This window comes from Pinus tabuliformis, chromosome 8 (genome assembly GCF_031772625.1).
Source record: "Pinus tabuliformis cultivar Carrire ecotype Pingquan chromosome 8, CPIR1, whole genome shotgun sequence".
NCBI lineage: Eukaryota > Viridiplantae > Streptophyta > Pinopsida > Pinales > Pinaceae > Pinus > Pinus tabuliformis.
In genome coordinates, this window is record NC_142294.1 from 1,856,176,090 (window position 1) to 1,856,248,178 (window position 72,089).

The 72,089-nt window shown below is 37.2% G+C and overlaps 1 protein-coding gene, 2 non-coding genes and 1 pseudogene across 3 annotated transcripts; 2 read left to right on the forward strand and 2 right to left on the reverse strand.

Annotated features, from left to right (window-relative positions):
* The first annotated feature begins 4,044 nt into the window (after window positions 1-4,044).
* LOC149243702 (secreted RxLR effector protein 78-like) lies at window positions 4,045-4,506 on the forward strand. The gene has a single exon (XM_089371282.1). The coding sequence runs from the start codon at window positions 4,045-4,047 to the stop codon at window positions 4,504-4,506; it is 462 nt and encodes a 153-aa protein (XP_089227408.1).
* Window positions 4,507-5,090: 584 nt separating this feature from the next.
* Window positions 5,091-27,139, forward strand: LOC149243703 (uncharacterized; annotated as a pseudogene).
* TRNAP-AGG (transfer RNA proline (anticodon AGG)) lies at window positions 22,960-23,031 on the reverse strand. Its single transcript has one exon. It is a non-coding gene; the product is annotated as a tRNA-Pro (tRNA).
* Window positions 27,140-54,340: 27,201 nt separating the features above from the next.
* TRNAV-UAC (transfer RNA valine (anticodon UAC)) lies at window positions 54,341-54,414 on the reverse strand. The gene has a single exon. It is a non-coding gene; the product is annotated as a tRNA-Val (tRNA).
* Between the last annotated feature and the right edge of the window lie 17,675 nt (window positions 54,415-72,089).

A 72,089-nucleotide genomic window follows, 5' to 3' on the forward strand; every position in this document is an offset into this window, starting at 1 on the left:
GGAGATGCAACTTATGTCACATTTCTTTCAAAAGCACATATTACCGTGTGAAAGCCCATTTGTTGGCTTTGCTAGGTTGTGGAATTGGAGCTTGTAAAGTTGTTCCTTTACAAAAGAGGAAAGAAATGGAAAAGGAGTCCACTATTGGTATGGAAAATGTGGCTGCAAAATCAAGAAAAACCAAGAATGAAGACCCCCTTCCATTTCTTAGGAAAGGAACCAAATTTCCATTTGAGAGTTCTATTAGGGGATAAGCAGCAAAAAGAAGAGCAATTACACTTGGTCCAATGGACAATATTTTTCAAAAAGAGAAACGGGAAGAGCTTGATCTCACCATTGCCTTCTTTTTCTATCAAAACTTCATATAATTTAATGTTGCACGCTACCTCTATTTATTGAGATGTGTCAAGCTCTAACTCACGGGTGTCCATCATGGTATGTGCCTCCTGGTTCAGAGAAGCTTAGAACCACATTGTTGATGAAGGCAAAAAAAGAGGTGCAAAAAATGCTTGAGCCTATTGTAGCATCATGGCCAACATCTTTGGTTAGCATTGTTTTTGATGGATGGACAGATCTAGCACGACACCCAATCATCAACTTCATGGTGTCTTCCTTGAATGGTCCAGTTTTCTTGAAAGCAGTGGATACACTTAGAGAATACAAGGGTGCACAATTTATTGGTGAGTTATTTATTAAAGTTATTGAAGATGTAGGTGTTGATTCTTGTGTGCAAATCACTACAGATAATGCACCTGTTTGCAAGGCTGCTGGCATGATTGTGGAAGCTAAATATCCACAAGTGTTTTGGACACCTTGCATTGTCCATTCATTGAACTTAGCGCTGAAATCCATTGCTTCTAATGTGCTTTGGATTGGTAACATTATTTAGGATGCACGACATATCCGTAACTTTGTGCAAAAGATCACTATGAGCAATAAAAACTAAGGAAAAAGGCAGACGCGCGTGCTCCTCTGCTGCGATTAGGTCAAATATTGTTGCGTGCTGTGCCGCCGCCGCCATGGGTGCTCCAGGGGGCGGAGAGTCCTCTCCCCCCCCCTCCAAACTCATCCGCAAACGCATTTCGGAACCTTCTGTCTCAGAAAGGGAAAAAACGACCATCTCCTGAAGTTCCGACGTTCATCAAAAAACTCGAAGAAATACCAGAGATTGCTCTGCCTGAAGAACAGCCGATCAAAATAGCTCTTGCCTTGGCTGACAGAGGTTTGGTCGGGCAATTTATGGGTCGATGGCCATCAACAAAATCGACAGATGAATGGGTCCAACGAAATTGGAGGCCTTTGTTGACGAACAACGTGATCTGTTATGCTGTCGGTAGAGGATTCTTCATTTTCGAATTCACTACCAAGGAAGACCGTGACCTGGTGTTCAGAAATGGTCCGTATTTCATGGGAAATCAAGGCCTTTTCCTGAACAAATGGACCCCTGACTTCGACCCTTCAGTCGATGTTCCAAAGGAGGTTCCTGTTTGGGTCCGGCTCCCCAACCTGCCGATCCACTGCTGGAGTTACCAATCCCTACAAAAGATTGGAAACGGGCTGGGTCGATTCATTGACAAAGCTGACAACAGGGGCCAATACACCTGCGCAAGAATCTGCGTGGAAGTTGACTTGGAAGCTGGTCTGTCGGAAGCCGTTAAACTTACAGTTGGAGATTGGCATCACTACCAGAAACTGGACTATGAGCAACTGCCCTTTAAGTGTAGAATCTGTCACAAGCATGGTCACTTCCAACGAAACTGTCCTAAAGCCCCATCAAGGGACAAGGTGGAAGAAGAAGGATGAGAAGAGATAAAAAAAGGCAAGGTAGTCTCAAAGCCTGCTGTTCAGACAAAATCTGGAACAATGGGGAAACCCCAGCCCATTTCTCAGACCAAACCAATCACAAAAGAAGGCCCCCCCTCAGTTGAAAAGGTGAATGTAACAGAGAGTCACGAAGAAACTGAAGACCAATCGAATAAGCTGAAAGAAACCGAAGAAAATTCAACTGATCCTCTAGCTGCTGCTGATCAAAGGGGAACCGAAGGTACTGAGGAGCATATCAGTCTAGCCTCTGACTCGGGCGAAGAGTCAGAAGAGAGAGACACCGAATCAGATGGCTCGCAAATCACTCCTATCAAGTCGGCTAGGGGTCGGAAATCCAAGAAGAAACAGAGAGAGGAGAAAACTTATCTGGACGTCCTACAAGGCTCCTAGAAAACTCTCAAAGGAATGATGAACACCAGATCCGGGTGCAAGCAGAGTAGAGCTCCAAAAGGAGCCACCACCTCCCAAATCAGTAAATAATGAAGTACGTCTCCTGGAACTGCAGAGGGTTAGGCAGCAAACTGAAAGAAGAAGCCCTGAAAGACATTGTTAGGATCCATTCGCCTGAAATCCTCCTCATCCAGGAGACAAAGATGGAGGATAATCCGCTCCTCCAAACTAGTAAGACATTCTGGCGTAAAGGTCCCAGAAGAGCTATCAGTGCTAGGGGCGCCTCTGGCGGGCTTGCCTCCTTCTGGGACAGCTCCAAATATGAATTGATTCAAGAAGAAAACTGCTCTCATTGGATTTTCATCCAGCTCCTTCACAAAGACTCTGGTCAACAAGTAAGTATGTTCAATATTTATGCTCCGGTCCTTCCAACGGAGAAAAAACTTTGCTGGAACTCGATTCAGTCCTTTCTTTTATTGCACAACCTAGAAAATATCATTATTGCAGGTGATCTGAATGTCACTCTAGCCATTGATGAGAAAAAGGGGATTCCCCAGTAAGGGATCCAGCTAGAGAATGGGTGGAAGACATAATGCTAGACTGGGATCTTGAGGATATCAAGCCCTCTGCAGGGAAATATACCTGGACTAACAAAAGATTAGGGCCTAACCACATAACTGCTCCCCTGGACAGATTCCTTGTCCAATCCTCTTTCCTTACATGTGGTCTAACAACCTCTTCTAAAATCCTTCCAAACTGCACTTCTGATCATAAACCTATTAGCCTCAAGCTCTCCCTTGATGGAAATCTTGGTCCAATACCCTTTAGATTCAGTCCTATGTGGATTCAGCAAGATGGTTTCCATGAAGTGGTTTCTGAAGCTTGGAATCGGTAGATCTTGGGATCCCCATTCTATGTATGGGAAGAAAAATTGAGGGGCCTTAAAAGAAGACTCAAGGAGTGGGCTAAAACTCTGAAAACACCCACTACCAAGAGAAAAGAATCCTTAGAAAACCTTGCTGCCCATCAATCTGCAATGGAGAATTCTGTTGTTTCTCAAAGTCTGCTTCAAAGAGAAGTTGAGTTGCAAAAAACTCTCCATAGAGCCAGCAGGGATGAAGAGGAGTATTGGAGACAAAAATCTAGAAACTTATGGTTACAGGCCGGCAACAAGAATACCAGTTTTTTCCATAAGCAAGCCGAAGCTCGCAAACAATTCAAATCTATTTCAGAAATTCAGTCCCATGATGTCGTGGTCAAAGATTCTGAAGGCATCAAAAGAGCTGCTTTCACCTTCTTCGAAGAGCTTTATACGGCTCCTGATAATCCTCCTTTAGACTCCCAAGCCTACCCCTTCGATCTAATCCCTCACTGTGTTCACGATTCTGTTAATTCTATGCTTACCGCTTCGATCAGCATGGATGGGCTCAAGAAGGCTTTGGACTGCATGGAGCCGGATAAAGCTCCTGGGCCTGATGGGTTCAATGCCAAATTTTTTCAGACTTTCTGGCCTATAATTAATAAAGATCTTTTGAGAATGGTCAGGAAGTCGCAACCATGTTCCAAGATTGGAGGTAGCACCAACTCGGCCTTCCTGGCCTTGATTCCGAAAGAAAAAGGAGCTTCTGATTTGGTAGATTTCAGCCCATTTCTCTGTGTAACACAAGTTATAAGCTGATCACCAAAACAATTGTCAATCGTCTCAAAAATGTTTTGCCGGACATCATTCCGGAAAATCAAGGAGGTTTCATCAAAGGAAGAAAGATTCTGGACAATATTGTGCTGGTGCAAGAAGCAGTTCATTCAAGTTGCCAACGAAAAGAGAAAGGAATGGTGATAAAGCTCGATCTGGCAAATGCCTTTGACAGGGTGAAACATGATTTCCTCTATGCTGTTATGAAGAAACTGGGCTTCTCTATAACCTTCATTAATTGGGTGAAAGCCTGCATTGCCTCCCCTTGGATTGCGCCGCTGGTTAATGGTCGATCAACAAAGTTCTTCAATGCCTCAAGGGGCTTAAGACAAGGTTGCCCGCTGTCCCCGCTCCTCTACACTATTCAAGCCTTTGTGCTCAGCTTCCAACTTGACTGCTGTCAACAAATCCAATCTCTGCCAAGACTCAGAATGGTTCCCAATGTTAAAGACATTAACCATGCCCAATTCGCCGATGATACTCTGTTGCTTGGAGGAGCAAGCATAAATTCTGCAAGAACCTTTAAGAAGGAGTTGGACATCTACAAGGAGGTCTCGGGCAGCAAGATAAACTATCTAAAAAGCACTATCTACTGCTAGAACTGCTCGGTCAAGGAACTGGCTGATATTGCCAGGCTCCTAGAGATGAAAGGAATTCAGACCTGGGAGTTTTTTAAATATTTGGGGATTCCAATCTTCAAATCCACTCCTAAAGTTGCCCACTGGATGCCTCTGCTTGACAAACTAAAACTTAGAATTCAAGCTTGGGGAGCCACTTGGCTGAACAATGTTGGAAAGGTTATCCTGATGAAATCTGTTCTCATAAGTATGCCTCTTTATCGACATTCCATTTTGCTTGCTCCCAAAACCTTCCTCAGTAAATTGGACAGTCTACTGAGAAGATTCCTCTAGGAAGGGGGAAAAACAATGAAAAAAGACTTCATTTAGTTAAATGGGACACTATTAAAAAGCCAATTCTGGAAGGAGGTCTTCAATTAAGAGATCTGGGTGCCCAGAATCTCTCCCTGGGCTCCAAAATTCTATGGAGTATTGTTGCTGGAAAGGCTAGCTGGAGTAAGAAAGTATTGTGGAAGAAATACTTCAATGGACAGCGGCTGAGGTGTTTGGACCAGCCCCCAAAAACCATTAAAGGCTCTCCGATTTTCAAACTCTGTCTTTCTGCTATGGAGCATTTCAGTCACAATCTTTACTGGATACCAGGTAATGGGAAAAAAATCAGAATTTGGGATGATCCAATCCTTGGTGAACAGCCACTGAACCATGTTGAAGGTCTGACAAACATTAAAAACTGGCTACAGTCCAACAATCTGAATACCCTGTGGGACATCTCAACTTGGACGGATGATACTGGAAGACGATGGGCTAGTTGGAATCTGGGAGAGATTCCCCAAAGGCTGCAGGTTGAAGCTTCGCTACTGTTAGATAAGCTCCAAGGAAAATCTCCAATCAAAGCAACAACCAAGGACAAAAGAGGGTGGGGCTCCCTCTCTGGCAATTTCACAGTCTCTGAAGGTTACAAAAGTATGACAGCGATTCCTAATGTTCCCCCTGACCCTACTCAATGGAGATTTATTTGGGCCTTCCCTTCGCTTCCCAAAATTGACTTCTTCTGCTGGACGTTAGCTCATAACAGCATTCTCACTAGAGATAACCTGAGAAAACGTGGAATGGAAGGACCTTCCAGATGTCCTCTGTGTGTGTCAGAGGAAGAGTCCGCTAACCATCTGTTATTGCTTTGCCCTTTTGCCCGTGATGTCTGGAGGGGGGTCCTGAGGTCAGGGGCTGACAAAGTTGAGATTCCTGGTAATATTCCTAACCTGCTTCACAACTGGGCCACATTATCTCCGTTCGACCTCTCTAAAAAATGCCTCCTCAAGACAGCCTGGATGTGGATCCCTAAATTCACCTGCTGGAAGCTGTGGTTGGAGAGGAACAATAGGCTTTTCAGGGATGAAAAATGTACTCTTGGCAAAATTATCACTAAAATCCAAGCTTTATTGGGAGAGACTCTGGATACCAAACCTGCAATAAGGAATGAAGCAGCTTTGGACAGCGAGGAGGAGCTATGGCTCAAAGATCTGGTTCCAAATTATGTTTTCAAGCCCTTGTCCCCTGCAATTCCCCAAGCGAATTGGGAAATCCGCCTGGAAGAACAGATGTTTATCAAATGGCGTTCTGCTTTGGAGGAACACTGCCTCTTCTTCGACGGGGCCTCTAAAGGCAACCCCGGAGCTGCGGATGGAGGTGGGGTTCTTCTAAATCCAGATGGATCTACTGAGTTTTAGTATCAATGGGGGTTGGGCATCGAATCTAATAACAGAGCTGAGGCTCTGGCTCTATGGCAAGGGCTTAATCTGGCCATCAAAAGGAACTTTCTATCTCTGTCAGCCTTTGGAGACTCCAGGCTGATCATCCAAGCGCTGAACCTCAACTCAAACTCCTCACAGATCCACTTAGCTTCCATTTTCAAGAAAATCAGGCTTACTCTGGTCCAGTTCCAGAAAATATCCTTTTTCCATATTTTGAGACACCTGAACGATCAAGTTGACCTTGAAGCCAATTTGGGCTCTAACCTTAGCAAAAGATCCCTGTTAGTCAATTCTGATGAGACTAGCTGCATCATTCCTTAATCCCCTTTTGGTCGACCTGCTCTCAAATTTGCTTTCAAAATCCAGACCTGTTCCTCCTCATGCAGTCAATGATCCCGGTCTCTATATGGTCAATAAGCCAACATCTATCTCGATAAGGGAAGTCCGATTCTCAGATAATTTAAATGGCTGAAGCAAATGAAATTGACGGTGATCATGTTACAGATCACTCAGATTCCCAAAGACTGCCTCTCTGCACAGAACAAGAAGATGAATGCACTATTTTTCAGAACAGCCTGTTGGTTTTCATGCTCCTGAAAGCGTTCTGTCCGCCGCTGCTCTGCTTACTGCTCGGAAGTTAATGCGCCGATTATAGATCTTAAAAGCAAGGGTTCCAATCTCTGAGGATTCTTTGTAATGCGCATCCTCCTCATGAAATTTTGTATGATTCTACTTCGTTCCTTTTCTTTCAATTTCGATGTGTTGAGTCTAGGCCTGGGAAGCTGAAGGACCTGTCCAGCCTCTCTATTGATGGAAGGAGGATCTGTGAAAGCTTTAGGCGGACTCTGGTTAAATGGAGGTTCGCCACTATAACATGCCAGAGCAAGGAAGACGCAAAGGTTAAGCACTGTGTATTTCAACTTTGATTTCAGACAGTACGAGGCTCGATTTCCTCTGTAAGTGTTTCAAAGAGCGAGATCCTCTACTGTGCAACAGGAAATTCAATCTCAGACTTTGTTGTAATGCTTCAGCCCGCGGCAGCTGGTTTGCCGCTCTTTAATACCATTAACCGTTATAGTCTAAAAAAAAACTTTGTGCAAAATCATACAAATTCCCTCACTATCTACAAGGAGTACACCAATCTATCATTAAGATTGCTGATACACGGTTTGCCTCTTCATTCATGATGTTGAAGAGGTTGAGGGAGGCCAAGACCGCTCTTGGGTCCATGGTTATTTATGAGTTTTGGTGTTTTTGGAGAAAGACGGATCAAGTAGCCTCTAAAAGAGTGAAGGACACAGTGCTAGATGATGCTTGGTGGGAGAGGGTAGATCTAATTATTCAAATCATGGACCCTATCATTTCTTTGCTTCGATTTGTAAATACAGGCAAACCCATCCTAGGAGAGGTTTATGAGGGATGGGATTCCATGATTGAGTCTGTGAGGAGCATTATTCTACAAAGTGAGTGCCCCGAGTATGAGACATCACTAGAGGCCTTCTGTGGTACTATACAGGATATTCTTCTCAGCAGATGGGATAAGAATTGTACACACCTTTACATTGTTTGGATCACTCATTGAACCCAAAATACTACAACCATGAGTGGCTGAATGGTGGACCTTCCTGTAGATTCCCTCCTCACATGGATGGTGAAATCTCACAGGGGAGGAAAGATGCATTAAGGCGGGTTTTTCAGGATAGAGCATTGCTTGATGAGGTGGAGGATGCCTTTGCATAGTTTTCCACTGGCACTGGTCGATTTTCAGGATATGATGTGATTAGAGACAGGAGGGTTAAGAAGCCCTATTCTTGGTGGGAAAATCATGGGGCAGCAAGCCCTCCTCTTCAGTAGTTATCCATGAGGCTCCTCTCTTAGGTGACTTCATCCTCTTGTTGCGAGAGGAATTGGAGCACATATGGGAATTTGTATAGTGCGAAGAAGAGCAGGCTTGTGTAGTCCAGGCCAGAGACAATGGTGTATGTGCACACCAACCTTCGTCTTATTTACAGGCAGAGGGAAGAGTGGTTGAGGGGAAAACCAAAGATGTGGGATGTCTTTCCTGATGATATGGGTCTGGACAACAATGTTGAGTTGGCATTGGCCAACATGGATCTCAATGATCTAGTGCTAGAGCTTGTTAGATTTGATGATGGTGATATTTTAGAGGGGTCATCCTCCACACCAGTAGATGCAAAGGCAACTATGGATACAAGGGAGGAGTAGGATACAGAGGAGAGCAATGGTGACCATGATGATGACATTGATGTTGATTCTGATGATGACTCTGAGGATTGATGACTCATTAGTCATGGGCTACCTATTGCCTTGAGGCTTGTATACCTGTAGTTGTTTTATATTTTCTATTTCTATTTGCGATTGGCATTGCACCAGCACTACCTATGTAACACATTTTTATTTGATGACTTAATGAGAAAACTACAGCTATCAGTGTCTTTATCTTACTATGTTGTAGTTGTAAGTTGTCTTTCATTTATGAATCATGATTTATGTGACTAGTACCACTGACATGTATTTGAATTTTGTATGTACTATGCATGCTATAGATGAAGATCTATGTTTGAAATCAATGAATTAGTATCATTAATTAGAATTTGTGTAAGAAATATCTAATTTTTAATATATATATATATATATATATATATATATATATATATATATATATATATATATATAGATAACGAATCCTATGTGCCCTGTTCTGGGGGGTCAACGTGCCCGAATTCGACACTCGAATCCCCATATCCTACGAATCCCGAATCCCCGTGTTAGGTGACTTAGATTACAAGATATGGTCAGATTCATTTCTTCTTTCTCTAGGGTTAGTTCCTGGTGTATATCTTCTTCTTTTGATGTTTCTTGTTCCTTTTCTTCCTCCTCTTCACAATCTATGTAAAATAATTTCTTCTCAACACACTTAAGACCTTTAGTGTATTTTCTATCACAACTGTAGCAAAACCCTTTTGCTCTTTTTTCTTCCAATTGTTGTGGTGTCAACCTTGTAGGTTGTGTAAGGCTAGGGGCAACAACACTTCCATCTTTATAGTTGTGAGTGGTAGGCTTCCTTGTTGCCATAATTTTTCTTTCCATTTTTCTTGCCAACCTGAATGCCTATTCCAATGAATAAGGTTCCCAAAGGTGAACCTCATGTTGGATGCTATCTTTTAAAGTCCCTATTAACACATCAATCTTATGCTCCTCTGGAATATCTTTTACCCTTATATTCAATTTTTGGAAGTCCTCAATGTGCCCCATCATTGAACCCTTTTGTTTGAGATTTATCAATTGGCTAAAAAAAGTGTTGCCTTTTGTATCCTCATAATGTGTTATCATTTATTTCATAAAAATTTCCCAAGTTACAATTTGTTTATGAGATCAAAGCCATCAATACCATACAAACTAATTTGGTTCCAAATATAAAGTTGCAATGCGTACCTTTTGTGTGTTCTGCATATTATGGAGATTGAAATATTACTCCATCTGTAGTATCCATGTTACGGGATCCTTGCCATCAAACTTCCTTATATCGATCTTTGGAACATGGTGGGTCTTCAATCCACCGTTAGAGTCTATGAAATCGCGATTAAAATTTGTTTTGTTCTCCTCATGAGTTTCCTTTACTACCGTTTCGCAATTAGTAAGCATTTCTTGTAGCAAATTTGTCAAATATGTCTTCAAATCTTCCATGTTGCCTTTAAGTCTTTCTTTAAACCATCCATCTTAGCTTCCACGTCTTTCTTTAAACCATCCATCTTAGCTTCCACGCCTTTCTTTAAACTATCCATCTTAGCTTCCGTTACTTTTTGTGAGAGTGAATTTTGTTGCACTTGGTCTCATAATTTTGATATATCATGTTGCATTTCTTCCTCTTCTTCATGAGTCATGCTAGAGATTTCAGGTTTCTTACTAGGTGTTTCCATTTTCTTTCTTCGAGGCATTAATTAATGATAATAATGCTTCACTATGCCCTTTGAATTCCTTCAAACTAATTTTTCAAACCAAACTTATGCAAAATTTTAAAAAAACTACACACCTTTTTTCACTTTGTAGGAGCTCGATATTGAATATGTTGTATCTTTGTAATTTTGGATCTCCAAGGTTTGAAATTTCGTTCTGCAGTAGCCCTTGGAGTCCGCTTTTCAACCTCGCAAGTCTGATCGAGATTGGTTTCTCCAAGAAAGAGTTATGTCAAATCTCCCACGATGACCTGATTATAGACTGGTTCAGTAGAGAGAACTTGTATGAAGTGCCACGTGTCATTGTTTCAATCTTAGGACTCGAAACTGATACACAGAAAACTATAGGTCATCCTCTTTCTGTAACTATTTATGAAATTCCAGTCTGATGCTGAGAGAGAAAGTTATGATGATTTTCCCCAGGTCACTTGTTTAAGATATAATTTGGGAGCCTGTAAAAACCTTAACTTCCTTGGATCTTATCTCCAAAAAATAGCGAGAAAATATCTGAAATTCAGACCCGAGATTCAGTGAGATTTCGGCTCAAATGGGCTTTAATTGTTGCTTCTGAAACGTCATATAAAAAAGTTATAGCCAAAATGCCACGATGACCTGTTTGGAGTAGCAAAACCCTAGAATCCAAAGCTCTGATACCAAATGTTATGTAACCAGCTCACAAAATAGAAGAAAAGATATATCAACAACTTCAAAATCAGCCTCTTCGAGGGTGAAACCTCTTTTAAATTACACAAATGAATAATTCATAGAAGATACATATGAAAAAATCTCCTTTATATATATAAGAGTCTAAGGGGTCACAATATAATCAAAATCGACATAACAATAATAATATAAGGGCACAACAATCACAATAGGGGGCTTCTATGGGGCACAATAATAACAATATGGGGACAGTAGGGGCACAAAAATAACAATAAGGGATATAATGACAATAGTAATGGGGGAATCACTAGTATTATAGGGACTTAACAGTGACCAATCTGTAGCAAAATATCCATTTAACTTTTTAGAGCGACCAGGACTTAAAAGTAAACCATAAGAATCAAGTATATCAACAATTATAATGTTAATGATTTGATGAAATCTGGGATGGGTTGCTATTCTAATAAGGATAAATTTTAATTCCCCTAGTACTTTCACTTTTATTCTGTGAAAGTTGAACTATTTGAGTGGTTGAATCTTGAGGTCAAGCATTAATTTTAAGACAAGCAAAAAATGGCATAATATTTCAAGATGCTCTTGACTCAACCAAGCAAATGTGCATATTTCTATTGAAGATTTCAAAAGTAAGCAGAAAGTGAGGAGTGTGTGAATTTAATTTTTCACCCATCAAGATAACATTAGCTTGTTTACTTTTATGAAAAGATGAAGGTTGAAGAGCCTTTCCCTTATTGTTATTTGTAACAACCATAAATTGTAAAGATGATTTTTTCAGTAACATTTAAAGCTTTTAACAAATTATTCTTTTGTTGTTTCAATTCACTTAATTAAAAAAGTGATATACTGGCTCTAGTTTTCTTCATATCTTCTACTACATCATATTCAAGTTGATCAGAAATAAACAACTCTTTACGAATTGACCTGTCTTGAGAAGAATTTTTCTTTGGAGAATGAGTAGGAGGAAGAGTTGGATTTGTAGTAGCAGTAGGTGAGCTTTGCTTCTAGTTTGGATTTTCAAAAATTCTTCCTCATCCTCATTTATACGATCTTCAACATCCCAGGTAACATTAGCATATGAAGTTTGTGAATCTTTGTCTTCTTCAATAAGTTCTTCTTCTTTTGTTTTCTTTTTTAAAATTTGTTGTTGAAATTTGGACCACTTGAAGGGGCTTGGGGATTTCTTTTAAAAAATGGCCTAAAATTTCTTTTAGAGCAAGATTATTCTCTCACTTGCTTCTTCAAGTCAACCATTTCATTGGCGAGTCTTTTGATGATCTTATTTAAACATTCCATGTCGAATGCATCTTTATCCTTCTTTACTTCTTTGAAGGTAATTTTCTTGTTGGGTGGGGTTAGTTTCTTTTCTTCCAAAATAGCCTTGTTAGCAATACTTAGCATTTCTTTTTCCACACTTAAAGTTTACCACATTGAATTTGCTAAAGTAACTTTGAATGCACGTTTTACAAAAATATTAATAGGTGTAGGAAGAAAAGAAGTATAAAACTCGAATCGAACATCACTTGTGGGTTTAAATGCATCAATAATTTTATTAAGAACTTTTAGAAACCTTTGACTTTTTCTTTAGAACTCATTTTAAATCTGGAGAGGTCCATTAACAAAGTTGTTGGCAAATTATCATCTACAAACTTCTTAATAAACATCTCTTCAAAAGCATTCCAATCTTGGATAATGTTAGCTGGTAAGGAAAAATTATGCAAACAACATCTTCATGTTCAACATTCCCTAGGTTAATAACTAACATGAATTTTTTAATATGATCATTTAGAGATTCTTTACTTTTAGGATAAAACTTTGGCAAAAATATCTTAGGGTGTAAATTAGGTGAGTATTGTTGGTCATCTAGGATGTTAACTACTCCTATAGTTTTCCTTGGTCTCAAGGCCATAGTAGAACTGGTAACTGTAACAATTAATGAAGAAGGGACTACTACAGGCTGATTAGGTGGAGTACTCGAAGATTGAGGAGGTTGAGAAACTTGTACTTATTTTTCTAGGCTAGGCTCCTTTGGTTTAGGGGGGTTTGATGTCTTTGGGTCTCATAACTCTTATGTTTAGGAATAATGGGATGCTCAACTGGATGTTGATCAAATTTCTTACTTTGAGCTCTAATTAAAAATCTTGAATGTTGTAATTCAACTGTAGAATCTACTTGTTCAAAAGAAACATACCTTGAAGGTAGTTGTTGTAAAGGGAGACGATATAAAATTTCTTTCTAAGTAATTCTATGAAGGATTGATGTATTCTTTGGCCAGAAAATGTAGAAGGATCTTGCGAAACTTGAGAAATATACACTTCTTGATGAACCAATTGATAAAAAATTTCAGAACATTGGGCAATAGGGGATTCTAGAGATTCTATATCAGAGATTTGTGGAATTATGGGTGTGTCAAGGTTTGGAGGTGTCTGTGATCTTCGGGGAGGACTTGATTTTCCATGAAGGCTTATATTCCATCTGGCATCAATTGGCCCTCCTTGTAGCACCAAAAATGTTGTTGCTTGTAAATGACCAAGCCAATATTTTGGAAATCACATGGTTAAGGTCCCAATCCGACCCTTCTTGGTTTGGGATGGTGATTCTGACTAGACTGTGGACCCAATTTCTACCTAAAGACTTTGTTCCAATAATTGGAGACTTCCTAAAATAATGTTCTAATGAGTGAGGCTCTAAGGGAGATCATGAAGGAATTACCATAAGCTAAGGACTAAAATTATATCTATCTGATATTTAAAAGTAACTAAACTATTATCGCCATACTATATTATAACCTAGGATTATATTATTGTCATGCATGAATGTAGAAAGATTAGCAAGAGGTTTGAGCGTTAGATCTTTATACTAGTGGCACAAACAAACTCTACTGCAAATGAACTTAAATTCAATTAAATAGTTAGTTGAATTAAATGCATACAATATTCATACACATATCCTTTACTTAATTGTTTCAATAATTCAATGAAACAACTAGTTAATAGTAACTAATCAATTTTCTCATAAAATATTAATAAAATCAAACAAATTAATATTTCAATATTTCTTAAAATTGACAAAAAAAACTACAACAATAATACCATATTCATTTGATACACAACAAATTGGAAATCCGAAGTGGTTTAGAATTTGTGTTCCTCCAAAATAAACCTTACAATAGTGCAAATAGATTATTTCTTCAAAAAATCAGAACCCTTCACAACGTTTGAGACTTGCTTAAAATAAGCCTCTTGGTCTCAAGAATTCGTTTTGATATGTTATAACATAAAATAAAATAAATGATAACCTCCCCACCTAGGTTCCATTCACCGGACATGATGATTAATATGTTGAAAAAATCTTGAAAAACATATTCTATGTACGACTATGCCGGGGCTTTTCAGTACTGAAATGAAAAAAAAAAAAAGAGAGAGAGAAAAGAAAAAAAGAAAAGAAAAGGAAAGTAAATGATAATTTGTTGTGATGTGAGGCCGGGTTGATGCCCAACGCAAAAACTCTAGATGAAATAAATGCTAAAAGGAGATCGAGGTGAGGACCCAGGGATGGGAGGACAATATTGTCGTTTGTTAACCGGAAAAATTTCTGGAGTTGACAGACAAGTATGTGGTCTCAACTATGCGGCCCCAACTACTTTTGCAATGTTAGCTGGATGGGCTCGAACAAGGGCCCATGGATGAGATCACAATATTACCGTCAGCTGACGAGAGATTCACTACAGTTGATAGATGGTACCTGGTCAATCTCCTTTCAACGTTTGTTTTGTCTAAAGTTGTTGCATTGTGCATCTACCCTCCTTCACATCACAACAACATATCTTGTACATTTTTATTTTTTATTTTTTATTATAACAATCATAACAAAGTCTTGAGACCGAGAGGTCTATTGAAGGAAGTATCACACATTGTGCAAGGGGTTCTAATTTTGTGAAGAAATAAACTATTTGCACTATTGTAAGGTTTATGTTGAAGTAATACAATTTCTGAACCACTTCAGGGTTACCATTTGTTGTGTATCAATGAATATGGTACTAGCATTGTAATTTCATTTGTCATTTTTAAGTGACATTGAGATAATACTTGATTTTATCGATATTTTGTGTGTAAATTGATTAGTTGTTGTTAACTAGTTATTTCATCAAATTATATAAATGATTAAGTAAAGGATACATGTATGAATGTTGTGTATGCATTTAATTCAACTAACTATTTAATTGAATTTAAGTTCATTTGTGCCACTAATATAAAGGTCTAACTCTTAGACTTCTTGCTAATCTTTCTACATTCATGCATGGCAATAATATAATATTAGAATATAATATACTATAACGATAATAGTTTAGTCACATTTACTTTCAAATATATAGAATTTTGGTCTTTAGATTATAGCAATTCTTTCATGATCTCCCTTAGAGTCTCACTCATCAGAACATTCTTTTAGGAAGTCTTCAGTTATTGGAGAAAAGTCTCTAGGTGGCAACCAATAGATAAGGATTTAATTGAGACCTTGACTAGGTGATTTCCCAAATGTTGGCTTGATCATTTCCAAGCATCAACATAACCGTACAAATTTATAATCGTTCTAATACTTTTACCAAAGTAACATAACAAATTATAACTATCTATTGTGAATCACTAACAATAACATTACAACAATTACAATGTTATTATAGCTTCTATAGATTTTGACATTTTCAAACCCCATTTTGAAATTGCTTTAACATCTTTCATATCATAAGGCTTTCACTAAGTTTGATTGTTGGTATGGGAAAACCAACATGAAACTCACCCATTTGTAGTGTGACATATCGTTCCTTTTACTTGTTCACCTTAGTGCAAATAATTTTAAGGCAACTTGAAAGTAAGATTTTGAACTTCAAAAAAAAAAACAAATTTAACTTGAATACCATTTTTTAAACGCAGGAGTAGTCTAACCTAATGAAATAGTAGTCTTTTTCACTGGAATCCAACAATACAATTTCGAGCAATATTGTGATTATTTGTTGTTTAAAATATATTTTTGAATGCATAACTAAATCCATCCCCCTAAAAAACCCATGGGACACTCAAATTCTATATATTAAACAACTTAAATTTGAAATTTAAAAAATATCTATTAGATTTTGCTTAACATTAACCAAAATAGATTCTCTAAAAAGTCCATTATAAATTAAACTACGCCTATTTAAAAAAAAAAATGATTCTTTATAAATTTATGAACTTTTAAAAAAGCAAATAAATGAAGAGTGATTCTTAATAAATTTATGAAAAATATAAATAAAAGATATTTCTAATAATAAATATTTTAGATATTATCTTTTAATGACTTTAGTTTATCTTTTTTCACATACTTAAATATAAGTTTAATAAATAAACAATAAGAAAACTAGATTTATTAAATTAATATTTACAATTAAAAAATAATATATATATATATATATATTAAAAACAAACAATATAATGAAATAATTAATCATAATTTTATTTCATAAAATTCAAATAAAAAATTTATAATAATAATTAATAAATTTTATTTAAAAAAATTAAAAATAACTATAAATTCATACATATTTAAAAGTTAAAAATATTATTAATAAAATTTAATAGAAAGGAATTTTCATCACCACCCGATACTTAATTTTCAATTTCCAGTGCTTTCAAAAAGAACATTAAAGGTACTCTTTAGTCTACGGAAGAGACGTTAATAAAATATCTATGGGTTAATAAAATATTATCGTGTTGAGAGGTGTTTTTTATTATATTATGGAAGAAATGTTATAATATTTTGTTTTATTAAATATTTTGACCTATTAAATTACAAAAAAAATAGAAAAAATAATAATTAAAATTATTAATAAAACATTCTGAGAGGGTCAAATAAAATAATGTGTGCCATAATGTAATGTAAATATTTGGACTATGTTAAAATGTGTTTTTTTGCCTTAAAAGTCATGGAAATTCTGACTATATTTTGAGAAATTATGGCATGTATTTTTGTAAATCCAAGTTATAGTTGTTAAACTTCAAAATTTTAGGTGCTTCAAACATAATCTATTTCCACCATCAAAAACATGATTCAAACACCAACGCCTCTACAAGATTTTTTGAAATTTTTTTGCAAATTTTTCTCTGTAAATGACTCCAAATAAAATAATAATAAAAATAAAAATCACCTATGGTATTGAGCCATAGTATTTATAGCTTGAATTCATTTTGAAATATGATAAATTGAAATTCATGTTATTATATATACATTTGTTTTTATATATTTTACTTATACTAAAGTTTTAAATATTAAGATTTATTATCGCAATTATATTAGTGTGAGCTTCACTAATTAGAACTATTTTATTTTTATAAACCGGCGTAAACTTCGGATTTATCAAGTGTCGAGAGGGATCAGATTTCTTGAGGTGCAAAGCATAGATCCATCTAAACTCCAGATCTATCAAGCGAGAGGGAGAGGGATCAAATTTCTTGAGGTGCAAATCATAGATCCATCTAAACTCCGGATCTATCAAGCAAGAGGGATCAAATCTCTGGAGGTGCAAACATCTTTTTTGAGTGCAAAAATGAAAAAAAAAAATTGCACCTAAAAAAATTGATCCCTCTTCGTACTTGATAAATCTAAAATATTAATAAATTTACATTAATAATAAAAGTTCTTCCATAATTCTACATTAAAAAAATAAATAAAAACAAACTATATAATAAGATTATATAAACAAAAAATTTAAATCAAAATTGTGCAACAAACATTTAGGAAAAGTATATATTATTATTTAAGAAAAGTATACATTTTTATTTCACACAAGTTATTGATAAACATTTTATTTTACAACATTTTAATATTTTTTTAGAAAATAAATAAATAAATATATATATATATATATATTAGAAAATAAATAAATATATATATATATAATTAATTTTTTTATAAATTCATGAATATTTAAAGTTAGAAAACATCCTTCATAAAATGAGATTTAGTATTAAAACATTCTCTTTCAATGTTTTTCAATTTTTATTATTATTTAAAGAAGCCGAACCAAGATTATATATATATATATATAATTAATGAAATTATTTATTGAAATTTAAAATTTGAATCAAAATTATATAGATATAAGAATTGTAATTTTGTTTTGAAATTTTCACTTACAAGATGTGTATTTAAATAAAAATCTTATTTTATAGTTTAATTTAAAAAAAGTTAAGATCTTGATTGATGTGTAAGCTCAATCCTATGGGTACGTTCAAACCCATCATCTAAACCCTTGTGCCACCCTCCACATGCACGAAGCTTTGGGGAAGTGGTAGTGCGCATGCGAGGGTTTAATTCCGACTCGAAAGGTGGTAGAGACATTAATAAGGTGTTGAAGGTTAGTTTAACCTCTGTCAAGTTTAGTACATTGGTTTGCGTGCTCCGTTCATTGTGGATCTGATCCGGACTACTCATCGTCCTGGGGAAGGCATTGGATTAGTCTCCTCTTGTTCAAGGTTTATGTCCTGGGTATGTCTCCAATCCTACTTCCATTAACCCTGCATCTATGGATCACTCTGTTTGCAAGTCACTGAGGTGAATGGAAATGTGTTAGTCGAGTGAGTATGGAACAGAACGGGATTTCTCCCGAATGTGGCATGGTTGGGTTAGTTCTATGTGTAGATTCTCTAGTCTACTGTGTCCCTATGTTAATGGTTTATGGAATTTGGCTATCGCGCATGGGTTTGTACAGGGTCTCGCTCAGGGTTTCGCTGCACTCTCTGTCTCTGACGTTCTGGAGTTTTTCTTGAAATGAGTATAGGTGGACTCAACCCTGAACATTTAAGGTTTTGGTCTATGGACAACTTTGTTTGTAATTACAGGCCCAACCTTAGTGGGCACAGTGTCATGGTCTGGTCAGAATTGTGTGAAGTGTCTTGTGTCAATTGTGTTCTTGTGTTAATGGTCTATGGAATTTGGTTACGACGCATGGTTTTGCGTGGGATTTGGCCTATGCGAAGCTCAAGGTTTTGTTGCTCTCCTTATCTTCGACACACATGTTTCTTGTTTGAACTGAATATAAGTGGGCTTGACCTGGATCCTTCTTGGTTTTGGCCAGTTAACAATTCCATTTATAATTATAGGCTCCGCCCTTGCAGGCATAGTTGGAGCAATGGATGGCTTGGTACTTTAATTCTATGTTGGTTGCTTGTCGACAACAAACTCTTGATTTGGATCCTAATTTTCTCGATCTCTTATGCTTCGCAGGTGTCAAGCCCTGGAGCGACCCTCAACAGTGTCTTGCCTCCGAGTCTAGACTCTATTCAACAGTGTCTTGCCTCCGAGTCTTGACTCTATTCGGGTCGGCTTCTAGACATACAGGTCATCAATTATCTGACTTGCGGGTTCAACAAAATGGCTCGTGCCACCTCTAGTAAAGGAAGGAATGGTCAAGGAACTTGAGGCCGCAGGAAACAGAGGAAAGCGTCCCCTTCTCAAGCTAGTCAACCCAGCTCATCAAGGGGATGGTACATGGGAATAAATAGACATCTAGGATTATTAATCAAGCAATCCAGGCTTACCATTTGGGTAATTCGACTCCGGTTAGACAACTCATTGCAGAATGGGAAGAGGAGATTACACAGAAAGAGTAAAGTCTGGAAATTGATTTGGACAAGTGGCAAACAATGGTTCTTGATCCCGGATATACTCGTGGAAGATCCACCCAATACAAGCAAACGGTCCACTTACACTAGAAAGCTCTGTAGCAGTTCCCAACAAGTATGCATATGTCATCCCATGGGCACCCAAATTATAACAAGGAGTTTCAGAAGATCCACTTTCAATTGCAATAACAAAATGGTCGCCTCAACTGCATCGAGCAACACACCCCATGTATCCCTCACACTTTGAAAGTCCACCTACACTGGATGATAAAGACCCTTCTAGCGAAAGCTTTATAGTAGTTCCCGACAAGTATGCATATGCCATCCCATGGGCACCCAAATTATAACAAGGAGATTCAGAAGATCCAATTTCAATTGCAATAGCAAAATGGTCGCCTTAGCCGCATCGCGCAAAACACCCCATGTATCCCTCACACTGTGAAGGACCCACCCCATGTATCCCCATGTATCCCTCACACTGTGAAGGACCCACCCCATGTATCCCTTACACTGTGAAAGACCCTACACCTGTTGATTCAAGAGAGGATGAATAGAGTGACAATGCATCCGTAATTGTAGTTTTTGTATGCAAAGGTTTAAAACTTTTAGGAATGTTGTCAGTTATATTTATAATTATTTAGATAACAGAAAGAACAAACACACTTAAACATGTTTAGCTATCTGGATAATAGAAAGAACAAACAAACTTAAGCATATTTAGCGTGACTACCCAGACTCATTTTTTCTCATTTTAACACTCAAATTTTTTTTGGATGGGAAGAAAGTTAAGATCATGTTATCGATCTTCTTTCACACAAGCAGGGCTTTCTATATTGCTTCTCAATATAGTAAAATTATAGGTCAAAATTTATTTAAAATTCTATTCAAAATTTCAGAAAAATCTTTTAAGAAGGTACAGATCTTGTTTCATACAAACCAGGCTTCTGCAGATATGTGTTTCACACTTATGCTCTCCTTTGAAAGAGAACTCTGAAAAAATGGGAAAAAAAAAAAAAAAGCAAAACCGTTATTTCATATATCAATTCAAAGAACAAAAACACTTTCAAGGGACTTGCAGATCTTTTTCACACAAACCAGGTTTTTTCACAAACCAGGTTTCTCTAAAGAACTTGAATAACTGAAACAAGGGTGCATTCCGAGAAATTGAATAACTGAAACCCAGCTTCTCTAAAGAAAAACGGAAACAAAGGGACATTCCGAGTCTTCCGAGAAATTGAATTACAGAAACAAAAGGGCACTGTGTGAATTGAAACTTGAGACCTCTCGTTCCCCACAACGAGAATGAAGCGGGGCTCCTTATCCGCCCAGCAAGAATGAAGAAATTGAATAACTAAAACAGAGGGTCATTCGAGAAATTGAATCGCTGAAACGAGGCTTCTGTAAGAAATTGCATAACTGAAAGAAAGGGGCAGTCCGAGAAATTGCATAACTGAAACAAAAGGACATTCAATGAATTGAACTCGGGACCTCTTGCCTGCTAAACGAGAACAAAGCAATTGAAGAACTGAAACAAAGGGGCATTCCGGGAAATTGAATAACTGAAACCAAAGGATATTCCGACACATTGAATAACTGAAACCAACGGATATTCCGACACATTGAATAACTGAAACAAAAGGCCATTCGGAGAATTGAGCTCGAGACCTGTCTCTCGGCGAGAATGAATCCAGGCTTCTATTTAAATTTTTGTTTTTGAATAACTGAAACAGGGGCATTCCAAGAAATTGAATAACTGAAACGAGGCTTCTCTAAAGAAAATGGATAACTGAAACAAAGAAGAAGTCCGAGAAATTGGATAACTGAAACAAAAGGGCATTCCGTGAATTGAACTCGGGAGCTCTCGTCCCTCTAAACGAGAATTAAGCGGGACCTCTAATTCTACATGCAAGAATGAAGAAATTGAATAACTGAAACAGAGGGGCATTCGAGAAATTGAAGAACTGAAACCAGGCTTCTGGAAAGAAACTGAATAATTGAAACAAAGGGGAAGTCCGAGAAATTGGATAACTGAAACCAGGCCTCTGTAAAGAAATTGAATAACTCAAACAAAAAGTAGTCAGAGAAACTGGATAAGTGAAACAAAAGGGCATTCCGTGAATTGAACTCGGGACCTCTAGCCCCTAAACGAGAACGAAGCAAATGTGTAAAACGCGCTCAAGAAAGCGGCGTGGCGTTCTCCTGGTCACTTGAGACACGGTCCACCCGGAGTAATAACTGGGCAACCCTTTTAAATCACTCTGCCACATTAAGAAAAACACAATATTTCCTTCACAGAATGTTGGTGCAGACCATTTGAGTATCAACCACCTCCCCGCAGGGAGATTTCTTATCAACACGAAATCATACTCACAAGTTAGCTCAATTCAATCAACAGGCAGAGCGGATAAACAAGAAATCATATTCACCAGTTAGCTCAATTCAATTAAAAGGCAGAGCGGAGGAACGAGTGTATTAACAACTCGCTCTGATACTATTGTAAAATATATAAAATTGGAAGCTAAATCAAATGTATATTAATCAAATTTTCTTATTAAGATTGAAAGCTATAGTGATCATGCAGTAGATTTATATCTATATTTTCCTTAAAATTAAAAATTAAATCAAATGTATATTAATCAATCTTAAAAAAATTAAAAATTAATTTAAAAAATTATACATGATGTATATATTAAATAATGTTAATTAATTTTAAACAATAACATATGATGTATATATAAATATATATCCGAAACAGTTGAATTAATTTCTAAGATTTTTTGAACTTCAATAATTACCAAAATTAATTTTATCATTAAATTTAAACTAACTTTATCATTAAATTTAAACTAACTTTATCATTAAACCCTGACGATTAGTTATCCAACAAATTGAATAACTAAAACAAATTTAATTAAACCCCGAAAATTAGTTCTCCAACAAATTGAATAACTGAAACAAATTAAATTAATTTCCAAATCTTATCAACTAACCAAACTAACTTTATCATTAAACCCTGACGATTAGTTATCCAACAAATTGAATAACTAAAACAAATTTAATTAAACCCCGAAAATTAGTTCTCCAACAAATTGAATAACTGAAACAAATTAAATTAATTTCCAAATCTTATCGACTAACCAAACTAAAAGGGGCATTCCGGGCTAACGAAGCAGAAGGAACATTCCAGGAAATTGAATAACTGAAAGAATAGGGCATTCCGAGAAATTGAATAACTGAAACAAAGAGCATTCGGTGAATTGAACTCCAGGCCTCGTCGCTCTTTCGGCGACAAGGAACCAGCTTTCTCTAAAGAAGATTTCAAAAAACTGAATAAAGAACATCCCAAAAAAATTGAATAACGGAAAGAAATGGCATTCATGAATAACTAAAACAGCTAAGGACTAAAGCAAAGGGGCATTCCGAGAATTGAACTCGGGACCTCTCGCACCCTAAGCGAGAATCATACCACTAGACCAAATGCCCTTGGATACACTGTAGCTTTCAGTATGCCCTCCTATGTAACTTTCTACAGATATCCAAGATGTCTGACCATAAAACAGTCCAAGCACGCTGACCAACCATAACACATTGCAAGCACACCAAGGTTTTAAATGTAGAATCCTTGAGCTGTATTTTACAGGAGAGCTTTCAGAAGAAAACTAAGTACAGGAGTGATTTTTCGCTTGTCCAAAGAAGGAATTTCTCCTTTGTAGATTTGTCCAGATTAGAGAAAGCACTGTTAGTTAATGAGCAGTATCTTGTTCCTGATATTGGAACAGAGGGTGCCTTAGTGAGTTGGCATGTGGCTGTCTCCTAGAGATGCAATGCACTTAGTCTATGACAAGTAGAACGAATCACGATGCTGTTTTCTGGGAAGTTGATTGTGCCATTTAACAGGGGGAGGCACACTGAGGGGTTACATGTGGTTGTTTTCACATGTTAAATGTTGCATTTTAACAGGAGTGTCCAAAAGCCACAAAAATTGGAGTTGGGGTGCTGCTATGATCTGATTTTAACATAAGTTCAACACAACTGTAACAGCCAGGATGAGAGTGCTCCATCTGGGATTATATTTAGCATCCTCTGTCAATTATTCTTGGCAGATTAGGGTGCCTTTCTGATGCTTGCACGTGTGCTATTTTCAACCCCATTTTAGTCTCCTTTAAGCAACATGCAGATTAATAAGAGGGCACACTCCCTATTTGCTATCTTTGGACAAAAGAAAAGGTTGTACTTGGTGATTCATTCTCTAACTTCATTTCCTTCATTCAACTTTCGCTTACAGTATTATGTGCCATTTTTAGTAACTTTTATTCTGCAATTGCCTTGATGAAAGTTGCCATTATCCAGTTTAACACTACTGTTTTCATTGTTGACTCCATTTGCCCAATCCTTAGGCATCAATCTTGCTTGATCTGGCCACCTTCCTTCTATCAACTTTGTTATTCCTTCATGAGATTTATTGAATATACATAGTACGCAAGCATCGTGATAAATCTGAATTGCAAATGGGGACTCCCCTTTGCTTTTATTTATTTAAAAAAAAAACATAAAGTGAGAGGTGACAGGGAACGCTGCCTTTGTGTATCCTCAAGTCCTCAAGTTGACATCTTGATGAGGTGGATTTGAAGTCATTGATCCCTACCTGACATTAATTCTCACAAGGTTCAGACTATGTGAAGAATGGAGAGAAGTCCAAAGATGGCCGTGAGGCTGAAAGGATGGTTGTTGAACACTGGTTGGATGATGGGCTGGGGCACTATTCATAGCAAATGGATGATGCATTATAATGGAGGGGTGTGGATTCTCTTTGTTTTAGCCTAGTTAACCCAATGCAGTCTAGCTCCCCAGGTCGTAGAGCCATAGAGGACAATGTGTTTGATGATTTTTCCAAGAGGTGTATCTCAAACAAGATATCTCTAGGAAGTGGAGTTGAAATCACTCTCTTGAACCATATGTCTTGTAAAGACTAGGCTAGAAAGCATGCCTCAAAGTGAATCAAGGCCCCAATTACTGACCCCCATGTATTTGTAGGTCTTGATAATCACAATCTCATCCCCTTGGAAGTAGAAGTGGTAGTTGGTGAGAGCTTGTTGAGACACATTGAAGATTATAAACTTTGTTATAAGAAGGTTAATTATGAACTGTCAAAGGTGTAGAACTAAGATTAATTGTGAATTATCAAAAGTTCTAGATGTTGGATATGGCATCAATATGTCTTTGTAGCTCCTCGGTGAGTAGGCCAAGAGGATTATATTGTGGACAAATAAAAACAAAGACATCAAGACTTGGTATAGAAGATAACTATCATCAATATGCATCATAGATCCATGTTAACCCCAGATCTGATAAGAACCGACTCCTGAGAGGTTCACATCTGGAATTTTTTATTCCCCCAAAATCTCGGTCAAGATGCATCTATGGTAGCTTACAGATTGTATAGTGAATTTTTAGATATTTTCTTGTTGCACACTCTGTTATAATATGAATCATGCTATTGAGGATGGCTAATTTTTGTTCTGAATATGTATTATGAAATTTGAATGTGATATATGTTCTCAATTTTAGAAATTAAAATTGTTTACGACAATGTTTATGTATGATGAATGTTGATAATTAAAACTTTCAGTTATTCTTGTGATGTTTTGAAAATAACTGTGCAAAGTTTCTCATCGTGAAACCTCAAAATCTCATTTCCCATGCTGAATCCATTTCACATTTCATTTTTTGTTTCTCATTTCTGGTAACATATTTTCAGATTTCTCATGGTTTTTTGTTTTCCTACTTGTTTTATATTGTTGATCTCTGAGCTCTTTGAAGTTACTTAATTGTTGGCTTAGAAACATGTGATAGAACAAGGCCTTCAGATACTGGACATTTTTTTAAATTGTTGATATGACTCCAGCTCACTGAAGAACAATAGGTATATCTTTAAACATATTTTTTGGATGAAGCATCAAGGGGAGAACATGTTCACATTTTGATTATTTCGTTTTTTTTCTTACTAAACTAAAGCAACCAGAAACAATTATCTGCTTGTTTTTATTGAACAAAGATTATCGTTTTTGTGAATGATACTTATTTTATATATCTTCCTCTAGCCAAAGTTAAAATGTAGTAATGGGAGTAGTACTTGTATGAGTTTGACACTTGGCTTAGGCAGAAAGTAACTTTGTGAACATCTTATGCTTGGTGCCTAGTCGACATTATTTTCTAGAGTTTTTAATTAATGCAGTTTGGGCAGTCTGGTTCTTGTAGGATTGCATATTATTCATTTATTTACTCAAAACTTGTCTTTGATTATAGGGCCTAAGAAAAGTAAGAATTCTCTCAAAAGAGGAGCTCCTAGAAATGAGTCTGATTTTCACAGCACTATAATTATTGGAGAACCACATGTTGATGTTGCTTCGAATGGTGCTACAAGTTCCATTGTTATTAGAGAAGAGACTCTTAACCAAAAGGATAAAAAATCAGAAGGAAACTAGATTTATAGAATGAGAACTAGTCAGAAGTGATGAAATTGAGATCTTCCCTGAAGACACAAGGAGTAAAACAATTAAATCGAAGTGTTACATGGACCAATGAAAAGAAATTGGATGAAACTGACCATAGAGAAGATCCCGAGAAGAGGAATTTGGATAATGCAAACAAGTCATCAATTGTTGCCTTCCCTTTCGTGGAGAGCATGAGCCAGAGTGAAACATTTGGTAATGATGCTAAGAGTTTGGAATCTTTTAGAGTAGAATTCAATGAGGAAAATGTTAAGGCTTCTTGGCTTGAAGCAGCAAAGGCTTTTGCAAAGGCGCTAACAGAAGCAAAAAATGTAGTTGCTTTAGGAAAGGTTGATGCCAATGAAGTACAACGAGATTTTCTTTTAACTATAATGATGTGGTAATTATTTTTTAGTCTAATAGGGTAAACAAATGGTCAACTTACAATGAGATTGTCTTAGCAGCTTTCAAGGTAGAAATTTACACCCAGGCCTAGTTGATATTAACTAACGTGATTGCATCACCTAATAAAAACTTTCAGGGGTGTATTTCCTGGTATAGGTGATCAAGATCCCCAAAAGACCCAAAATGATGTAGAAAGATTAGGTTCAACACAACCTATATGGACAAGTTTTACCTTCTATTGCAAATGAAGAAGCTTATGATGCGCATGAGTGTTGGTATGATGATCCCCTTGATGGCTTCAGCTTGGAGGTGAGTGCTAGATTGTACCAGCTAACAAGCAATATTATGATGGGGTGTTGAATGTGTATTAATTTGTGATGTTGATTATCTGCAGCTTTCTCAATTTGTGATGTTGATATCTGCAACTTTCTCCATTTGCAACTACATGGATGGTTTTAGACCCATGGATTACACGTTCATTGGTGGCTCACCTCTATGGTAGAGATGATAGTGATGTTGATGATTTTTCAACCGTCAATGAAAGAGGGTATCCTCACAAGATTGTTTCTGGAGGTGACTTCTCAACTGAGATTGAAAGGACTGTAGCAAGTTGCATTTCACATGCCTTTCCAGGAGTGGTTCAGTGTCTAAGGTTACCAAGTCCAATTTCTTCTTTGGAGCAAGCTTTGGTATGACTGTGATTTGTGATCAACCTCAAATGATTATTAGATAAAATGAATCCTTATTCACAAGATTTCCTTGTTAATGGCCTGTTATGAATGTGAAGCTAATCCAATATTGATTGATATTTAATCAAAAAATGAGCAAGGAGATTGTCCAAAAAGGGAAATTGGCCAAATTATGTGCTCATTGCTCATATTTGGGTTGAAGGCTGATACAATGATGCATAAATTCATATTAATATTTTCTCTAAAGCCATCCAAAATCACCGGTGCCTCACTAGGTTTAGTTGCATCATCATCATCATTATCACTATCTTATAATACAATGTCATGTTAGCATGCCAATTAAGCCAATTTTTTAATCTGAATTACCCTCATCAATCTGTGAAGCATCGTTGAAGTGTACATCCCGTGGAGTCTTCTGCTTATGAAGGCAGAAACTTCCATGCATAAAAAGAAGTTTTCTTGCTCTCTTAAAGCCAAAGGTAAGTTTCTTTTCTTTTAATGGACTGGATAATTGTGTGTGAACATGTTCCGTTCAGTAGTTACAAAAATGCCAACCTAAAATTAGAAATGCACAACAAGCTTTCAAATTTTTGGAGCTCTGTTCTCTTCCATTCTCCACCATCCAATGGGATTTACCTGCACCATATTGTTATCCTCCCTTGCAGTAGCTGTGTAAGTTGGGTATTGCTATGCGAAATCAGGAAAAAGTTGCTAAATTATTCTTGCTTGTCCAAATTCTACACATTTTTGATTGAGCCAAGAGGCTCATTCTACAACCCAGTGTGATGTGTAACGTTGTCTGTTGGTCATCAAAGTTGAAAAAAATAAAATAAAATAACTATACAAAACATTTAAATATTTTAGGCTCATAAAAAAATTTGCATGTAAAAAAATTGGATCCCTCTCGGCTCATGTTAAATCCCTATTTAAAATGGATCATGTTGATATATCATCAATTAACTCTTGTTTCACCTCATAATAATCTAGTGGTGCATTTTGCCCGGTCTCTCTCCATATCACTTGGGATAAAGTAACTACAAATCCATCCAGTTCAATTCATTCTCTACAAATGTTGCATGGCTGACTTTCCATGATCCACTTTGAGGAAGGATCAAGATCCTCTAAGATTATTTGAGTCAGGTGTGGTGTCCAACTACATGTTGCACCTCAATCAAGGGTTATATTGCGCCTCAATTGTTGTTTTTCCAACTGGCTTTTCTTTTTCATTTGTAAGTTCTTAAGCATTGTAAGTGTGCTTGCAACTAAAAGAACTCACAAATACTTAATGAAAAGAGTGTGAAGAATGTAGTGGAATAGGGGTGAGGTGGGGATCTATAATTAGAGCTATGTTATTGTTGAAAAGGAGTCTAGATCCTTCATTTGTGGTGTTATTTTAGGGTCGTGGACATGCATGGTTGGGGTCGTACAATGGATTGGCTTGTAATTGAATTTGTCCAAAACTAATTTGGAGGGCTGGTCTTGACGCAAAATTGTTTTAATCTGGTTCAAACTGGATCATTTTGAGATGGATCGGCTTCCGATAACTATGATTATATTGGAAAACAATTAACAATTATTATTTGAAGGAGAGTTTGGAACATCTTAACAAGTTTTAGAGAGATGGAATATGGGTAAGATGAAGACATCCTTTTTACTATCTTTGAGCTTTTTTTACTATTCCTCACAATCCCCGACAATGCTTGTCATGGAGTTCAAGTTAAATCTGATTCAACCAATAAAATGGGTTAATTTAATTTGGATTAAGTGAATTAGCTTAAGTGAAGACCTCATGTAGCCAGTCATATTCATATAAGTAACCTTGCAGTTCATGAAGTGATCCAAAATGGATTCAGTTTTGCCTCCAGATCAAAAGTCGTCAAATGCAGGTGAAAGTGGGCTCACGTTGAAGTTCTCGATAATACGAATCCAACGGTGCAAACAACGTGTAAATCCGAGTCCAGATGAAGAAATTAGGGCCAATTAAAGATTTAGGCCAAAAGTCAATGCCTACGTTAGCAGGACATGTGGCAACCCGGGAATGAGTCATAGGTTATGGATGATGTCAGCAGAGAAGGAATGGCGTATGTGTGATTGGTTCACACCACAGTCGTTGGATCGTCCGATCAAAGGAGATCGACACATATCGCGTCGAAACATGAAAGCAGGTTATCCTTGAAAACGAACGCGATGAGGTTATTCAAAAGAAGTTAAACTTCTTTGAGTTCTGGCAGGAAAGCGGTAAATGGTTTCTTGCGCGCCTCAAAGGCTGGAAATGGTTTTTCATAAATCTACGTGATCCCACTCAATGATTGACATGTAGCACACCAAAAAAACTTTTCTCATGTGCTTTCGGAGAATTAACGGACATGCTAGTTGGAGCGCGAGATTGCACGACAGTTGTCAGATCAAGCAGGACAAATCTACGGTGTAGAACGTCTGGCTTAGTTGACAAGTGGGATGTGATAATCGTTGGATTGCTTGGTATCGAGATTTGCACTCGGAAAAGGCCGAACAGTCGGGGTCAACTCCACGCCTGCCGATCCTTTGGTTTATCCTCTATTTTTAATGTAATCGTATTATTCCGCGTTTATTGCAATTTGTAACTAAACATGGTATATTAATACCATATCACCAAAAAAGTTGACAGAGTGTGGTTTTGAACCGTTCTAGGGGGTCTGGAGGTCATAGTGGCCAAGTACGATCAAGTATATACTTGTTTTGACTTGAAAACTCGAGTTGAACACAGTGGTGAGATCCATTTTCGTGTTCGAGACTCTGTTTCTGAGCTCACACCTTGATCCAGGTGGATATTGGTGGCCACCTGCCAAGTCCACCTGGACCCCCACCATTGTTTCTCTCAGCATTTTCAGTTTCCTTAATTGTAGCACAACTTACTATTTTTAGCAGTTTTTTCGGGTCCTGAACTTCTGGAGCCGTTTTGAGGCCCTAAACGACGTTTTTTGTGAAATCTGGGGCAACATCGGTCCATGGACCGATGTTGCCTCCTAAGTGGTATTGCTCGGATAAATCTTTATAACGCGCTATTGTACGCGTCAAACGAAGATCGTATGCCAAAGTTACGACCCCGGGAAGTTGGTGTACCAATTTACCCAAACGGGGCCCACAATTTGGCGTTTCATCTTCTAAGGTTAGGTTTTGGAATGTTAAGGGTTTTCCATTGTTTCTCAACAATAAATAGGCCTTCGAGCCTCATTGTAACACAGTTCCGAGGCATGTAGCCACCACATCTCTTCTCAGAGATAAGCTACCATTGCCCTAGCTAGTTTATTTCCATTACTGTTTGTAAGCATGTTTCAGTATTTTACATTAATGAAATGAAGTATTATTTCTGCCGCATATCTGTGTTTATGGTTATCTCTGTAATTTGTTGCGTTCCTGTTTAAGTCTGGATCAGTGGTATCAGAGCGGTCTACTTTTTCTCTGTTTTTCTTTGCATGTCCCCAACAAGGTCGGGATATAAGGAGTTAGGGCTTGAACTGGTCGAACCTTTGCAAGACCAGCCTCGCAAATCCCGACGGCCTCCCATGGCGGATGAGAAGAAAGACGAGGGGGCAGGAGATCCTATCAAAATCTTGCTCGAAGAAGCCCTCGAGCGACAACGAAACACGATGATGGACAACTTTGCCCAGATCCTTCAGCGGCTACTCAGAAGCGACACATCGTCTTCCAATAGCTACTCTAGAAATGCAACACCCTTTAAGGTACAAGTTAATTTTGAAATCCCCATATTTGAGGGTCAGATAGACACAGATGCTGTAGATAAATGGTTAAATCTGCTAGAGGGTTATTTTTCAGTTCATGAATTTTCGAGTCAGGAAAAGATTGTTTTCGCTCTTCTCAAAGCAGCCCCCCACGTCAAGGACTAGTGGGAAACCTACTGCGAGCAGAAGGATGAAAGTACTGGCTCACTATTTTCAGCCGCACCCACCTGGAATTCATTCCGAGATGTCACCAAGGATTCAGAGCAGCATTTGGTACTCAAATACCGCGACTGCCTGCACAAGTACATCCAGGAAGAAATACAATTCCTGAACATCTCCTCGCCCGGCACAACATACCGATATGCCGTCAAGGTCGAGCAGAAGTTTAAACAAAAGAAGCGAGACTTTAGATCTGCGAATCCAAAGCAGGGGAAAGGTGCCCCTAAACCACAGAACAAAGGACAAAGCCAAGGCGGGGCAGCCCAAGACAACCCGTCGAAGCTGCAAGCAAAGAACAACGCCATGAAGCCGAAAAAGGACACGGGAAAATGGTGTGAGTTCCATAAGAGCTCCACTCACAACACAAGTGAGTGTCGGGCCAAGCAGTCACTGGTGGCTGAGCTAAAGGTTTCAGAATCAGATGCATGTTCCGACTTTGAGTCAAAACCCGACAAGGGGAATGACAAAGGGAAGCAAATCATTGATGCGGATCCCAACGCCACTGTTGCTACCACCAAGATCCAGAAAAATGAACCTGAAGATCCAGAGGAGGAGGATCATCTCTTCCACTCCCAGATGTGGGTAAAGGGCTCCACGTTGCAGTTCATTGTTGATAGCGGGAGCCAAAAAAACCTCATTTCGGTAGAGGTCGTGAAGCGGTTGGGCTTAACGACCACAACACATCCACAACCGTACACCATCGGGTGGCTTCACCAAGGACGAGATCTTCGCGTGAGCCAGCAGTGTCGCCTTCCATACAACATCAAGCCCTTCACGGATGAGGTATTGTGTGACATTGCTCCCCTTGAAGTTTGTGATGTATTATTAGGACAACCATACTTGTGGAAGCGACATGCTGTGTATGAATCAAGGTCCCGTGCTGTTATTATTACATTGGGAAATAAGCTGTACAGGATACCAGAGGTAGCACCACCTCCTGCCATCTCTTTGATTACTGCAAAACAATGCAGTAAGATCATTTCCAAAACCGAGAAATTTATTTTCCTGATGATACGCCCTCAAGGAAAGAAGAAGACGGTGGCTGCAGCCTCCAGACAAGGCCCCTCTGCACGACAACTACAGATGGACAAGGTCTTGGAGGAGTACGAGGACATCTTCACCTTCCCCGCAGGGGTTCCACTGCACTGTCAGGTCAATCACTCCATCGATATGACCCCAGGTGCGCCGCTACCCAATGGACCAATTTATCGCCGCTCCATTCTAGAGAACGATGAAATCAAGAAGCAGATTCAGGAGCTCCTGCAGAAAGGTCACATCCATCCGAGTTCATCGCCTTGTGGGAGCCTGATCGTGTTGGTACAGAAGATGGATGGGACGTGGAGACTCTGTATTGACTATCGGGCGCTGAGCAAGATCACTGTCCGTAATAGGTACCCGATCCTGCAGATTGATGACCTCCTGGACCAACTAAAGGGGGCGAAATATTTCAGCAAGATCAACCTGAAGTCGGGATATCACCAGGTACCAATTGAACCCTCTGATGTGTGGAAGACTGCCTTCAAATCCAAGGAGGGCCTTTTCGAATGGTTGGTTATGCCTTTTGGATTGACGAATGCTCTTGCAACCTTCATGAGGCTAATGGATGACATCTTGCGGCCATTCACCAACTCATTTGTAGTAGTATACTTGGATGACATTCTGATCTTCAGCCAGAGTTGGGAAGAGCACCTCCACCACATCCGACAGGTTCTCCAAACACTGCGGCAACACAAGCTATGTGCCAATTTGGAGAAATGCACTTTTGGCATGACCCAGGTTCAGTATCTGGGATACATCATTGATGAACAAGGGGTGCATGTGGATCCAGCCAAGATCCAAGTCATTCGGGATTGGCCATCTCCAACCACTCTAACAGAGCTCCGCAGCTTTCTAGGTCTTGCCAACTTCTACCGCAGGTTTGTGTTGGGGTTTTCTCATATTACTTGGCCCTTGAGTCAAGTCACCAAGGGAGGAGCGAAAGAAAAATTCTTTTGGTCTGAATCTCAACAAAAGGCATTCATAGAGTTGAAGGATCGCCTCTGCATGGCACCAGTGCTCGCGTTACCAGATTTACAACAACCATTTGAGGTCGAGACAGATGCCTCTGACAATGCGATTGGGGCAATCCTTACTCAACATGGACATCTAGTGGCATATCACAGTGAAACACTTTCAGACACAGTCCGGAAGTACCCCACTTATGATAAATAGATGTATTCCATTGTGCAGGCCTGCCGACAATGGAAGCATTACATTTTGGGGAAGGAAACGGTCATCCACACCGACCACCGACCCCTGCAGTTCATACAGACCCAAGGGAAATTGCAGAATGATCGCCATCAAAAGTGGTCTACATACCTACAACAGTTCCACTTGAATATCAAGTATAAGAAGGGCAGCACCAATAATGTTGCAGATTGCCTCAGTCGACCACCAATTATGTCATTAACCACCGTGCTCAACTCTTGTGGGCACAAGACTTCTGATTGGCCACTTCTCTACAAAAGCGACCTAGAATTCAGCCACACATACCAGACACTCTTGGAGGGTCGGCATGTTCCAGATTTTCACCTCCAGGATGCCCTATTATGCCACCTGGGTCACCTTTGTGTTCCTTCAAGCGAGCGTGCCAAGATGATTTGGGAAGCACACTACAGTTGGGCTGTTGGGCATTTCGGGGTCGAGAAAACAGTGGCAGTACTGCAAAATTATTTCTATTGGCCAAATCTTCGACAGGATGTTGGGAAGTACATCAGATCATGTACTGCTTCTGCCATCGCCAAACCGACCATCAAAAAGCACGGCCTCTATACCCCGTTGCCTACCCCTAGTCGACCTTGGGAATCCATCTCCATGGATTACATGTCAGGCCTCCCTTCCATTAATAATGGAAATTACTGTGTTTTTGTGGTCATCGACAAGTTCTCGAAGATGGCCATTATGGTGGCCTGCAAGAAGAGTATCACAACAGAAGCCACTTCTAAACTCTTCTTTGAACGAGTGTGGGTGCACTTTGGGATCCCATAGTCTATCATCTCAGATCGGGACAGTCGGTTCCTCAACACATTTTGGTCCAGTCTCTGGTTAATGCTGGACACCAAACTCACGAAGTCCACAGCCTTCCATCCTCAAACTGATGGCCAGACAGAGGTTTTCAATAGGATTATTGTGCACATTCTGCGCATGTATAACTCAAAGAATCCACGCACATGGGACGAGAGCCTCCCCTATGTTCAGCACAGCTACAACCGAGCTCTTCACAGCTCCACTGGCCATAGCCCTTTTCAGGTGGGTTTGGGATTCCAGCCACTATGCCCCATTGATGTGGCCATGCCACTTGCAGCTACTCACATAAATTCAGCTCATGTCCAGTCCGAAACAGAGAAGGCCACTAGCTTCATTGAGCGCATCCAACATATTTGCCAGCAGGTCCATGACATTCTGGAGAAATCAAATGCCAAGTACAAGCAGCGACATGATCAACATCGGGTGCCACACAAGTTTCAGGTGGGCGACAAAGTCTGGTTGCATTTGCAAAAGGAACACCTTACTGGAGCCTATCGGAAACTGAGACCACTCCGATATGGTCCTTACACCATTACTAAGGTTGTGGGAGACAATGCATTTGAGCTCAGCATTCCCCCATTCCTTGGCCTACAACCAGTGTTCAATGTGGACCGCCTTCGACCATACTTTCCACCATTGCTAGACACATCCGACATTGCAGAACAGCACACACCCACAGAATTAAATCCAGATTGCATGGAACAAGCTGCAACTGATCGGATCATGGACACACAGATCAAGAACACTCACCAACATAATATCCAACTGTATCGAGTTTTCAAAGCAGGCCAACTCCTTCACCAGGGCAAGTGGCTCACCAGGGAACAAGTTCAGCAAAAGTTTCCTCATCTCATGGAGGAACTCAACGCAATGGGGACCATTGCTTCCTAAGGGGGGAGGAATGATCCAGGTGGATATTGGTGGCCACCTGTCAAGTCCACCTGGACCCCCACCATTGTTTCTCTCAGCATTTTCAGTTTCCTTAATTGTAGCAAAACTTACTATTTTTAGCAGTTTTTTCGGGTCCTGAACTTCCGGAGCCGTTTTGAGGCCCTAAACGACGTTTTTTGGGAAATATGGGGCAAAATGGGTCCATGGATGCATGTTGCCTCCCAAAGTGGTAGTGCTCAGATAGATCTTTCTAACGAGCTATTGTACGCGTCAAACAGAGATCGTATGCCAAAGTTACGACCCCGGGAAGTTGGTGTACCAATTTACCCAAACGGGGCCCACAGTTTGGTGTTTCATCTTCTAGGGTTAGGTTTTGGAATGTTAAGGGTTTTCCATTATTTCTCAACAATAAATAGGCCTTCGAGCCTCATTGTGACATAGTTCAGAGGCATGTAGCCACCACATCTCTTCTCAGAGATAAGCTACCATCGCCCTAGCTAGTTTATTTCCATTACTGTTTGTAAGCATATTTCAGTATTTTACATTAATGAAATGAAGTATTATTTCCGTTGCATATCTGTATTTATGGTTATCTCTGTAATTTGTTGTGTTCCTGTTTAAGTCCGGATCACACCTGTAACAACAATTTGAAGACATAATAGAGAGGTCAACATTGGAAGCGAAAGGACTAGGAGACATAGCCAGGAAGTCTGGTGAACTCCTTTATTAAATTTGGTTGTGTTGATGTGTTTGAATGTGTTTTCTAATTGTTTAAGTGTTTATGTTATTCACAATCTTTTTGATCCATTGCACTAAGTAACATAGGCAAATTCACACATAGTCTATAATACCTTTTTCATTAACAGATCAAGTGGTATTAGAGTAGTAAGGTTTTTAAAGGTTTGACAAGTTTGTGTGGAGATTTGAATGCTTACTAGGTTGAGGCTTAGACAAGGTGAAGGTGAACTTGTTGAGGCGAATCCAGAGATTGGAAGGGTCTTTTCACAAAGAAGGATGACAGATGAAACTCCACTTGGGTCAGAATCCCAATTCTTGGATAGTTTCATGACGATACGTGCAATGGTGGAAGAGATGTATAATGAGTTTAAAAAGGGTAAAGGTGAAGGCACTTCATCACCTAAACTAGACAAAGGAGTAGAGGAACCTTTTCTTTTTGTTCCTCCAGATAAAGAAGATAAAGGAAAAGGAGGAATGCTTCCTCCACCATCTCCTCCATCATCACCATCATCATCTTCATCATCATCTTCTTCTCATAAAACTAGTTCTTCTAAGAAGAAGAAAAAGAAATCCTCTTTGATCAAATTAGATGTAAAATTTGATTTGCCAATTTATGATGGAGAACTTAATGTTGAAAAGCTTGATAATTGGATAAGGCAAATTGATTTATATTGCATTATGCAGAAAGTTGTTTCAGAAAGGAAGAAGATCCAGCTTCCTAGCCTTCAACTTGGAGGAACTGCACTTGTATGGTGGGAAGTCAAGATACAAGTAGATCTCCAAAAGAATGGTAAAATAATTTCAACTTGGAATGAATTTGTTTCTTCCATTAAAAAGAAATTTTATCCTTTGGCTTGTATGCAACAAGCAATGATGAGTTGGCAAACACTGCGTCAATTAAAAGGTCAAAGTGTTCAAAGTTATACTCACGAATTCTGTAAGAGAGCTTTAACATTAGGCATATCCTTGGACTCACCAAAGACATTGTTAAAATACATAGGTGGTCTTCATATTTATTTGAGGCATACTATACCTATGTTTAATCCAACTAGCTTAGATGATGTATCAGTTCAAGCAAATCATCTAGAAGCTAGAGGTAAAAACGTAACCCCAGATGTTGGGAAATCATCCAAACCTATTGAAAGCAAGAACAAAGGCAAGAAGAAACTAAAATGGAAGGAGAGGAAAACAAATTGTAGAATTTCCCACTGTAGATCAACAGATTATGCAATATACTAAAGCAAAATACAAGATCTACTTCTACAACAAACTTTGCGGAAGTTTAATTGAATATGGGCAAGATCAATAAGAACACATATAACTAAGAATGAGAAAGCAATCACACATGAACACAGAAGAATAATCCCGGGGAAAGCATCAGCATAAAACCCCAATCTCTCTAATATACAAGTGGAAAATAGTCCAGATTACAAAAAGAATCAGCTCACTAGCTATCTTTCTCTCTCTGCAATCCCTCTGCTACTCATAGACAGCCAAAGGCTTCTCACAAACCTTCTCCTCCGCCCTCCAAGCCTCCTATTTCCTTGTGTAGTTTTTCCTGGGGTCTAGTGCTTCCACTTGTGTGAATTCCCACCTCACACTGCTCACTTGGCTCAGTAGTAACTGCGCAATCCTGAAGGAGATAATTCCTTCTGCATGGATGAGTTTCCTATATAGGAAAAATCCTCCAACTGATAGTACATTGTCCCATCCTCTGATCTCAACTGTGTCTCTGATTGAAATGACATGCATGAGTTATTTATGAGAGAATATTCAGTTATCTGGAGAGCAGCAGTTACATGCATGCAAGCATTAAATAACTGAACTCACAATTAATTCTACAAACTGTTAGAACTAATATAACTAGACTTAACTCAGATAACTGAGGTGACTAATTACAAATCAAAGTACAACTCATCCTTATCTCCTTTAAGCAAGGGATAACTTCCTCAATCAATGGAGAAACTGTTGCATGTCTTCACATAGACTTCATGTTTGATTTCCTACAACTAATTAACTCAAGATGAATTAATTAATTATTTTACAAATAGTTGCTAAGATCAAATTCGAATTTTAATTCTCAAGTTTAGTTCATGGACTAACTGAAATTGGAATCCATCCAGAAATGCTATTTATAGCAATGTTATTTTTAGCACTTCCATTTTTCGTTCCTTGTTTCTATGTCCAACATTGGTACCCGAACTGCTATTTATAGTAGTGCTATTTTTAACACTTCTATTTTTAGCATTTCTTGTTGTTATTTTCAACACTCCCTCTCAACAAGAAAGGCATTCAACACGAACCCGATCCTGAACCTTTGGAATGTTCTGCATGCAACACTTCTCCCAAGTAACACTTCTCCCAAGTGTTGTTGCTCCAACAACTCTTGAAACAAAAAAAACTCCCAACTGACCTTCCTGTTGGGCTAGAAACATCCTCTGATGTTGAAGCTCCATTTGCTGCTGACAAGTGCTCCCTCTCTGACCTCTAAGTTGCTGCAACACTCCATGCATCTCACACCGTTGCACACCTCTCTGTGCCATCTTGCACTGGTGCAACACTCCTATGCCTCTCGCATTTCTGCAGCTTGCTAGCTATGCACAGTCTTGGGACTTCTACGTTGTAGCTCTCTCTGCCGCTCCATTTGCATCTGTCTCTACCCACTCAGCCAGTCCTGCTACTCCTCGTCGGTGCTCTCGTAGCAAGGTCTAATCAAATAGGTTGGCTACCTCAATGATCCTGCCCCTATTCCAGCCTTCTTAGGGCTGTCACTCCACATCGCCCCACCTCCGTCCTGGAGGTATGGATGCATGTGATCCCTCTGCCCACTTGGCTCGAAATTTCCCCCTATTGGAGGTCTCTGCATGAGTAGATTTCTCTACTCGATCTCCTCTCGACTTCTATAGTTGTGGCTGCTCCACAACCTCCTGAAGTTGCTTCACCAATTCTGGCTCCTCCACAATTGTTTGAGACTTCTTCTGGCGTTGCATGTTGAGAAGTAATGTACTTTCTCTCTCAACCACCAAGTCTCCAATAGTTGCCTTGCTCCTCAAGGCTTTGCATGCATCTTGAACCTTAAGAGCATACAGGTTCTTGACTTGTGAACCGATCTGCTTCACTTGTCTCATGGTGATGTGTCGAAGGAAAACCTTGCCCTTATTGAAGACTACATCATAGCCTTTGTCTTCTAGCATTGTGATTGACACCAAATTTTTCCTCAGTCTTGGTACATACTTGACATTGGTCAAGGTAATGCGAGCTCCTTGCTTCCTCTAAAAAACAATCGTGCCTACACCCGAGACACTATACTTTTCATCATTACCCATCACTATGAGTATCTAGAGATCTTTCTCCTCCAAGGTACTAAGAAAACTCTTCTCGCTGGTCATGTGGAAAGAAGCTCCACTATCAAGAAACCAACCACATCCCACCATGGATGAAACCATGCATGCAAAGAGGGTGAAATCCAACTCGAATTGTGAGGCCAATGCCTCACCTTCAGATCCTTCCTTGGATCCCATCTTGGATTTCTTCAGTGGACAATTTGTAGCAAAATGGCCCACCTCATGACAATGAAAGCATCACACTTTCGATTTGTCAAACTTCTTCCCACCATGGGAAGAACTCGATTTGGGATGAGAATCCTTCTCCTTCCCTTTCTTTTCCTTACTCGCTAAGGCAAAATTTTCTTCATCCTCCTTGGATGAAGAACCATCTATGGTGCTTCTTCTTATCTCCTCCTGCATCATCCTACCAAAGTCGTTCCCAATCTGGTAGTTTTTCTCTTCGATTTACCAAGTCTTGGTAGTTATGCCAGCTCTTAGGAAGACCGAGGAGTGCAAGACTCACCATGTCATCATCGGTTGTCATGATCCCTATGCTTCCAAGCTCATCCTTGTTGGTGGCGATATTGTTCAGATATGTAGAGATCGTGTCGCCCTTTTCACACTTGATTTTCTAAAGCTTGTCTTTCAGCGCTAGCTTCCTCTGATCGCTGCTGTTCTGATATAGATCTTTCAATGTTTTCCACATCGAAAACGGTGTCTCCTTCCCATGGAGACTCGAGACTATGTGGTCTCGAAATCCCTCCAGAAGGATTCTCCTTTCTCTAGCCACACATTTCTTCCATTCCGCCAATTCTATAGCATTAGCCGTTGCGGGCTTGGGGACTTCTTGATCAATGAAGTCCTTCAGACCGTTATCCTATAATATTTCTTCCATGTGATCCTTCCAGGCTATATAATTCAAGCTGCCATTAAGGGCATACTTGAGTCTTAAACCGTTGAATTCCATTGGTGAAATTGAGATGTGATAAGAATTCGATTTCTATATTCAAGAATCTCAAACTTCGAACTTCTCCCTTCTTGTATACAGTTCTCTCCTTTGATCACCTTTGCTCTGATACCATGTAGAATTTCCCACTGTAGATCAACAAATTATGCAATATACTAAAGCAAAATACAAGATCTACTTCTACAACAAACTTTGCAAAAGCTTAATCGAATATGAGCAAGATAAAATAGAACACATATAATAGAGAAGAAGATTCAATCACACATGAAACACAAAATAATACTCCGGGGAAAGCCTCAGCTAAAAACCCCGATCTCTGTATTATCACACAAGTGGAAGCACTGGACCCAAGGAAAAACTGGGTAAGGAAATAGGAGGCTTGGAGGGTAGAGGAGAAGGTTTGTGAGAAGCCTTTGATTGTCTATGAGTAGCAGAGGGATTGTACTGAGAGTTGGATAGCTTTTGAGCTAAGGCTTTGTGTAATCTGAACATATGTCCACTTGTATGATAGTACAAAGATTAGGGTTTTTAGCTGAGGCTTTCCCCAAAGTATTCTTTTGTGTTTCATGTGTGATTGAATCTTCTTCTCTGTTATATGTGTTCTATTTGATCTTGCTCATATTCGATTAAGCTTCCGCAAAGTTTGTTGTAGAATTAGATCTTGTATTTTGCTTTAGTATATTGCATAATCTGTTGATCTACAGTGGGAAATTCTACACAAACACTGTGAACAAGGATAAACCTTCATGCACTCATTGTAAGAAGGAATGACATGATGAGGCACACTGTTGGTCTTTGCATCCAAAATTGAAGCCTAAAATTTTTGGGAGTAAAGAGCGAAAGAATGCTGCTGATGTTCAAAAGGATTTGGGATCAGACTCAAGTGACGAGACAACAGTTACAACTACAGGTATAAAAGGTAAAGATTCTAAAGCATCTACAAGTAATTCATCGCATTCTGTTGATAATGATAATGATGAGAGGAAAAGGAATGAGCTATTTCATATCAGAGTCATTTCCAAGCATATGAAAATTGATACTTTATTTGATAATGGGTCACAAGTTAATTTGATTTCTGAAGCAATTGTAAAGAAGTTGGGTCTAGAAACAAAACCTCATAAAAAGCCATATCCATTAGGTTGGGTGTGTGATAAAACTAAGCTACAAGTTACAAAACAATGTAAACTCCGTTTTACTATTGGGTCAAAGTTTGTAGATGAGGTTGAGTTAGACATAGTCCCATTAGACATATGTGGAATTTTAGTAGGAAGTCCATACTTGTACGATAGAAATTCTATCTTCTATCGAATTTAAAATAAGTATTAACTTACTAAGGATGGAACTAAATATATTGTAAGGGCTCATAAACTCAAAGATAATTTCTCTCTCATAAATTCAGGACATATGAAAATAATTGTAAATTCAAGTAAGTTATTTTTACTTATGATTGTAAAAGCAAAGGATATTGATAAATCCGATGCATTCCAAGGCTATAATCCTAAATAGAAATCAAATCTAGTTAAAGTTCTTTCCGATTTTGATAATCTGTTTCAAGAGCCTAAAGGGCTTCCACGCAAGTGAGAGATAGAACATGAGATTTATTTGCAGCAAGATGTTCCACTACCTAACATTGGAATGTACAAGTTATCAACTCTAGAGAATGCAGAGGTAAAGAAGCAAGTTATCAGCTCAATTGAAGTTTCAAACTTATTGGCTTGGGCCATATGAGATTGAAGAAATATTTAGTAACAGAGCAGTAAGGATAAGGACAATAGATGGAAGAAAAATACCTCTTCTTGTGAATGGTCATCGGTTAAAGATATATCAAAAACCAATTTCAAGAGAGGAGTTCATTAAGTTTTTCCAGAATAACTCTGAAATGAAGCTAGTGAAGAAGAATTCTTCTTCTCCACTAACTTAGTCTTTACTTTTCCAAAAAAAAAATTGTGTGAGTTTGAAAACCAATCATTGATTGGCATACTCATACAAAAAATACAGGGTGAAAATTAGAGATTTATGACATCCTATATTTTCCATTTCCTTTATATAATAAGTAGTGACAAAAGCTACATTTATTTGCTGTTTAGAGTCTGCGCAAATTCATAGTATCATTCCATCTCATTTTGTTTTCATTTTATTTTATAGTTCCACTTCATCTCACTGTCATATTCCATTTACATTTTATTTTTATAGTTTTACTCCATTTCACCCTAACTGTCATAACCAGTTTCCATTTCATTTTCACACTCATATTCCATAGCCATACTTCATTTTTCCTTCTTTTCACATTCTGCAGCTGATTCCATTCTGCAGCTACAACTTACTTATCAGCTCTGGCACAATTGTATAACTCACAAATAAATCATGAATGTAGGGAACTGAAGAATCCAGTTTTGGAGACCAACCATGCTAAAAGTACCTGCGGATCAACACCAAAGGAGTTATCAAGCAAAAGGTTAAGTTCTAAAGGTAAAATGCCAAATTTATTTCAAATAGCAAGTTAGAAACATAACTCATACATAATATGAATAATCGTATGTCTCCTTGACAAGCCATCATTTGATTTGACTGCCACTTCATTATACCACATCTTCGATACTCGGTACCAAACTGTCCATAATAATTTCATCATACCACATCTCCGCTACACTCTCCATACTTTGTACCTAAACGGTCCCTAATAACTCCATCTGTTAACGGTCAAGATCAAGACTACGATGTGACCAACGTATACACGCCTATCCAAACCCTCACTGTTTACTTATAATTAATAATATAAGTAATATTAACAATAACTATCATATTATATTAAAAGTAACTAATTATTAAAAGATTATTATTAAAAAAAAAAATTAATTAATTAATTAATTAAAATAATCTGTAACAGCCGACTCTCATTAATCAGATATTGAGAGCTGACTTTCATCTCATTTTACTCTCCTCATTACTATTTAATCGCTCAGCTAAGCTCTTCTTCTATCAAGCATTCAAGTTGTCCTGATGATGGATCCTAGTTGGGATTTGAAACGTTGGTAGAAAATGGTTCTTACTGTGGATTCTCCGGTAACTAAGTCGAAAACCCATAGTTCTTTTTCACCATACCTGCAATCAGTCCATTTCATAAACCAGGAGAGTAATTCCAAAGGTTAAAACAAATTCTGTGAAATAGAAGCCATGGGACTCATTGTCAGGACATAGCCAGTAGGAGAAAAATATATGGAGGGATTCCCACAACTCAAGGAGATGCTACAGAAGGCCGGATGGCTCAATTTTATTGAAAAATTTGATGGCTTCCACAAAGAGATCACAAAATCTTTTGCTAGATCATTCAATGGTACAGAAGTGGAAATTGGAGACATTAAGTTTGTAGTAACAGAATCCTACATAGCAGAGGCTACAAAACTGCCAAGACATGGTGAGAGATGGTTCAAAAACAAGGAATTCCACAGTGAATCATGGAAATTGATCCTTAGGAACCCATGTATGGATGTCTCTATGTTTAGAAAAGGAATTCCTATTTCAGCACTTAAAAATAAATGTAGAAGCATGTTTTTGATATTACAGAAATTCATTACCTGTGAGGGGAGATTCGAGTGCATGTATGTCTATCATATACGTTTATTGATGAACTTTCTAGAAAATGGAGACATCAACCTCCCTTTCTTCCTACTAAACAGTTTAAGAAGGATGGCTTCAAATGTACAAAAGAAAATAGAATTCCTAGACACAACCATGTACCATCATGGGTTGGTAAAAATACTAGTTGAGTTTCATTTGAAAAGAATAGGAGATACTTGGGAAAATTTCCTGATAAGAAACTATTTCCAAGAGGAACCAGAATCACTTGAAGAGGGTAATGTCAGAAGGAGTAGGAGGAAGAATATCGGTATAACCATTCAAAGCAAACTTGAGTCCTCCACACAGAAAAATGATGAAGAGTTAGTCTTTGAAAAATTGATAGAGATTAGGAAACAAATCAAGAGAAAAGAAAAGATAGGAAAGGAAAAAAAGGGTACAAAGGAGGAGAACATAAGACCTCTACAACTTAGAAGGAGATCTAGACCCTGAGGTATGGTAAAGAAGGTATCATCAAAGGGAACAGAGTTCATAAATCTAGAATAAGAAACCCCAGTACCATCTCCTGATAATGTTCCATTTACACACAGTCCTCAAAACTCTCCTAAATAGTATTTCGAAGGCAGCCCCAGTAGAGGATCTCCAAGCATAGACCTAGTACATCAACAAATTTATGATTATATAGAATCATTGGAGAAGAAAAGTGCCTCAATGGATCCAGAATCCTCAACTAATCTAGAACTCTTTGTTAATCCACAAGAACCTTTAACTGACTCTCTCAAACAAGAAATCTATGAGTTAGAGATATTGAATATACGCATCAAGAAAGAAAATGAAACCCTGAGGGAACAAAGTAAATTGGATGAAGCTATTCATGATAATACAATACTACACCTAGGGCTATGGTACAAGAAGAATAGGAAGTTGAAGAGGAAGAATAGAAGCTTGAATAGAACAATCATCAACCTTAAATACAGGCTTCTTATGAAGAAACCCAGGATGGCAGTCACTTCAAAGAGGAGAAAAAGAAGAAAACTAGATGTATTAGCAGAAGTGTCTGAACAAATGCAATAGGAAAGAAGAATTCACATTTTTGGCAAATTGCATGGGGACATGAAATGATTTTGCAGTGGGGGTATGTTGAACCTCAGAATTACCCTCTCCCTGACAACTTTTCTCACTTCTTTTCCTTGCTTTTCCATAAGATTACAGATCCCCATCAATGATAAATGATAGATTTTGTCTTAAGGAGAGCATTAAATGATTGACATGTTATATTTTTATGTTTTTGCTATTTGAATAAGTTTTTACAAATTAGCTATAGAATGCAACCTATTCTGCAGCTAACTGTGTATTCTATAGCTATTTCCATGGTCTGGCAGGTTCCAGGTGTCAAACGAAGAAACCAGCCACATGGGCATCTCTGGAATTGACTCCACATGAATCCTATCCTAGTCACTCAGCCCAGATCGATAAGAAAGCCAACTCAAGACCACAGTCAAAGGTGGAGTCAAACATATGAAACCCGGAAGCAATAGGACTCTTTTTCTACTCTTTTGTGGTTAATTAATAAATCCAATAGTTCTGTTGCAACATTAACTCGGATCAGCCACCTATGTTAACGGTTCTGTGCAACCATCTTGCTCGAATTCAAGTCACCTGTAGCTGATCAAACATTTACACAGTCCTGTTGTGATACGTGTAGACCACCTGTAGCTAATTTTCCTCAAAGACAGTTATGAATATTTTCTTTTAAATACTAGTTGTACAGAACCGAGAAGGGTTCGAAGTTTTTGATGTATTAAGCTCAGACTTGCAGCTCTGTAATTTTGAACTTTTGTTCCTATTTATAATATAAAGTCGTGTGTTGACCAATGATCGTTTGAAAGAGTATTTTCAACTAGTTAGCAACTCAACCCAGTCAGTTGCAGAGGGCCCCTGCACTGAAGGAGGTTTTCTTTTCATTTGTTTTCTGTTCAGTTTTAATTTCATCATTTGCTTATAGAAGTGTTTCTAACTTAGGTTGATTTCTTGTAGTTTGATTTCTTTTAGTTTTGATCAATAGCATAATGTTAGAATTCAATTGTGCAGTCTTGTTTCTCCAATCCATTTCATAAAGGAAACAACTTTGTTTCTAAACAGAGTAAGGTTGAAAGTAATGAGAATGCATTGTTGACTAGTCTACTCACTGTTTTTGTTATTTATTTTCTAGTTCAGATTGTCAATGCACTGTGTTAACGAATGTTTTTGATCACCATTTCAAGCTGATACCCATCCTAAACTAAATGGTTAACATTCACTTTACACAATGGTTGAAACCGATCAGTTACCTTCTGCATGTTTTTATTTAGTTCTCTAGATCATGAAGTACAGAAAGTTGTTTGTATTCCATCTCAAGAAGGTTATCTTTCAAAATTGAAGGATAGAATAACTAGAAGTACTTCAGTTAATTTCATTCTCTGTATTTATTTCAGCATGCCTCACAACTTCACCTCTTAATTCTAAGAATTAGATTCATGACTTAGGATTAATGACAAGATAGGACAGATGCTCTGTTTTCCTTCTTTTAACTTAGATTTTGACTAGTTTTAAGCTCTTGGTTCACCTTTAGGAAGTTTAGATTCAGTTTCTCATAATTCAGTTTGTACATCATTAGGAATCAAAGAACAGAAACCCCCAAAACAATATAAAAATACAAAACAACGAAGTAGGAAGGGTTAACTAAGCACATATAGTGCACTACACTTCATCAGCTTACAAACCTCGGTTGATAATTCATGCAAGCAATTTAGGACACTAAATTGACTAAACAATGACTTGTCTCAACTCACTGACAAACTCCATATAAATCATCATGCACAATCGTGGTCCTTTCTTCCTTGACCTAACAATCTCTTTAGATGCCATTTATTCCAACAACCAACCTTACTATGAACATTTACTCTTTAGTTGCCGACTCATTCATCTTCCATACACCTTTGTGCTATTATATCAGAGCCCAATCATTTCATAACTTTACTAAGGATGGAAATTACGAAATCGTGGGATCCTGATTGGCCTTTAGCCCCTTATGCTTCTCCCCCTATTGATTTTCCAGCATGGGACCATGTGTTGTGATCGACAACTTCATACACCACTGTATTGGACTTTTGGAGCCCACGCATATCGTAACTTTTTATTAACATGAGCTTACGAAATCATGAGATCTTGAAATCCCAAGCCTGACCTTTAGCCCCTTTTGCTTTATTGCTTATCACATTACCTTCATGGGACCAGGAGCTGTTTCCAGTGGCATAACACTTAGGTGCTAAGGCCTTAAATATTCCGCTGAGGGCCTATCTCCTTCTGTATTTTCTCTCCGCCCTTGGTTATTTGGGCTTCCACAACCAAGCACCACCAACATCGGAAACCCCAGGCATAAGAAGTTTTCTCAAAATTCAATTAGAATGGAGTTACGAATCTCCAGGGTCTAAAATACCCATGTGGCATCTTCGTAGCACTTAGGTGCTAATCCTTTCTTTGCACCTTTGGTTCTTTGGGATTCTACGAACAAGTGCCAAACAACATCAAAACTCCCTGGTATCATGAATTTCTTAAAAATCAATTATATAGGAGTTATGAAATCCTGACCTCCAATATTTACTTCCTCGAAATGACGTCATTCTCTTGTCATCAATCCATGTGGCGTCTCCTTATTGGTGACATGTGTCACCCAAATTTTCCCCATTATGCCACCCAATAGTGTTGATTCTGACTGCCATGTCATGTTGATATCATCTTCCACTGCCAGCTCCTGAGGACCAATCACCTGTTGCCATGTGTCATTTCCGAGGAGAGAGAAGGGGTCCCTAGTTCTTTGGTTTTGCGACGGAATCCTTTGTAAATCCTGCTCCATGTAACCCTCAACACTTCCAAAAGAATAAAATTAACAAGGAGTTATGAAACTCCAAAATTTTGATGTACCGAACCTCCGAGGTTCCCATATGCTGACCTTCCGATATTCGAGGTTCTGATGTTCTTCCTGCTCCCTGATATTCTTCTTGCTTTGATTTCCCAAGGCTTCGAACTTCAAAATTCAGCCTTCCGAGATTCAGCCCTTCCGATGTCTAGAAGTCCGAGGGTCCAAAATTCAGGGTTTGAAATTTTGCCTACTTTCGATATTCAAAATTCTTCCTGCTCCTAATGGCTTCAAGGTCCTTACTTTAGATATGACTAACTTTTGATCCCGATGGTCATTTATGGACTTCCACATATCATTGGAAATCTATTTCCGAGCACTAACCAACTGTGCTAACTCTAAGAGTATCTGAGCTGACCTCTTGAGGCAAAATCTCCTCCAAATTCTGGGACTCCCAACCATCATATCCATCATTTTATGGCTTCCCCAATAGGCCTACTATTGTGATGATTCTCTATAGATCACTGCAACAACCATGGGACTCCCCCTGAGCTTAACACATCAAGAAAATCATTGCTAGCATCTACTGCCATCACAACTAGCCTAGTGGACATCAATGTTGTCTTTCCTAACATCATGCTAGCACATACATCCATGTTGATCTAGTTGACATCAATGCCAACACACTTGCTAACCGTCTGATAATGCCAACTACCCAACTTGATCTCCCAGCATGATCGTTGACATCAATGCCGACACACTTAATTCCACTAGCAAGACAAACAATACCATCTGTCCAACAGTGCTAAGCGCAAAGTGTTGTATTGGGGAAAAAGCCCTCCTATGTAGGGTTTTGGAGGTTGCGCCTTTGAAAAAGTTGGGTAGTTTTTTTTCATCTACTTTTAGCGGTTTTCAACACAATTTTTTCTTTCAACAATTTTATGTTGTGTGATGGTTAGCCCATGATTTTGTAGTTTTGGTTAAGGAACTACAATTATATTCTAATCTAGTGAAAATGGATTGGCAGTTTATTAATGCTACAATATATATATATATATATATATATATATATATATATATATATATATATATATATATATATATATAGATATATATATATATTATTGTAATACCAGAAAGAAATATATAATGTTGTTGTTGTTGTCTTTTTTTTTTCTCTAATTTTCCTAGTTTGGGTTTCTAGGGTAAATTCTCTATGTTAATGTGTGTGCTTTCTGTTGCATATTCTCTATTTTATTAATAATTTATTTGTAACAATTAATTTTATAGGGTTAAAACCTACATTTGGTGTCAAAGAAATTTTGGCTTCAAGGGAACACTTTTTTGGCTAAGGCGTTTGGCTCAAGCCTATAGTAGACTATGTTATAGAGGGATATATAGAAAATTAATTCTTATGGTGAAAAGAAATGGTGACTAGTTTAAATATAGAGATAAAGAAATTCAATGGGAATAGTATTGAGTTGTGGAAACTCAAAATGAAAGGTTTGTTGGTGGAGAAAGATCAATGGATTGTTTTTTATCTAGGTACTATATCATTAGGGATGTTGTTAGAAAATTAGACCAAGTTGGATTAGAAGGCAAAGAGAATAATATGATTGTGTCTCCCAAATTCAATATTACTAAATGTTTTAGGAGAAGCTACAATGAAGGCATTATGGAACAAGTTAAGGACTTTGTATCAGACTTAGTACGTGGATAAAAATTTCTTCTTATGGAAAAAGTTGTATAACTTGAAGATGAAGAATAGATATTTGATGACAAAGCATCTAAATGTTGTCAATACTATGGTAAGTTAGTTATCATCTATTGATATTAAGATTTCATATGAAGATATGTGTATAAATTTGTTGTGCATTTTACTAGAATCATGGGATACTCTAGTTATTTTCATAAGTAGTAATGTAACTAATTTAAGTTTTCAATGACATAGTCTCATCCTTATTATTGCAGGAGATGAGATAGAAAAATATGGAAAGTTAGAAATTAGATTACTTATTTGTAAGATAATGCTCCTAGAATAGAAATAAATATAATTCCTCAAGTGAGAGATCTAAATCTAGAGGAAATTCTAAATCTATACGAAAATTCATAAAGGTAGGTTGGAGATGTGGAAAAAGGGGCATAACAAGAAAAATTGTAAATACAAAGAATAGGAACAACAACATACTCTGGTATTCAAGATATCGATTTGGAAAAGAAGGCAACCATAAAGGTATACTCCACCTAATTTCCATTCATTTTTTCTTTGTTTATTATCAATGATTATATTAGAATTGTTAGGGAGGAAGTGGATTCAGAGGATGAAAAATTCTAGAAAAAGGCCATGGTTGAAGAAATGGCATCATTAGAAAAGAATGAGGCTTGGGGTATATTGGAGTCTCCAATTGGAAGAAAGCCTATTGGAAACAAATAAGTGTTTGAAAAGAAATTGAATGCAGAAGGAAAAGTGGAGAAATAAAAAGCTTTGCTAGTAGCAAAAGGTTATTCATAGGTAGAGGGAATTTACTTTGGTGAGATATTTTCTCCTATTGCCACGTTAAAGTCTATTAGCTTTATTTTTACTATTGTTGTTGCTTTTGATATTGAAGTAAAATAGATGGATGTAGAGAAAACATTCCTACATGAGTATCTAAAAGAAGAAATTTACATGAAGCAACCATAAAGTTTTGTTGTGAACGGAAAGAAAGAGCTAATATACAGGTTGAGAAAGTCCCTATATTTTAAAGTAATCACCAAGTTTGTTGTATCAAAAAATTGATTCTTTTATATTGGAACTCGGATTTGAAAGAAGTAAGGAATATTAGTGTGTATACTTAAAATTAATGGGTATCATGTTATTTATTTAATCTTGTATGTGGATGATATGTTGCAGATTGGAAATGACAGGGAAATCATCTAGGAAGTGAAAATTCAATTGTCCTTTAAATTTGACATGAAGGAACTCAATGTTGTAAATTTAATTTTTGATTTGTAGATTGCTGTCGATATTCCACTGGATAGTTCATCACAAAAGTCATACTTAAAAATATGAAAATCTACATTATTAGGGTTTATTCCTCTTTAGATTTCGAGATTTCTAGATTATTGTTTATTATGTATGCATGCAAATTAAAATTGATGCAGAAATAGAGAATAATGAAATAAAAACTCACAAAACACATTTGACACAAGATATATCCTTGGAAACTTTTTCTGGAGAAAACCCAACTGGAAGGTGAGGCAACTATGCTCTCTTTCTCTGAATAGAAAATGGTTGCAAGTATAAAGAAGTAAGGCTTGTGGACCGTGAGCTACTACAGTATTGAATTTTCTAGAGTCTTCTTCATCATAATCATGTAGTTAGCCCCTTCTCCATGAGTTATGGGGGCTAACGTCGCATCTTCTCAAATTATAGTGGTGAAAACAAGAATTTTAACTTATGAGTGACATAACTTTTGCATATGGACTCCAATTGAGGCAATTTTTGCGTCATTAGAAAGACATTTGTGTGTAGGATATGAAAAAAAGGTGTTTCAAAATAAAAACAAATTTTTATTTCCAAAAAAAATCCATTTGTTGCCTCAAAATTCTCCTGGAAGGTTTCATATTCCAATTTGCCAAACTGGGCCCCACCCGTAAAAATGGTCCTATGAGTTGATTTCCTCCACTTGTTCCACTCTAAAAGCATTGAGATGGATGAAAAACAATATAATGATCCAATCTAGATCAATTTTGGGAATAGAAATTAGAAGAGATCAGACAAATAGGAACTTTGGTTAAATAAGAGAATGTGTGTCGAAACAACATTGCAGAGGTTTAATATGCAAGAATGCAAATGGTAAAGGTGCCTATTCTTGTAAGTGTAAAGTTTTCTGCAAATTAAATGTCCCAAGTCATAGGAAGAGGAAGATGACATGGATTGTGTTCCATATGTTAGTTTGGTTGGAAGTTTGTCATATGTAATGGTTTGTACTAGATCAGATATTACACATGCAATGGAGTGTTGAACATATATATGTCAAAATTAAGGAAAAGAGCATTTGACAACAATAAAGAGGGCTTTCGGATATTTATGTGACACTACTAACTATGGATTATGCTACCAAGGAAGATCAATATTGGATAGAGTGTTAGACATATATGGTTTTGTTTTTGCAGACTAGGTTGGAGATCTAAATCATGGAAAATCTACAAGAAGGAATGTGTTTAACCTATTTGAAGGAACAATCAATTGGAAAAGCAAGAGATAGTCTATAGTGGCACAGTCAACTACATAGGTCAAATACATGGTAGGAACTCATGTAAGAAAAGAAGCAATATGGTTATAGATATTGTGTTTAGGTATTGGGCTAGCACAACAAGTCGTGAGGATAGATTGTGATAGTCAAAGTGCAATTTTCCCAACAAAGAACCCAACTTATCATTCTAAGAAAAAGCATATTGATGTCCAGTATCACTATGTGAGAGATATGATTGAAGAAAATAAGGTGATACTTGTAAAGGTGGATATTTTGAAGAATATTGTAGATTCATTAAGAAAATTTGTGAGCACTAAGAAGTTCCCTTGATGTAGAGAAACAGTGGGTATTATTGCCCTAGATCGTTGATCATATACCCTTGTGACCAAAGAAAACAAAATGTAGGAGAATGTTGGATACATGTTATATTCTTCACACGACTACCACCACGAGCTTTATGTAGCGTTAGATGTAATGGGGGGTTTTGGGGAAATGTCCCTAAAATAAAAAATCTGGGTGATTTTTGTGTCGAGTTTTGGTGGCCTTTGGCACATGGTTTTTACTTTTTAGCAGTTTTGTGGTGCATGGTGGTTTAGCCCATAGTTTTGTAGTTTCAATTAAAAGATGCTTGTATGCTAATTCAGAGTAAATAGATTGACAATTTATAGATTCAACAAAATATATATATATATATATATATATATATATATATATCTTTGTTTGAGTTTGGGTAAAATATCTATATTAATATTTGTATTTTCCATTACTTTTATGTTTAATTTAAAATCTATTTGCAACATTTAATTATACAAAGTTGAAACTTACAATGAATTAAGAGGAAAAAAAATTAATTAATATAATTAAAAACAATAATTAAACCAGAATTAAAAAAAAAAATTTAAATTCCTTATCATTTTCGAAATCACTAGTTGAGAAAAGTTTAGAGGATATTGACAACCACTAATGATGACAACTAATGATGGAGATGTACATCCTTGTTCGAACATTGAAGCTTGGATTCTAATCCTAACCGTGAAACATACTAATAGTTAAAACCTTTCGAAGACTTTTGGAGTTAGTTTAATTTTCGGTTGGGAGTTTCTTAGGCCAAACGGTAGAGAATGGTAAGAAATTACGGTAGTAATAAACCCAAAGCAGGGGAAAGGAGCTTTACAAAAAGTAAGATAATATTAGAATATGTCTAAAATAGAGTGGATGTTTTACTTTAATGGATATTAATAACAGTAGAGAGGATGTTTTACCTTAAGGGATATTAATAGCGAAGGAAATCTTTGAACTTGTCGATGAAAGGTGTAATAAAATCTTGAAGAAGATGAAATTTTGTCGATGAAAAATTCCATTGAGAGTTACTACTTGATGAAGTTGCAACGAATTTTGCTCTCTTCAATTAGTGTGCTGATTTCTTGAAATCAAATTTTCTTTATAAGTTTTTAGAGGAAATGAGACATTTATAAAGTTGATATTTGATGTTAAAGTGTATGGGTTATCTGGTTTTAATATTTAATATTAATTTATATTTATTTTATATTATATTAATTTGATTTAAATTATTTAATTAAATTTATTGTTAAATTTAAGATTTTTTGTGATCTATAATGTAGATATAAGTCTTTCGGATTAAACACATCGTTAGGATTTGGTCGACTTTCCAACCAGTTAAACTAATGTGGTTCATTATATTTTGTTAATTTAAATTATATATATATCGATATGTTTGTTTTGGAATAAAATTTTTAGAATTTTAATTTAATTATCAATAATTATTTGATAATTGGTAAAGATTTAATTTCCATAGAACATTTTAGAATATTCATAATAATATATTTAAATCAAAGATTGAGATTTATCTTGAAAATAATTATGTCACTTTTATCTTTCTAATATAATTGATTAATTAAAAAAATATAATATAAAATGAATTATGATTATTAAACATATGGTATTATTTATTCATATATGTATGATGTAGTAAATCTTTTAACACTTATTATAAATAGATTCTTATAATCTAAATACCCATTACTATTTACAATTTACAAACATATGCAGGTCCGCTGCCCAGGGTCGCACACCCACAAAGCTGCCAGCACAGCAAGGTGCACCTTTTTTTGTTTTTTTATTTTTTTTTGTTTTTTTTCTTTTAAATAAAAAAATATAATTTAGAAAAAAATTACTTTTGATTCCCGTATTATAATAACATTGTGTGCGCTATAAAACCTAAAACTCTGTTACAAAGTTTACAACATCAACTTGCGTCACTGTTAAAGGTTGGCTGCCCAGGGTCGCACACCCACAAAGCTGCCAGCACAGCAAGGTGCACCTTTTTTTGTTTTTTTATTTTTTTTTGTTTTTTTTCTTTTAAATAAAAAAATATAATTTAGAAAAAAATTACTTTTGATTCCCGTATTATAATAACATTGTGTGCGCTATAAAACCTAAAACTCTGTTACAAAGTTTACAACATCAACTTGCGTCACTGTTAAAGGTTAATTCATGCTACTGTACAATTAAAATTGTCATTGCGCGCAATTTTCAGTAACTCGATTGGTGCTGCCCAGGTTCGAACTGGGGACCTTCAGTGTGTAAGACTGACGTGATGACCGACTACACCACAGCACCGGATGACCATAAGCTTTCATCAAATCTTATATGTGTGCTAACAGTCAGTTTTCAGTGCCTGTTACAGGGATTGAAGTGCAGCTTATCCAGAAGTTGAACATAGTCCCTTTCTTATTTTCTATGAAATGTTTGTTAGCTGTTATGATATGTAATGCATTTAAGATTCGCAATTATTTAAAAGGTTTTGAACCGCAGTTTTACTAGCCCCATTACTTAGCTCTACAGTGACAGGAATTTTTAAAGTTAGCAAATATTTTTTGTTATTTGTTCCTGATAATTTGTAGGCATTATATGTGCTATCATTTCACGGAAATATATATATATACAAAGTATTTAGTGTAAATTTGTTAATTTTTAATTAAAAATATATATATAAAGTATTTAGTGTAAATTTGTTAATTTTTAATTAAAAATATATATATAAATTTTCTGAAATTTCGTAAATGAAATTCAAAATATTCCATCATTAAAATTAATCTATATAACACAAAAATATATATAAAAATATCGTATTATTAATTTAGAATGTACTTGTTTTTTAATTTCAAACCAACTTAATTTTACAAACACTAAAACTCTATTCTAAATTAATACCCATCGTAAACCTCACAAATACTAAAAATAATAATGTGAAACAACACTTTCAATAACATCAAAAAGTATAATTAAAAAATATAATAACAATAAACATGGAAAAAAATTCAATACTTTTACACATAACAACTATAAACTAAACGGCCTGGAGTATGCCGTAAAACTGCTTCTGCTTGGCTAAGAGCTCGTCTTCCTCGGACGTAAGGAAACAGGTTAACGGCCCAAGACCCAGAGGCATCTGGCAGGAGTGAAAGCTTGCTCCCTTACGGACCACCAGCGGGTTATTACACGTGGCGTGGTTTTCCTTGATAACAGTGATGAGTCAAACCGACATTCGCGGATAGCAGCCAGAGATGGCTGTCCTCACTGCTGGTTTGACACCTGAGTTTGATAGGTTTTGCCACCTTCGGAAAAAAAAAACAACTATAAACTAAATAAAAAATTATTCATATTATAATTTTTTTTTAAATACTTTTTCAAAGTCAAATTTATTCACTTAACCAAAAAATATTCCCTAAAATTAACCTTTCCAAACCTTTCATAAAAATATTAATTAACTTTTTATCTACTCCATATAAATACAAACACTTAACTAACATTTATTAGAGTAGAATTATTAAAATCAACCTTTCAAAAACATTAATTAACTTTTTCTCTAGAGAGCCACCAAATCACTACCCATAAATACACCAACTTTTGCTAATATTTATTAACATACTTCTAAACAAAAGTTTCATTTCATTTTATTTTTTTTTAGCACGAAAAAAAAGCTATATATTTGTATTATATTTATCAATGAAGATTGTACAGCCAATGCATTTATATGAGAAAAAGGTCCAGCAGCTATGGCAAATATGAGGTTCAAAACCACGCTAAGTGGAAAGGCTTTAAAAAAGATATCCTATTCAGCTACATATAAAACATGTGAAGCAAAATGTATATAAGAAAACATCAGATAGTGAGGAAACTGATCCCCATGACAAAGTTTTATTTAACTGTATCATAGGATTTTGTTCACGATTCACCACTCCACTTTTAAAACATTTTCTAATTCGACACTAAGAAGACACATTGCATCTTATATGCCCAAACAAAAAGGTAATATCATTGAAGTAGGAAATTAATAATTAGAATTAATTAACAACACTTATTAAAAATATATGTTATATCTTAAATTTGGTGGGACTATATCATTATCATGTTTAATATATCACCTTGATTGGGGTGGTGAATTAAATCCGCGGCTTCACATCAAGGAGTGCTTTAACAGAGCACCCAACTACTGTTATCCAAGACCCCGTGAACATTTATTATAATTAATTTTGAAAAAAAAAATATTATATTAAAAAATTCAATTAATTTTAGAATGTGAGTTTTGTTTATTATTTTTGTTTTTACAAATTTTGATTATCAATTTTGTTATAAATTTATCTTATACTATAATATATAAAAATATTTTAGTAAAAGAGATTCACAAGTTTTTATATGAAGGGGATAAAATAAGTAAAATGATTAAACAAGTTACTGTGAAGCATCCTAGAAATCATGGAGCACTTGGCATTAGGGACCCTATGCTAATGAAAAAAGTCTTGAGGGAAAAAATGGTTTGGAGATTCATCACTCAAGAAGAAGCCTCATGGAAGGTAGTTCTCAAGGAAAAATACCTTGAAGGAGAAGCCTGAATTCAATTCAAGCCTCAAGAGGGTGCTCCTTGATTTGGAAATTATTTGTATCAATAGTCTCTCTCATTGGTTCAGGTTTGTATTAGAAACCAGGAAATGAGGAAAATATAAACTTGTGGACTGATAAAATAATGGATCAGTGGCCACTAGAATGTTTCCAAGAGTTTCTTTCTCTAAGAGAATTCTTATGTGCTCTTATGAAACCAACTCACAAAAAGATAGAAAAGATAGATCAACACCTTAGAATTCAGCCTCCTCGAGGGGGCAACCTCCTTTACATTACATAAATGAACATTTCTTGGATGATTCAAATGACAAAACCTCCTTTCTATATATAGGAGTCTAAGGAGTCACAATATAACCAAGTCGACCTAACAATAATAATGTAAAAGCACAAAAATAACAATATAGGGATTCTATGGGGCATAGTAATAACAATATGGGGACAATAGGGGCACAACAATATTAATAAGGGATACAACTACAATAGTAATGGGGGCATCATTAGTATTATCGGGACCTAACATGCCCCTCTCCTTAAAAAAAATGTTGTCCTCAATGCTTGATTAGTTCTGGATGCTTCTGTATAAAATTCTCATCCTCCCATGTGGAATTTTCAGCGGATAAGTTCTTCCACTTGATGAGATACTCCGAAATGGATCGATTTCGTAGCTGTCGAGTTCTTGTTTCTATGACTGCTTCCAGTTCCAATATAATTTTTCCTTCCTCGTCAAGTTCTAGCAATATTGTTTGAACTGGGAGCTTGTCGCCTATAACCTTCTTTAAACATGAAACATGGAAAACTGGGTGCACTCGAGAAGCTGCAAGAAGCTCCAATTTGTATGCCATAGTACCAATCTTTTGCAACACCTTGTACGGATCATAATACTTCAGTGATAATTTAATATCCTTCTTAGCTTGCTTGAGGGACATTTGTTTATATGGTTGTAGCCATAGGAATACCCAGTCACCTACATCAAAACTTCTTTCACTACGATGTTGATCTGCTTGTTGTTTCATTCTATTATGTGCCAACACAAGGTTATCCTTTAAGAGTTGGAGAACTTGTTGTTGATGCTGAATGTGATGTTCCACTGCTTGAAACTTAGAATTTTCTCTTAAATATGACGTGATGGATGGTGGCTGATATCCAAAAAGCGCCATAAATGGGGTCATTTTTGTTGCAGTATGGAAGGAAGTGTTATACCACCATTCAGCCAGAGGCAACCATTTGACCCATTATGTCCGTTTATTAGATACAAAACAACAAAGATATCCTTCCAAACATTTGTTTACCATCTCAGTTTGCCCATCAGATTGAGGATGATAAGAGGAGTTATGAGCTAACTGAGTACCAAGACAAGAAAATAATTATGTCCAAACATTTCCAGTAAAAATGGGATCTCTGTCACTTACAATAATCTTTGGGTTTCCACGTAGCTTTTGAATTGTTTCCATAAATGCATTAGAAACTATACTGGCTTTGAATGGATGTGATAATGCACAAAAGTGTGCATACTTGGTAAGTCTGTCAACTACCACCATGATGACACTCTTTCCCTCAGACTTGGGTAAACCTGTGATAAAATCCATTGAAACCTCCTCCCAATGTTGGCTTGGAATGGATAAAGGTTGTAATAGACCTGGTGTCTTAATTGTTTCAGCTTTATTTTGTTGGCAAACCAAACATTCCGCCACAAAATTTTGAATATCTAATTTAAGGCCATCCCAAAAAAATTCCTTCTTAACCCTGTGGTAAGTTTTTAAAAATCCTGAGTGCCCTCCTAAGGGAGAAGCGTGCAATTCCAGAAGAATCTTTTGTTTGAGTTGGGAATTCTTACAGAGGTATAAATGATCTTTGTACCATAACGAATCATTTTCCAGCTAAATGTATCAGATGTACTGGAATCTTGTTGTAACTTTCGAATAAGTGCCCACACTTCTTTCATTCTTCCATTCCCCCCTTGCTTCGTTTATCCAATCTGGTTGGATAATAGAAATGGCGCACAATAATGCTTCCACATCCTCATCCTTTCTTAAGAGTGCATCTGCCACAACATTTTGCTTCCCTTTTTTGTAGATGATTTCAAAGTCATAAACCAACATCTTTGTGACCCAATTTTGTTGTTCTTCAGAGGATAATCTTTGTTCTAAAAAGTATTTAAGGCTATCATGATCCGTTTTTACCTTGAAGTGTCTTCCCATTAGGTAGGGTCACCATTTCTTAAGTGCATGTAGTGTTTCCAACATTTCCTTCTCATAAATAGCTTTTTGTAAATACTTTCCCTTGATTGGACGACTTTTGAAAGAAATGGGTCTTTCATCTTGCATTAAAGCAGCACCAATTCTATTTCCTGAAGCATCACATTCCACAATAAAGGTTTTTGTGAAGTCTGGTGTAGCTAAGACCGCTGCTTGGCACATTTCCTCTTTAAGATGTTCGAAGGCCTTTTTTGCTTCTGGAGTCCATGAAAATGCATTTTCTTCAATAATGTTGTTAGAGGTGCTGCTATTTTCCCATAATTCTTAACAAACTTGCAATAATACCTTGTCAACTCGAGAAATCCTCGCAAATTCTTTATGGATTTGGGGATTTTCCATTCCTTAATGGCTTTAATTTTGCTAGGGTCTACCTTAACTCCTTCATGAGATACAATATGACCCAGATATTCCGCCTCTTGTACTCCAAAGAAACATTTGGATCTTTTTACATATAATTGTTTTTCCTCCAATAGTTGTAGCACCCTGTCAACATGTTCGACAGGATCCTTCCAAGACTTACTGTAGATTAGTATATCATCAAAAAGTACTAACACAAATTTTCTAAGGAAGGGTTTGAAAATGGAATTTATCAAACCTTGAAATGTAGAAGGTTCATTGGTAAGGCCAAAAGGCATGACCAAAAATTAGTGACCCTCATGAGTTCTAAATGTTGTTTTCGGAATGCCTTCAGTCTTCATTTTGATTTGATGATATCCTGAACGAAGATCCAACTTGGTGAAGTAAATTGATCCATGCAATTCATCCAATAATTTGTCAATGATAGGAATGGGAAACTTATCTTTAATAGTGAGCTTGTTGATCTCCCTATAATTCGGACACATGTGCCATGATCCATCCTTCTTATGCACCAATACTACTGGAGCAGAGAAAGAAATTTGGCTAGGTTGAATTATACCAGCCTCTAGCATTTCTGCAACCATATGTTCAATTTCACTCTTTTGGGAATAGGGATATCTGTATGGCCTGATGTTTGGAGGAACACTTCTTGGAATCAAATGAATAGCATGATCGTGATCATGAATAGGAGGGAGACCTTTGGGAGTCTCAAATACCTTGCAATGATTGTCCAAGACTTTTTGGAGATCTAGAGAAATAAATGATTTCGATGTGGAAACATCTAGCGAACATAATTGTGCAATTACACCTCGTTGTTCCTTTTTTAGAAGCTTTGTCATACCGTTAGAGCTTATTATATTTCCTGGTTTCCCTGCAATGCCCCTTAATTCAATTTCCTTTCCTTTCGCATAAAATTTCATGAAAAGTTCTTGAAAGTTAAAAGCTATTGTACCCAAGGATTGTAGCCATTGAACTCCTAGCACAACACCAACACCTCCCATTGGAATGGAAAGCATTGGGCTATTCAATACATATTCTCCCATGGATAGCTTGATATTATGGCACTTTCCAGAGCACTTTATCATTCCTCCACTTGCAACCATCACTTGACACGCTGGTGCTGGATATAGGAAGAAATTCAATTCTTTTGCTATCTTACAATGAATAAAATTGTGGGTACTTCTTGAATCAATCAACACTATTACCTTTTTCTTCTTGATATGTCCTTCTATCTTGATGGTTTGAGGAGTGGTAATTCCAACCAATGCATTACACGATATGGTTGGATTAATTTCTTCTTTATCTAGGCTTTGTTCATGGATTATATCCTCTTCTTTTAGCCTTTCTTGTTCCTTTTCTTCTTCCTCTTCACAATCTATGTAGAATAATTTCTTCTCAGCACACTTATGACCTTTAGTGTATTTGCTATCACATTTGTAACAAAGCTCTTTTGCTATTTTTTCTTCCAATTGTTGTGGTGTCAACCTTATAGGTTGTGGAAGGCTAGGGGCAACAACACTTCCATCTTTATAGTTGTGAGTGGTAGGCTTCCTGGTTGCCATAATTTTGCTTTCCATTTTTCTTGCTAACCTGAATGCCTTCTCTAATGAATCAAGTTCCCAAAGGCGAACATCATGTTGGATATTCTCCTTTAAAGTCCCTATGAACACATCAATCCTATGCTCCTCTGGAATATTTTTTACCCTTATGTTCAATTTTTGGAACTCCTCAATGTGCTCCATCATTGAACCCTTTTGTTTGAGACTTATCAATTGGCTAAAAAAGGTGTTGCTTTTTGTATCCTCATAATGTGTTGTCATTTCTTCCGTAAAAATTGCCCAAGTGATAATTTGTTTACGAGAGAAAAGCCACCGATACCATACAAACTGATTTGGTTCCAAATATAAAGTTGCAATAGGTACCTTTTGTGTGTTTTGCACATTATTGAGATCAAAAAATTGCTCCATCTGTAGTATCCATGTCACGGGATCCTTGCCATCAAACTTCCTCATATCGATTTTTGGAATATGGTGGGTCTTTGATCCAACATTAGACTCTATGAAATCATGATTAACATTTCTTTTGTTCTCATCATGAGTTTCCTTTACTACCCTTTCACCATTAGTGACCATTTCTTGTAGCAACTTATTCAAATTTATCTTCAATTCTTCCATCTTATCATCCATGCCATCCATCTTAGCATCCATGCCATTCATCTTAGCTTCCATGCCATTGATCTTAGTTTCCACACCATTCATCTTAGCTTCCATGCCATTCATCTTAGCTTCCACACCCTTTATCTTAGATTCCACACCATTTATCTTAGCTTCTGTTAGCTTTTGTGAGAGTGACATTTGTTGCACTTGGTCTTGTTTCCATTTGCTTTTTTCGAGGCATCAATTACCGATAAATTTTTCACTATTCCCTTTGAATTCCTTCAAACTAATTTTTCAAACCAAGCTTATGCAATATTAAAAAAAATACACACCTTTTTTCACTTTGTAGGCACTTGATATTGAATATGATGTATCTCTATAATTTCGGATCTTTCAGTTATGAAATTGCGACCTACAATAGCCCTCTATGTCCTCTTTCCCATGCCACTAGTCTGATCGAATTTAGATTCTCCAAGAAAGAGTTATGTGCAATCTCCCAAGATGACTTGATTATATACCTTTTTAGAAGAGCGAACTTGTATGAGGTGCCATGTGTCACTGTTTTGACCTTCAGGTCTAAAAAATATACACAGGAAACTAAAATCCATCCTATTTCTGTAACCTCTTACGAAATTGCAATCTAATACTCAAAACAAAAGTTATGATGATTTTCCCAAGGTCACCTGTTTGGAATGTAATTCAAGAGTCTGCAAAAAGACCAACTGCCTCAGATCATATCTCTGCAAATATAGCGCGAAAAGCTCTAAAATTCGGACTTGAGGTTCACCACAATTTTGTCTCAAATGGGTTTTTTTGTTCACTTCCGAAACATCGCAGAAAAAGAGTTATAGTGAAAATTCCACGATGACCTATTTGGAGCAGCGAAACCCTAGAATCAAAATCTCTGATACCAAATGTTATGAAACCAGCTCACAAAAAGATAGAAAAGATAGATCAACGCCTTAGAATTCAGCCTCTTTGAGGGGGCAACCTCCTTTACATTACATAAATGAAAAATTCTTGGATGATTCAAATGACAAAACTCCTTTCTATATATAGGAGTCTAAGGAGTCACAATATAACCAAGCTGACTTAACAATAATAATGTAAAGGCACGAAAATAACAATATAGGGATTCTATGGGGCATAGTAATAACAATATGGGGACAATAGGGGCACATCAATATTAATAAGGGATACAACTAAAATAGTAATGGGGGCATCATTAGTATTATAGGGACCTAACATGTGCTCAAAGAAAATTCACTCTTGCCAGTATTTCTATTTAGGATGAAGAAGGTAATTGGACTGAATGGAACCTTGGAAATATTCCATAAAATTGTTAGAACTTGGCCTTCAAACTTCATGATCAACTGGTGGGACGTGTACCATAAAGATCAGAGGAATCATATAAGGTAGGATGGAATGCCTTAGTTTATTCGGTGAAGGAGCGATACATCACTCTGCTCTTTCATTCTTTAGTCCCCCAAAGTTCAACACTTCGAAGAAAATATGGAAAGTTAACACCAATCCAAAGGTAAACTCTTTTTGTTAGCTTCTTGCTCATAGAAACATTCTAAGAAGTGAGAATTTAAGAAAGAGAGACATTCATGGCCCCTCTCAACGTCCTTTTTGCTTGCATCAAGCATAATAAATCTCCCATATCTTTTTGGATTGTGATTATAACAAAGTAGTTTGGATGGAAGCAATTGACCCACTCTATAGCAAAGTGAAATGTGTAGCCTCTAATTTTCAAGAATTCTTCTCTTCCTGGACAAAAGTTATGCTAGAATCTTTTCGAGGAAACCTCTCTTCAAAAGTGTTTGGGAAGATCTTCCAAAACTTATATGTTAGAAAGTATGATTAGCAAGGAATAATGCAATCTTTAATAACATGAATACTCTATTGAAGTTGTAACTAGGTTTGGTCTTCATAATCATGATCTTGTAAAGAGCCAAAAATAATTTATTTGAGTAAAAAAGAAAATTATTTTTGGTGTGTCAAGACTATAATTGTGTCCAGCCAGGCCTCTTCTTGCGAGTGTCAAGGCCTCTATTGTAAAGGCTTCTCTCTTGTAAAGGCTTCTATAGGTTCCAGAAATCAAAATGTGTGTATGAACTGAGAGCATCATAAATAACATCATGTTTCCTAAAAGCATAAAGGGCCATGCTGATTGACGTGTACTCGGAGGTGGCGGCTGTGATTGGTCCATCCATTGTACCAGCTAAGCTCAAACCAAGGGTGGTATAGATGTGTGTTTCCAATTCGTTAGTTGCCGGATTGACTGAAATAAGAAGAAATAGGGTTCTAATCCCATGCAAGCTTACTCATATAAAATGGACTTACACAGTCTTACCATTGTCTTATTTGTCTCAATGCTATTAGTAGATAACTAGATGCTATTAGAATTGGTTCCATTCATTATATATTTGAGAATTGATTCAGCCATTGACTAAGCCCCACCAGCCTTATATCTCGGCTAGGTTAGGCCTAATAAGAAATATCTGTAGTTGCGGCTTCATAAAATAGGGATTCAGATCGTAATGGCATATATAATTCAATGTAGACTTACTCGATCTATCTCTCTTTAGCTAGCCTATGTTGCGGTAGTTTTCCAGAGGCATGCATCGAGAGCCCCGTGGAATCTCGTCTAAAAGGGCATTTGCGCGCGTTTTACGACTACTTGACACGCTCAAGCTGGCCCAGCCCTCGCTGCGTAGACCTCAGAAATCGTCCTTGAACAATAAATGGGAGGGACGAAACACTGTTACGAAGCCATTCCCACTATGCTATACTATATACACTATTTCTATAAACTAAGAACATCCCCATATACTACCATACCAATCTACTAACAAAGCTAATGGTGAAATGGGAACCTGTTAAGAAGAGCGAACGCAAATGATTCATTGGGCACTAATACCTTTAGATTATTGTGCTATTGAGACCGAAAGATAGAATGCCTTCTGGTTGGGGAATGAGAGCGAACAATTATGACTACGACTGCCTTGGTTTGCTTGGGTCCGATAGAGTTAATGCCGGGAAGAGAAGTCTGGTTGGGTCAGCGAACAAGAGGAGAGGAAGACTGCCTTTATGAGACTGCCTTTGGGGAGGCGGCTAAAAACGTTTGCACCCTCATGTCTAGCTCATGCATGTAGATGTTCATCAGTACGGGAAGGCCTCTCTCTCCATCATCATAACGAATACCTTTCTTGTCCATTATGGGAGTTTTGAGAAAGAAAGAGATGAGATGAAGCAGCTTAGGATCATCAACGACATTCCCGATATATTCTAACAATTGAGCGTGAGGAATGACCTCAAAGCAACGAACGACATCCGTGTTAATGCAATAGTGAACGTCTTTCCAACCCAATATGGCCCAATAACACGTCCTGGTCCCTCTGGCCTTTCTAAACCCGTGGGAACAGTCAAGAAAGATGGTTTCATAAAGTTGACTTAAGACCGCTCCTAATGCATCCATTACCAGGACGTCCTTGGGGTTAGGAATGGTAATAGGCCTAAACTGTCCTGGTCTTCCCGGTTTGGGGATGAATACCCGGTACAACGGGAGGAACCTGAATGATTCCTCATGAAGAGAGTCTAGGATTTTGAGATACTCCGCCTCGTCAAGAGCATACATGTATCGATTCGGGGTGACATCCTTCCCATTGTGCTCCTGATACAACTCTTTTATTTGGTCAAGAACGAGAGGGAAAAGACGTACAAATCTTCCATGCCCAGGTTCTTGAGGGAAGGAAGAACCGGAGCGACAAAAGACCAAATAGAAGCTCGAGAAAGAAGAGACTATCTCGAAAGGTGAAGTGAAGATGACAATCATGGGGGGAATATATATATATATATTATGCGCATAGGGACTTCTGGGATCGAACCAGAGATCATTAGCATTGCTAAGGATCAAGAAGCCAATATAGTCCCTCGACGGGGTCCAGAAAGGGTTTATGATGCTCGCCGAGCAAGTGTGGGTGGGAAACTGACAAGAAAGAAAAGAAACGACCAGACGAACACTTGTCTGACCTATCAGGTTATTCGATCCATAATAAATTGCCATACCATTGTATGATCAGTTTGTTAGGTGCTTTTGTTAGGTTTTGAAGGTAGAGGTACGTTAGGTACTCGACCATAAGCCCCAGATTCATCAAAATGTCATGTACTAATTCTTCAATACCTATGAAACTCAATCACATGCAGCCTACTTTGGACCGATACGGGATCGGTGAGCTTGCATTGCCTATGCTACCGCCATCGATTTATCGCTCTATTTTCCCAAAATAGAGGGCCCTATATTTATTACTTAGGGGTCACTCACTATTCATATGGTGAGGGTGCGTAAGCACACTCGACTGTCAAGGCCGCCATCGTTGGTAGAGTCGAAGTGAATGAGGGTGCTGTTTTTAAAAGGATTCAACCTAGAGCTCAGGGACGCGGTTATCCAATACAGAAACCCACTTGGACCCTTTAGGGGGCTCGACTGTTAAGGAGAGGAGAGGAGAGGAAGAAATGAAAATGCATTACATATGTTGCACCATTCAAAGATCATACGCCAGTCATTGTCGCCCACTACTCAGAGAACGGCTACTCAGAGAATAACTGCTATTAGAATTAGGCAGTTCGATAGCACTTATCTGGGTCAATAGGTAAGGAGATCCCCCGGATTGCTGCTATGGTGATGAGACAGATCGATAGGCGGCAAATAGCTATTCCGCATATGCGGATTAAGTTCATTTGCAGAGGGAAAGTCCCGCATATCCGCATAAGGTAATTTGCAGAGGAAGAAGTTGCAGTGCTACCTAGCTCGCCCCGTATTAATTGATAGAACACACTCGAACAACCCCACGAGACTAGAACAACCTCTCGCTGACTCGACTGATAAGGACCGGCAATGGGGCTCGACTGATAAGGAGAGGAACTTTAGTTGCTTGACTCTTTTTTTTACTTATTTGGGGGGGATGGAAGATCTGGCCAAAGAAGGTGATAGCCCTGTAAAGAGTCCCATGGTTCTATTATGTAAGTCAAACGCAGCGTGTTTGAATTAGGATCGCTTCGTAGCGAAAAAGGGCCCCTTTCGAAAGATGTTGGCCATAAATCACTATCCGGGCAACACCCACCTCCCTTACTGGCGCTGCCTTCCTAGCGTGAATGAAACTAGCTGACCTGCATGAATGGCTCAACCTAGCCTCTTTCGCTGAAGGCTCTATCTACCTGCCCTCCCCTCTCTGAATATCTCCAGGGCTTGCGCTTCCTAGTGCAAGGACCCGACAGGGGGCTCGACTGATAAGGAGAGGAAGTTTCTCCACAATTTGCGGGATGGAATCGATTGCTGGGCGGGGATACTGTCAGTGCCTAGAAGCTACGGTCAGTGAACCTCCCTACTCCTATAAGGCTGCCTGCCTGCCTGCTAAGGGGAGTTGATCTCACCACCTTTCTCCGGGACCTATGACCTTTAGTTAGCGCCTTTCTCCAAGCCCCCTACCTATGCTCCGCTGCTAACCATTACTGCTTGCCCCCTAGAACTGCCCCTATCAATCAACAGACATAATATTGATGCCCTTCGAACTGTCTGTAGAAGAAGAGCAACTCTCATGCTGTATTTCCTGAATTACTATTTGGTATACTTATTATATAAGGGCCATATAAGAAGTAAAATAGTGGGAAAGTCATGTCCTATTTGGAAATTTTAAAGAAAAAGAAAAACAAAATTTATGAGTCTTTTAGTTAAAACCCAACTGCCAAGTCGGCCCTCCAGATGACAGGTCATCTCAACCCTTAGAGACACCTTTTCAAACATGGAAACAACTATATATTGGAATATATAATCCACCATTTAGCAAGCAATTCAGATCAAATCAACGGAAAGTGCATTTAGACTATTATATCTATGGAACGTGTGCTACATGAGGCACTAATTCTCTAAAGAATGTGAGTTTTTGAGGACAAAATTTTTTGTTGTTAAAACGAGCTACCTATGACATTAATCTTCCATGGAAGGTGTGTTTTCGTGAGGCATATCTTATGTGAGCAAGCGAACTTCCTGAGGCGAATCAAGGATATTTCTGAGGAAATTCGTAGATTGTTTTCTGAGGAAGTACTACAATTTTCTGAGGCAAGCTATGCAAAATTATGAGGCAACATTAGGAATAGGCATGTAGAATCTTGTGGTCAGATAACAGAATTTGAGCTACTGGTGAAGGGGTTGACTTGGCACTTGGGTAATCAATCTACGAGTAAGTTCATCTATGAATTGGATTTCTATTGTTGACTAAGATTTAATAAGGAAAGTATTATTGGGTTCCCCCTTATGGGGTTTTCCCTAGTCACTGGACTAATTTCTGGTGTTTCTTGTCTTTTTGTGCATTGTATTTGTATAATTTCTTGATGACCTAATTGAATGAAGTAAATTCTAAATGAAAAATCACGTGTAATAGTCACAAACAATTATCTTGATTAGAAATTCTAGATTGCACTTGAATGTCAACATGGTATCAGAGCAAAGGTCTAAGAGCAGTCTTGAAGAAGTGTTTGAGACCTAGTTTATATGAGATTGAAGTTTAGAAGCATATCGAAGGTGAAGAAAGTCTCCCTATCTAATCATATACATTATGGGCATAAAATTCATATATAGAAGCAGGTCGAAAAGAGATTCAACTTTGTGTTGAACCTGTGGTTTGCTAGAAGGTCGAGATGGTGGTATTATAGATATCTGAGTTTTGTACTAATCCTGTGGTATGCTTGAAAGTTGAGACTGTGGTATTATAGAGGGATCCAAACCTAATATAGAGGTTTGTAATCCAAACCTATGGTGATTGATGTGACATGTGATATGAACCTGTGGTGATTAGTGTGTTGATTTGAGCTGGATCAGAATTTGATGAATCCCAATTTTGGACAGTGGCATGAAAATGTCTCATTTTGAAACAAATTTCAAATACAAAGTGAAACTATGTTAAGTCTTTATGAGATACCTCATAACAAAGTGATCTCTATGGTCTAAACCATCTTTGTCTTATGCATAAAGATTAAGGTACTTATTCTTTGTGGAAGTGCAAGTATGTGTAGAATGAAGCATTCATTTAAGATATGTGGAAGAAGACTAAAGTCAATTGCACTACTCCAAGCTATAAAGATACAAGACTTATTATCCCAGTCTTTGTGGCATTTATATCTCCTTAATGCAAGCCTAAATAAATTGTGACTGTGGTGTACCAAATCTCTCTATTATGTCTCAAAAAGTACGTTGGTTGTGGGGAGAAAAACCGAGGAAACATTCAAACCACTTTAGGATTGAAAGTTGGCACTTCAATCTAGAGAGGGATCTCTCTATGAATCCGCTACTCAAAGTCACTACAGTAGCAAGTAACTAATACATTCAGTGGCCATATTTAAAATTGTAAAAAATGATGAATTTGATTTGGAAGGGAGGAAATTGGACCATTGGGTATGCAGTCTCTGATAGAATTAAGTATTTTCTAGTTACAGGTCACATGAAAAAATCTAAACAAAGGAAAGATAGATCATGATGTCTTTGAAAAATCATCAATTAAGGTATGGTAGAATATTATAGAAGATGAACCATCAAACACAAAGAAATAACAAAGTGATTTTTATAATGAATTTAGAATGAAAAACAAATAAGTATTTGAATAACAAGAATCTGAGCATTCAACACGAATTCTAATCCATCCAGTCTTTATCCAAATACTGAAGAATGATTATCAAATGAGTGGCTAAGGAGAAAATAAACACAATAGAAACAAAGACAAGAAAACATTCACACATGAATCTTTGAAACTACTCATATAACACTACTCATAGCAAAATATATTGATCTCCAAAGTTTACAGCAATATACAAAGGTTTTTTCTATTTCCCAAAAAATTATGAACCCTTGGTCCTCTTTCATGATCTACTTTATAGAATATTTACAAAACTATAACCATGTCTTTAGGAAACTTTAATTACAAAAGTTCTTAAGTATCTATGTAAATCCCTAAATTAGGATCAAATACATTATACAAAAATTCCTTTTATGCGATGCTTGTTGAATCATAAAGTGGGATGATAAGATGTTATATATTGAAGTTGAAACGTAGCTGAAAATATTGCTGAAGCTAAGGAGGAAACTAATTGAAAATATCTTGTAATACTTTTATGAAATCCTCTATTTTTTCATCATATCTAAAATAATAACCTTACCATGAAATTCAAGTATGATTTTCCAAAATAGGTTTCTAGTACGTGAATCCATCTTATATAAGATTTATCATGATCAAAACCTCTTATCCCTGCCTCAAAAGCATATTTTTCTAGTCGCTGACAGGTTAATTGGTACACATTTATCGAGATAAAAACCATGAACCATTTCCAAATTAATTGTCAACACTTGACCAGAATAGAACAAAACTAGCACTGACAATTTAACTATCAACATCTGTCAAAATGCTTTCAAAAGGAACACTGACGTATTAACAATCAGTACTGCAATAAAAATATTATTTGAGTTTGTTGGCCGCCCCCAACAAAAGATCTAGATTGTTGGTTTGTGTTGGCTTTACTTTCTTGGTCTTCTTGACCTTAGGGCCATGTTCTCTTCTCTTGTGACTTTTGTGCTTCTTGGAGATAGAAGCTTCCTCCTTGTTTATCATAATTATGCCCCTCAATGGTATGTCATCCACATAAATTACTTGTTTTTCTAGGGTAGGGTTCTACTTTAGCTTGAACTTAAGTCTGATTTTATTTATAGGTATGGTATGAGGTTTTCTGACCCCATACATATTAGCCAAGGTGGTTTCATTTTCAATCTCTTTTTCCTCTGTTTTAGACTGACCCTGCTTGTTTTACTAGTTTCAATCCCTGCAATTCCACATTTTTACCATAGGAACATTAGTAATAGGATCCTCTGGAATTTTTGGAGATTTCTCTCTAGAAGGAGACATGGTTTTTTCCTTCACAACTCGTTTACCTTTCATTTTGTAAACCCTCTTTATCTTAGGAACTGAAACAAGAGATTTTGTTTTCCTATTTAGGTAGGCTTTCCTTTTTCTTTTGGTTTGGACTGAGGAGGTTCCTTGTTCTAGGATCTCGGAAGTTTGGACAAGTTTCTTTTGTTGTTCTTCCTGTTACTGGTTTTAGGTTTGGGAGAGACTGACTCTACAAATCTCCCTCAAAACAAGAAATTTTCCCATGTTCTATTAAATTTTCTCAAATTGACAATCATAAGCTTAATTAAACCTTTATCGAATACACAGTGAGGGGAAGAGTTTGGTTTAGCCCTTATCCTAGCTGAAATTTTCTTTAGACTCAAGTAAAAAGAAGGGCATGTTCATTATGACTTGTACATAAGTACGAGCAATAAATTTGAAATGATACATGTTGAGCTTGTTGTAGCATCCCTTGTAGGTAAAGTAAGATTGAATCACCCTCAAGGTCTAGTTCCATTCGGTTTTGAGAAAGCATATTTGTACTCCTAAACGTAAGGGCTTGTATTTATGCTCATAATTCAAAAATAAAGGGATATCGGTACTCACCAAGTTTAAATTCTTGAACCAATGATCCCCATCCACTGGGAGGCATGTAGCCTCAGTAATTGTTTCCTCTATAACTGGGAAGAAAATTCCAGTAATCATGACCTTCTATCCATAAAAAAGTTTTGCAAATGCACGAGCCACTCCATCATGGAAACCATCACACTTGAAACAAAATTCCTCCATCTTGATTGTCAGAATTCCTCCCGAAATTTTAGGATGGCTTCGAGGACTTCAGGACCCTTAGGTTCTCCCTTGTGCAATTGACCGCCCTTTCCGGTAACTTCCAACAACCTGAAACAATAAATACGGAGAACAAAGAAAATGGTGGCACTGATCTTCGAACAAAATTGAAAATGTGAGAGCGGAAAAAACATGCATGAACCCAATAATTCATCATAAAATCCTCGATTTAGTAATTTTCCAATGAAATGATGAAGAATAATTTTCCTCATGCCTTAATAATCTCACTTATCCACCACTCATAATGAATTTTGATGATTAGACGCTGCAATTAGGGAGAAAATCACATGAAATATCATCCCAATACCATGTGCTAATCATTGATTTGGTTGTGCTAATGTTTTCTTTGTTAGTGTCCTGTGTCACTGAGTGGGCGATTTCACTAATGATTATTTTGGAAACACCTTTTTTTTAGAGAATGAGCACTTTATTAACGATTTCATTTTAAATTTTTTGAACCAACGCTGAAAAATTAATTATTAGCGCACTTGAAACATTTTATGAAAAACTTAAAACAATAGCTCCAAGTCATTACCTCTAAACCCTTTATCCTGAAACTAAATTGTGATAACACTCTTTATGACATCTCTCTTGTAAAGTGAATATTCCTAAGATTTATCTCTGTGTTATAAGATTCATATCCTAGCTTGAATCTGAAGATCTGAGGTACTTTTTATTGAAGAAAGATGATGTACATTAGTTGAAGAAAGTTGAATTAAATATGTTGCGAGGTACTGAATCTCTATCAAGCCTTTGTATTTGATATTTGTAAGAGTAAATAGGTAATTTTGAAAAAGCTATGTATATTCCTTTGAACTAGGCATAGCTCTAAAGTTGTAAGT

What these genes read in the sequence shown, in the direction of transcription:
- LOC149243702 (XM_089371282.1), top strand. Translation starts at nt 4,045, where the DNA reads ATGGTGATAAAGCTCGATCTGGCAAATGCCTTTGACAGGGTGAAACAT.